Here is a 72,089-nt window from a genome sequence, read left to right as displayed (position 1 = left end):
TATAGTTGGGAGGATTGATCTAGGGAATTAGTAAAGTGCTCAAAATTCAAAGTGTTCAAAATTGTTCAAAATCTGTACCAGAGCGTAGATCTCCGCGACTTGAATCCAACGCAACTTGAATTGCTCAAAACTGATATTGTATGCTCCCGATATCGTCTTTTGATCGTTTTCCCAAACAGAGAAAAAATTTGCAGGTTAGATGCAGGACTACTGATTGGGCGGTCTGTATGCTGACTGGGAAGGGTGACTAGGCAGGTTGACTATACAACTTGGGACGATGATAGGCTTCCAAGTGTACTCTTCATATTGGTCAAATTCTGTTGTGATTTGATTGGATGAATGTGGGTTTATGTAGTCCAATGAATGGAGGTCATGTGGGCCAATGGAGGGCTTCAATGTGGCCTCCCAACGATGCATTTAAATTTTGTTATCAGCCAAACTGCCTCCGGGAAGGTCAAACACATGACCTCCAAACCAAAAGTATTTAAGGGAACTTTTAGGTCTAAAATGGGCCTCCTAAGAAAAATGTACAACCAAAATAATCTTTATAAGAACCAATAGGATTCAAGATGATGATGTCAACCATGGGGGATGATTCATCATTTTTGGAGTAAAAAATTAAAAAGATTAAAAAATAATAAAATAATAAAACTACCTTTTCAACTTATCTCCCTAAGTTTTTACTCAAATTTCGAGTGAGAGTACTCACTGGATGCAAAATTTATTTCCTCATCCAAGGATTACCCATGTTGCATACTTTTGATACACGAAAAATGAGAAATACATGAAAAGACGTGATTGCAATCACATTTTTCATGCATTTCTCATTTTCATGCAGGGTCCATCGAAATTATGCAACATGGGTACTCCTTAGATGAGGAATCAAATTCTGCATCGAACAAGTGTTTCCACTTGAAATTTGAATAAACCCTAAGGGAGATAAGTTGAAAAAATAGTTTTTTCTTTTTCCCTAAAAAATTTGATGATGTAATTTAATATTATTTTATTATTTCCACTATTATTTTATAATTTCTTTAGGAGGCCTAGTTTATACCTCAAAATTCCCCTAATGGCCTCGGTTACCCCAGGCCCATGAGACCACGGGATGGGAAGCCGAGGGCTCGAGCCTAGCCCAAGCCCACAATTTCGACATCAGCATTACCAACCACCAGATCACAACCAAATGATGGAAGTGCGGAACAGTTAATGGGGTTGGAACTCGGGGACCAACCCTAGATCATATTGCACCCACCAAACTACATGCCAAAGCATGAGAGTGTTAATAGATGCGAGGGTAGATTTTTGGGGACCAACCTCGGTCATCTGCCACCATATAACGACACACCACCACTACAGAGGACTTGGCGCAAAACTTGGAGTTCTGGTGCATAATTTTAGGGATAGCCCAGGGTTTTATGACACATTTGGAACCAACCATCGAAGAGCCACGAGCTATGTCGACGGGGGTGGGTGGTTAGCCCCAGCCCTCGGGTGCATGGCCCCATGTGGCCCTGGTTTTCTACCTACAAGCTTTACTGAGAAATTAAAGTAGGCAAAATTTTTCACCCAATCTGGAGCGAATCTCACTAGCACCGGGTAAAGTTTTAGCTTGCCACACATGAAAAAGGCAGATTCATAGGATGGATAACAGTCCAATGCATTTTGTAGAGCAAATAGATGAAGAAACTTTGGGAGAGTATAACTTCTTCAGTTTTTGGCCAAATTGAGCTCAACAAAAGGCCAACTAGGCATTTTTTATTGTTCTAAAGCCGTTAGAGACATAATATTTACATTCTGAGCATTTTAAATCCATATAAACATAGTTTTGAGTGCTTAGTTAAAGAGGCCCAACATTGGAAGCTGGACTAGGAGATGTAGCCCAGGAGAGGGGTGAACTCCTTTATCATTTTTGTTGTTATGTTTTTCTGATATGGTATTTTTTCTTTGTTTTTTCTATTAACTAAGTTTAAAAAACATAATTTTATGTATTTTTCAAAGTGATCCATTGCCTACAACACATAAGAATTTTACTTTCAAATTTTTGCATCACCTTCAAGTTTTCATTACAGAAAAGATGGGATTCATTCCTACTTGAGCTTTGGATTGTCAGAAGGTTACGAATCTGGGTGAGGTGGTCTCAGGAAATTTTCCAAGGGTTGGGGGTGGAGATGGTTTTCTCCAAGAAGCCCTCGACGTGTGGGTGGAGACAAGAAAATTCCTCAAGGGATGGTGAAGGAATTATGAGGCATCCAATCTTTTTGTGGTTTTGTGATCTCTTGACTGGTTTTGGCGAGATCACGGTAGTTTAAGGGTGGAGGTGGTTTAACCTCTCGATTCCCTTGGTTTTTTATGTCTTGGTTTTTCCCATGATATCCCACATTCATGCTTGGAGTATGGCACGGGGGTGATTGGTTGAAAGAAAGATTTGGTTTAGCTCAATCTATGGTCAGGTGGTACGTGGAAGTCCCTAACTTGGTTAGATTTTGCATAAGTTAATAAGAGCGATTTTTCTATTGTACTCTATGATAGTTTGTACTTGTTATTATGTTTGTTTTATGGTTGTTCTATCATGGTTAATATTCTAGTTATATGCTGGTTATAAGCAGGATTCATGATGTGTACCATCTATGGTTCTTGTAATGAATTGTTTAGTTATTCATTGATTGATGAATTTATGGAATAATAAGTGTTGGTGTAGCTATGTAGAGAGGGCATAGAGCATTCCTAGTGATTCTTAAATTAATCTCATACTAATATGATCAGATACGTATTCATGAATTGTAGCTTACATGTTTTCCATGTGTTTAACAAAATGTATGTTATGGAATAGGCATATCCCGGGTCAGTTCTTGTTCAAGTTTTGTATGAAAAGATTTTTCATTATGTCATTTATCATTCTAAGAAATTACAGGAATTTCTGGGAAGTGGTCTAGAGGCTGGCCCGGAAAAGTGGCTTAGATCTCAAGACTTCACCCTTTGAACTTGAGATTTTGGGTTATAACCACACTCAAGCAGTGTTATGCATGAGGTTGGAAGCCTATAATGCACCATGGCCTTGTCATGCATGTGGTTGCTGGCTTAAGGTAGTGGAAAAGAGCCCAAGCTTAGGGTTTGGTCACCTGGGTTGGTCCTTTGGCCTTTGAGTGTCCTGTGCCTTGAGGGATGCTGTGAGTTGTTAATTGTTAGCCCCACCTTCATAATTGTATATTGGAGGTCGGATCATGCCATAGTAACTCTACGTCTCATGTTTACGCTGGAAACCAATGAAATTGGGTAAATATGGGAGGGCTGGTTACAACAAAATCATAGAAGAGAGGTGAGCCAACTATGCCACTTGCACTCACCCAAGTTGTCCAACAAATGTTTTAGACATGTTACTGTAGTAAAAAAATCATTAGCAATGCACTACTTCCCCATAGGTGTCCTATGTGATAACATGATAGATTTGATGATAATAGAAGAATATTTTGTACCAATTCTATTGAATCTTGTAGTTGAATTTCTCATCTGCACTACAACAATTACGAGAAGAAAACATGAAATTTAAGGAATGGGAAAAAGAGTAGCTAAATTTGATTAATTACACGTCCTTTCCCATCTTTACTCCGAATGTGATAACTGTGACTTTACAAATGGGCAATATCATCATTGGTGTAATGATAAAATCATTGCATGATGTGGAGATTAAAGCACACTTCATTCGCAGGGGGTGGTGTGTATTCACATACTTTAGCTCCCTTCATCTGAACAAAGAATTCTATGAATTTTCATAAAATTCAATCCTTGGAGATGATTAGAAGTTTTTTTATTCCATTTTCAAGAGGTAAAGACTTCGCCTAGACATTCGCATGTTAAGACTAGAAGCTTCCGTATTCTTGCATTAGCTTGTCACCCAATACAGTTGGGAGGCAGAGAATGATTCTATTGTGATCTTTCCAATAGTTCAAATGAAGAAAATAATACCCATTCATATCAAGAAGATCATCAAATTCAAATCATTTATAAAGGCAAATAAACCGACAACTACCGGAAGGGTTGCACCACAGTAGTGGTGCAACATACATTAGTTGTGCACATACACTTGCAAAAGCATGCACTGCACTTATTAGGGGAATTTTATGGTAAAAAATGGACCTCAAAACTAAAAATGTAATAACGTAATTAACTTTAAAAGAACCAATAAGATTCAAGATGATGATGTCATCCCTAGGGGGAAATATTTTAGAGGGAGAAGAAGAAAGCTAGTTCTTTTAATTGTAGTTTCATCTTATTTCCTTATATATTCACTGAAATTACAAGTGTAGATTCCCATTAGATGCAAAATAAAATTCCACATCCAATGAGTACCCACTCTGCATACTTTTGAGTAGACAAAAATAAAAAAAAATAAAAAATACATGAGTAAAGTGTGTTGAAACACACTCTTTTCATGTATTTTGATTTTTTTCGATGTGGGTCTAGTCATAAGTATGTAGTGTCAATACTCATTGAATGTAAAATTTGATTATGCATCCAAAGGGTGTCTAAACTTGGCATTTGAGCAAACCAATAAGAAGATAAGCCAAAAATACAAATAAAAAAGTAGTTTCCTTTCTTTTTCTTTAAAAATTCATAACTCGTATATTATTATTTTAACTATTATTTTATTATTTTCCTTAGGAGGCCCATTTTAGATCTAAAAATTCCCCTAATGACTTATATTCACTACACTGCATCATAATTTCCATCTTTTAGCACGTCAAAATTAAGCTATGTAGACTATTCAACTTCCTTATGACATAGTTTGATATGATGGTGTTTTATGAATAAATTCCTTCTACGGATAGAAGTAATAGCCCTAGATCTAGTGGATTAGTCTAGAAACAACCAAGACAAAAATACGATGTTTTTCCTTAGAGATGTTTGGAATATGAAAGGAAAACCTACTTGGAATCTAATGCAAGCTTCCTTCTTCTCCTTGATATCTCTAGCTCCAACTCCAATTTCCAAAAGTGAAATCTGCAAATCATCCAAAACAAGCAAGAAGAAAAAAATATAAAAGATAACATATACAAAAAAATCTAAACAAAAAGGCAAGGATTTGTGTTGTACATATGCATAATCAAGACATACCATATAGGAGAAACAATGCACTTTTGTATTAATAATGGCAGGAAAATATTACAACCTTTGTAGGCCTTGAATTTGTGAATCTCTCCTAGCTTCCTTGTCCTTCCTTTGTCACAATGGTAAGCCTTTAATCACACCTATAACACATGGATGGATCATGGACCTCTAGACACAAATGGGAAGCATAAAGGCATAATCAGAATCTCCAAAATCCAACCCATACTTTATGGTAGGTGTTGCATTTATAGGGTATATGAGGTAGTTTTGGATTTACCATATTAGGGCTTAGATCTGCTTTAGAAGGAGGTAAGATCTATGGGATAAGAGATAATACCTAATTAGTAGGAGTTCAAGATTATATCCAATAGTAAATGGTTAAATCCACTCTTGAGGCTTCTAGAGAGAGAAACTTCAATTTATTTTTTACTCATTTCCTGGTGTCATTGCACTTTCTATAAGAGCAACCTATGTTGACCAATGCAATTTCCATGTGTGCAACCTATTCCATCAATTTTTTTCGAGAGAGTAAGTGTGATGAGGTCTTAAATTAGTGTTTTAGACCAATCTAATCCAAGATTCTTATAACTTCCAAAGAGATAATGCTTTTGGCTTTATAGGGATGGTTGAAAGATGTAAATGGGTGATGATAGATCTGGGTTCATGGCCATTTATTTGAATGTGACAAAATGACCTATAATAGATGAATTTAAAAAAAAACATGATAAGGCATCCAACAAAATCTTTCAGATCCCCAAGTCATCAAAGAGGCCTTCTAGCTTTTGTCCAAGTGTTACCCAACATATAGAAGGATCAAAACAAGATAAGGAGCTTATTAGATCTAGTCTAATAGAGCCTAAGTATGTTGCTGAAAAAACAAGACTAGACATTAGGATGGTACAATTAGGTACTGGAGATTACCATTCAATAAAAAAAGAGTTTGCAACCACAGTTTTAGCAGGTGGCTAGTCTAAGGACCTCGTTGATAAAGTGAAGTTGGATAGTTCACCTTCTAGGGTCATATTTATGCGCAACACCACAACACAAGAGATTTTTGTTCAATATAGTTTGTTTGGTTTTCCAACCATGAGGTTAAACTTGGTGCAATCCATTGTGTCAAGGTCTAAGCTCTTCCTTTTATATTTAAGTCAAGAGAGTTGTATGGGATTTTTGAGGAATATTAAAAAGGTGGTTTTAATATAAAACCAAGGGATTTTGGCCCATCATTTCCTTCTCAAATGCGATTTTAGATATATAGATCTTGTAAACCTATTATGGAGAAGAATTTCGTAAAATATATAGAAGACAAATAATATCAACAAAATAAGTTTAGAAATGAACTTAGTTTCCAGTAGATTATAAATATTTTAGCTTATTTTTCCCAGAAGGGTTTCTAGATGAGAATGAGAAAAAACATGAGAATCTTATGCTGAATGATATACAAGCTCGTGGAAAGATTTCCATGTTTCTTATCCTGTAGAGAGTCAGTCTAAATTGAGTATGGAAATAAATTCCCAAGATCCTGAAAGTTCACATGCTTCATATTCCTGTTAATTACCACATTACATGCTTTTCGAGAAGTCTCACATGGGTGCATAACCATTTGTAATGGGTGCTTCAAGAGATTAACTTGCACCTTTTAAGGATGTTCCAACAATTAGTGGACAAGATCCCATGGGCGATCAAACTCATACGAGAGGGCTTCATTTTATACAAATATAATTATCAAGGAATTATTATTCACCTTTTATGGATGGTCAAGTGCTCATTATGTCATTGTACATGGATATTACGGGAGGCTCCAATAATTCATTAACAGAGAAAACAACAGTAGGTCAACCATATCTTGATCGCTTTAAAAAAGACTCAGTCTTTTTAAGAGAAACTTTAGGAGAAAGTCATCAACCTGTGGTTGTTATAAGGTCATGATATTTATGAAGATGAAAGACATTACTTATCTAGCTCAAGAATTTCTAACAATTCACAGAACTTGGAGGAAAAAGATAATTATCGTAAGATCTATTTGTATGGTTCTAGGTTATATCCTTAAGGAAGTGGTGCCCAATAAAGTATGGTAAGTGAACAAGTTGAAGGAAATGATAATTTTCCCATTAAGGACAATCTTCAAGATTGTATGCACCAATCGTATACACTTAAAACAAGTTTACAGTCATGGGATGGTTGTGTATTTTATTAGAGGTTTAGTGATGTAGATGTAGAGAGAGGTGGATGGGTTGATGCATCTAGTTTTTTCTCATAAAATAGTGTTTGAAGATCCTACAGACAATACCTCAAATCCTATGAGGAGACCACATTACTATAATGAGTCACATGGATACAAAATGTCAGATGAACAAGAACACATTGTAAATAGGGCCTCACTTGCTGGGGAATGGATGGGAAATTTTGCATCGGCTGGAAGTCACATGGATAAATCATAAATAAAATCCATGACAAGTTTCTCGAGATATATATCAGGTGCCTCATCCTTAGTAATTGACAATGTTTTTTGTTTCCAAATCCAGTAAATCTAGTATGTCTCGTTCATCTATTCTGATTGGGAGAATAACCTTTGTTATGCATTATTGAATCATACAAATGATATTGAAATTCAAGGAACAATCATGCAAGAGTCAATAGGAATATGAAAGGTCACTAGGAATCAAATAGGTCATGAGGTAGTCGGTAGTAATGGGGAAGGTGAAGAGTCACCTACCCATTTGTATAAATATACCCTCACGCATCTAGCAAAGGGATTTTAGCACTAGAGATAACATTTAGAACTTAAGGATTTTGGCACTTAGGTAGCTGTGAGCACTCTTTCTCTTGGTAATTTTGCACTGAGTTGCAGTGAAGCTACGAACATTTTTTGGGGAATTTTATGAGCATCCTACCTTCCACTATTGACTTTTGATGGACTTGGGACACATGTACTTGAGATTGCAACATTATCAATGATAATCTCTTCTCTTTCGGCAAGATTCTTGTGCACTTTCATTATGGATGTAATGGCTATCCTATACTTCTATTTTATGTGCATGTTTTCTTTCACATGAGTTGTATGTTGATGAACTAATTTTTGGCTTATAACTCAGATGCTTACTTAAAAATATTTTCTCTTTCATTGCAGCATTACACTAGTCATTAGTTGTGAACTACTTTGCAATTATTTTCTAAAGTTCTTTTACTCTTGTACCTTTTATAAGGTTTTATCTAACTAATTCCTTTTGAGATATAATTGGTATTACTATGGTGATGTTATATTGTTGTATTGTGTATTTCAAGTTTAACATTTGTGGGCTGATTTAATTTAACTCTTCAGGTATTTCACACTTGCTTCACATTAACATATCTTTATTCAAAACCCAAGAGAAAGACACAAAGATGGTGGAATTTGGGCCCACATACCGGATGGGACTCCTACCCCAAACAATGTGAGGTCTAATTAGGACTTCATACTGGGGATATCCCCTTATCATTGGCAGTGCATTTTGCCCCATCAATAGTTTTGGTGCTAGGAGGGCCAGATGACAAGCTAAACTTGTGGAGCCCACGTCTTAAATTTTGTTTTTAAAGTGGTTCCTTCCAAAAAATGTTTTTGGAGTTGTGTTTCTAGAAAAGTAGGTTCCAAAACTCCTATCAAGATATTGAGTCTCTTGTCAAAAAATAAGTTTGATGGTAAAGGTGAGATCCCTGCATCTGAACATCTCTCAATTTCTTGAAATTTCTCTCTCTAATGGTGTGCGTCATGAAATTTTCATATCACTACAACAAATCCTTGTGCTTTGCTTCCTCGTTAGCTCCATTTTTTTCTTCCAATAACTGTTTTAGTGTATTTTTTCTCCACCTTTTTGAAAAAATCCACAGTATTTAACAAGATGGCGCTATTTTTGGCATTTTTCACCGATCACAACCAATCGATGCTAAAGTTGGCTCTAAATATTGTTGACTTTAGCATTGACGTAAATGCCTATTTTAACCTCATAATTAGATATTTATGTAGGTTCATGTATAGCTTCTTGTGTGACATCCTATTTTGGTCCTCGTTATGACATTATTTTTAACATCCACTTTAGCTTCCTTTTTAGCTTCATTTTTAGTTTCATTTTTAGCTTCCTATTTAATGTCTTTTTTTGCTCCTTGTTATGGCATTGTTTTTAGTGTCCACTTTAGCTTTCTTTTTAGGTTTTTTTATAGTGTTCCAAATTGAAATTTACAACAAATAATAGACATGTACAATGAAGCAACAATAATAAACAAATTCCAAACATGTACATCAAAATACACAAGAAATTGTACCAAACAACTGAGCCATTTTATTAATACATAAATATGAGTACATAAATGGAAAGGAATGATAGAATCTAGGGTTGCTAATGCAACCATGCAATACCCAGGTGAAGATCTAAGCAAAATCCAATTGAAATGGCTCAATTAGTCCGAACGCATTGCCTAGAAAATTTTGTTGCTTCTACTAGAGGTGAGATGTGATTTATACCATCAAATTGGATCCAAAAGTTCTAAAAAATTAATTGGAGGCTTATATCACCTGAATATACCAAACCCATAAAAATGTTGGGCTAATTCTTGTTGACCCAAAAAGCCCCAAAATGTGCAAATTACCCAGAAAATAATATTGTTGCTACTACTGTTGCTAGAGAAGAAATTGAAATTATGACCCCAATAATGCCCGTATCAACCTGAGATTGTAGCCACAGAATCCTCTCCTATAAACCAGTAAAACCCATAAAAGGATTTTCCTAACTCCAAACCAAAATCGAACCCACAATATGATTCAAACTACGAACTAACCAATAATACACCCCACTATAAGAATGCACGGTTCTAGCCCGACTATTACCCATAAAATTCTATAAAATTAGTTATAGGCTCCTCACACCCCAACCAAGAAAACCCATAAATTGTTTGGCCTAATTCTAGCTGACACAGAATGCCCAAAATAGAGCTAATCTCCAAGCCACATAGCTTTGCACCCAACCAAATATAATTTGCTGAGAAATGATAAAAATATCCTCCAAATCGCTAAGAAACTGTGCACAAATATCCTTTAGTAAATAGCTATCACTCCCAACTAAAAACACCTAGAAAATATCAACACCAAAAACCAACAAAAAACCCTTTTCTCCAACCCTTGCACATGCTCTATAAGAGAAAATTCGGCCCAGCTAAAAGATGCAAGAATATCTCTAAAAAGGGGTGTCAAAATCCTCCTCAAATTAGTAGAAAATCTCCTACAAATACCTGAAACATGCAATAGAAAGATGATGCTCCAAATAAACTCTGGAGTTTGTCTTCTGTGCCCAAAAATAGTGAATTTCTAAATGAATATTCTGCATAAATTCCCAAATTATCTCCTACGGTGACACTCGAACTTCACCGAAGGTAGAGGTGGAATTTCTTCTTGGAAATTCCTTGTGCTAAACAACACTAGTTGATTTGGCTAAGCATCTCAAGAAAACTCTCCAAAATTAGAAATGAAATGTCAAAATAGAATCATCAAAATGAGCCTCTAACTTTCCTTTTATTGTTTCTTTCACTTCCTCATACCATGGTTTGATTTCTCTCAATCTATGCTTTGATACCATGGTTTGACTCTTCCCATGGTTTAATTCCCCTTTTTGGTAACCTCCACAACTTATGTTCAATTTAATTTTTCTTCTTTTCCTAATTCCCAATCATTTTGTTTTCTCCAAAATCTATTTAATACCTCCACAACTTATTTCTCCCAATTTCACCAAAATTATAAAATTGACAATGTCCCTCGGAAAAATTATTAATTGGGGATATTACAATCCTCCCCACCAAAAATTGTTTGTCCTTAATCAATGCCTAAACAAGTGCAGTCTCTAACTGTTGATTGCCACTATAACCACCAATAATACCAAGGTCCCAAATGTACCACCGAGTCATCCCCAATCTCAACATTGTCTCGACATGAAGGAATCCCTTGATACCAAGATCCCAATCCATCCTAATCAATGTGAAGCACACCTTGCTCCACTCATTATCCAACCAAATACTAGTACCATAAGCCCTCTACATACTAGCAATAAATAGAGCATCATTATAATGTAGGACTCTGTCCAACTCTCCATGAAGCTTCCCTACTGAGTATTCCACCTTATGCACTCCAAGAGTAAACCCTTGAAGACACAACACAACCCCTGTGGGGATGAAGTCTTTCCTGCATGAAATTCCCCTAGTATCCTCTTGTTGAACATCCTTCCATGCTGGTGAAGTCCCCCACGAAAATAGAAAACACTAAAACCCAATGGAATATCTAAATGATCTCCCCCTATAGGAGCTAGATCACCCCTAAGGGTAGCTGAACCGTGAAATCCTATGATTCCTAGATCCCATGCCAATCTCAGGAGGGTGCCACCATGTTGACACTACACCACTCTAACTATGACATACTGCCCATCATGCATAGACTATATCCTCCTCTCCTGGAACCTAATGGAAAACAATATGTGAAGGCCAAGGTCATCCTGCTTTGCCCTCTCCATGATATAAATTTTTATCCATCTATTGCCAATCTCGGTTCAGAGTAGTAATATGGAAAACCAACCTTACCATGTGAAGAAGGCCTCTTGGCTCCCCCATACGTCAAACCAAGAGTGAGTTTAGTCACTCTCTACCCTGATCCTCCTCTTCACAAAATTAAGTGACTAATCATCCAACTGAATCCCTAGATCCCATAGCCACATCAGTAGCAGAAGAGTCTTGACAACTGCTGGCACAAACTCGTACCACATCTTAGGTCCCTTGCAATCATTATATGTACTCCATACATCCTAAATCAGTCTAGTGTGTGCAAGATTTCACTATGCCTACCATACCACAATATGAGATCTGTTATCCTGTCTCCTATAGGTACTTCCAAAAAATTCCTGGAGTCTGAACATCCACCTGCAAGATGGGACCACCAACCACTGAATGTATCCCTCAGACATCTCAAAATATCTCACTTAATAGGTGTCATACACCCCCTAAATGTGGGTTAAAGGGTGGAGCACGTGCTACCCGTGTAATAGATCAGACCACCCCCAAGCCTGAACCTACCAACTCACACCTTGAACATATGCCATGAATGGAAAGCCTCTCTCTTGATGCACTGTGTCTTGTCCAACTATCTCAGATGAACCTCTTGGGTCTTGTTGCTTGTTATGAGAGAATCAAGAGACAATAGCCAAGTCCTCTCTGTTAGTGTACAATGCTGGAGAGTGATAAATGGAAGCTCGTGGTCATCCCTACGATCAACTCACTCGCCAAATATGGGTGTACCAAACCTAATGGTGTTCCCGACATCCCCGTCACGAGATCTCTCCAGTGGGAACACTCCAATAACCTGTTGTGCATCATTATGCTATGTTGTACATAAATACACACCCCTGCACTCATGTGCATAGCACTAAACTCTGAGGAATAAATCCATGCACCACTCGATACCAACGCTCAATGCAATACCACATTGTACCATATAGCATCCCATATATGTCAATGCATCTTCCACACCATTAAAAATCTCGATGTGGTGTAATTTTCTCCTCCCACTCCATGGTCCAAATCCACACACCACAACACATTGTTATGCATTAATGTGCTCACCTGCAAACCACTGCTCGACACTACATGCTCCTACATGCCACTGGGTGCCATGATCTAAAGTTGAGATAGTACGTATCATCTCACACCATATTGGCACCACCACCTCCCTTGGCACATCACCATACCCTCTGATGTATGGGCCTCACCTCCAAAATCTCCCTAAGATACATAAGAGGTCAATCCCCCTATGTATTATTGCAAATGCCACCACTGTGTTGCTCCTCCATGACCATTATGACCCACATAACTGAGGAGAACCCTTAGCCCCATAGAAGGAACTATCTGGTGCCCTTCCAATGCCACCTCCTCCGACAAGCTCCTGCTAGAGTATGTTGATCATCTTGTGACTCCATGCAGAACCAACATGCAGAGTCTACCTACCCCCCTATCAACCCATCCCATCAATAACATCAATGGAGATCTAAAAGTGTATGGATGATCAGTCACTAGATCTATCACACTGCCAATGCCCTCACTAGCCACATCCATGATGTGGTGGGGAATCCCACCTAGATCCCAACAACCATCATCCTTCATCTCAAGTATATGGTAGGAAGCCCCTGTTGGATCCCAATTCTAACTTGGGTCTCCAATATGGCTAATGTCTAAAATCTCATGCTAAGAATCACTCTAGTCTACTACCATCTCGACAATCCTAGCCCACTCCACAGGGTACCAACTCAGAATATCTAGCGATCCAACCCCAAGAGAGGAATCAAATGAACAAAATCCCATACACAAAAAAATCCCTCCATCTTGAGAATGTTACGCCCTATGCATCTCATGTTGTATGATCTCACAATCCTATTCAACGCATAAAATATGTCGAGGTGACTCTGCCTCTCTCTCCCCAATGTGCATAGGTAACCTGATAGTGTTATCAACCCTACCTATGTATCCCTTAAGGGGGTTGTTTTGATGCTCAAATGTGTAGTCCTCTAACTATACCATTAGGGAATCCAAGCGTTCCCCAATGTGATTCATCTTTCTTGCTGTCTCAACACAAACTTCTCTCATGGCATCCAACTCCTTGTTCTGCTGCATAATGGTCTCTTAGACTGTCGTGGCCTTGTTTTTCAATGCTAGAGGGCCGACCTGGAGATGATGAAATTGTTGTGGGGGGCTAAATTCTGTAAACTCAGTCACAACTGTGGGTACCTTTGTGTCTCCTGGAACCTCATTAATGAGGGATATGTGTCCTGGCACCTCATCAATGGTGGGTAACTCTACATCCCCTAGCACCTCATCAATGGATGTATGCTCAATTGTCTCCACTAATGTGTCAATTGGGGCTACCAATGGAAACTCCAACAAGGGTGGCTCATGTATCACACTAAGTGTATCCACATTTTCCTCACAATACTGCATGCCCTCAATCTCCTGCTCAACCTCCTCCTCAAGTGCGTTGTCAGTGTACCTGTGCCCTAGTGTGGTGAAGTAAAATTATGAGTGTGGTCACAAACAATTCTTCTAGCCTGATAATGGTTATAGCCACAACTGATACATTCTATGGAATATTTCCTTAGGTTAGAACCAATTAAGAGGGCCTACCTCTTAGTACGCTTATCTTGTTTGATGATGTCCTTGCTTGCTCGCTCCAACTATCTCTCATTTCCTTCTTCAAACACCTGAAACAAGTAAACAACAGCAAACAACAACCGTGATAATAGACAAATTGTAATTCAACCTACTTAACAAGTCAAGAAACATTAAACCATGAACATGTAAGATGACACATCATGTAGGAAATCAATCGATAGTTGCATATATATTGAATCAAGAAGAGATTACAACCATTGTCTTGACGTTTCCGTTCTCCTCCGACAAAACCAGGTTCCCACACACTTCTGCTAGCATTCCATGATGGCCTCAACAATAATAGTTTTAAGGCTCTTCCCTTTAGGCTTCACACTAAACCAAATTCACACTTCTCCCTCATACAACTAGAGAGCTACAACTATGAATAGCTTGTTGTTTACTCCAAACTTAATTAGCACTAGCACACCAACATTAACATTATCTTGTGCTTGGGAAAAAGGGAGGTTTATATAGCATGAATGGATGGGAGATGGATCCTCTTCTCATGGGAGAAGGTCTTATTTATTGAAGTAGTTCCATCATTATAGGGGAAAGGAGCCCAAACTGACATCCTTGACCCCATCCGCCCAAACCATTTACCAAACTTTTGTTTATTTAAAAAATATTCCATAAGAGGACCGGCGTGACTGGAACAAAGCTCAGTCTCTCTGTTCGGTGCTAGGGACAATGTTAATTCTTGCATATCAGCACGAGGAGGACAAGGGACATTAGTTCCGGTCTTGTAAATGGGGAAAAATAGAAGATTTTGGGAAAATGGTGCAAAAGGGAATTGTTCTACTCATGAAGAGGGACACAATGGAAGTTTCTTCATGAAGGGAAAGCATGTAGGGTTCACTGTAGAGGTCCTCCAAGATCAAGGAATGGGGAGTACAGGGACAGTGACAATTTTCTATGTAATAGATTCCTCCTAAAGCATGAAGGCCGAACAAGAGTGAGGGATGAAATGCTTTATGAATCAGTGCGGGGAACCGGAGTCTACTATTGGAAAACCTACAAGCAAGTACAAATACATATACATAACTGAGAACTCTATCAAATAATACATGAATCATGGCATGGACGTAGCCATCCAGAGAATGATCATGTGAATGGATCCAAGCATGGGCACAGCCATCCGTCAAAGAGGATCATAATGAAACCAAGGTATGGTCACAGCCATCCATATGAAAGAGACATGTATATCAACATAACCATGTCATATCACTTCGCAACCTAGAATTTTGTGATCTGAGACCAGGGTTTTACGCTCTAACACGACCCGATTAAAGTACAAATCCTAACATGTGAATAGATGTGTTGACTTCGAACATGCTAGAAATTCATTTGATTACTAGTCAATGATGTAAACTGTTAACAAGCACGAGAGAAACCACCAATAATGACAATGATCCTCAAGGTACTATCAACATAATCCACAAAATGTGAATAGAGGAACTAAAGTCGAATACCCATGAAATCACTCAATCGAAAGCCAATGATGTGAACTTGTTATCGAGTGTGAAGAACTTGCCATTAGGGCATGCAAGCTCTAAGGTACTGGAAGGGAGTCTCTCGGTTAACTTCCCTGATAATGAGTTGAAGTCGACAGGAAGCGACCATGTCAAAGGAGGGCCATAATGTGTCCCACATCATTGACACGAGACAAAGAGATGAAAAATTATTTTGGATGATACAGAGAGTCAGGGGTAAGTGTAACTATAGAAGGACAACTCTTGAACATATCGGTGACACAACTGGAAGTTTGGCAGCTTTTGGATACATAAGATCAGTGGTCATGATGACATGGCAGAGATCAAATGGAAGGCAAAAATGAACGGCCCAACCCAGGAAGGTCAACGATACAAAGCAGGATATCCAAACCCGACACGAAGCATAAAGTGTCATGTTCAAGAGTGAGCTGCCGACACAACTGATTAGATTTCCAAATTTTCCCCCACCATTCCTGGTAGGCAACCTAATTATTTTTAATCGCAAGATTGAAGGGGATAGCATATGCTTGCACTATAAGTTCATCCTCCGGACGAATATGACCTAGTAAGTTTAACAAGCCCTAGGAAGGAGAAGCTCACGTTCGTCATGACAACGAATCCGATGTCATTTAATATTTTAATGAGTCTGACAAAGGTGTAACTCGGTATCTTTTTCACGTTTAGAGAGTTTGAAAAAGACATGGAAAAGAAAACTCCACATGGTCCCTTTTTGTACATTTGTGTCTCTCGAGCCCGAAAAGGTAGAAAATGATACTTGAGAGAACCACTTGACCATTTCAGTGAAGGAGTACCTTTTTTGTAAATAGTGCATCCCAGCCTGAAAAAGGGGTAAACTTATATTGGGCGCACGACGTTTCGCATCCATTAATGAGTTCGAAATGACAAGGGATCAGCTATCTTTTCACTTTTAAAGGGTTAAAAAAGAACTTGAAAGTGGACCCCCCATTTTATTCTCTTTTACGAGTCAAAAGCGAAAAATACTCAGCAATATTTTCATGAGTTTTACGAGTCGAGAAAAGAGCTAAAGTGTGACTTGGCATCATCGTCGAACATCCAACATCTGTCACTACAAAAAAGGGTAAAGTGAATTATCCAATTCTTGAGGCAAAATAGGTCAAAATATTCACAAAAACCTAATATTTCATGAAAAACTAAATAAAAAGGAGGAAAATTAAATATTTTTTACCATTTACTACTTTACCTTGCTGTGAAAGACTTTTTACTCACTTTTTCCCTAATTGTTTCTGGGCATATTGCGGGAGATCTGGGAGGTCATTTGTCAAGCCGCCAATTACAAGTAAGAGCCAAAGCCTTAAGATTCATTTTCATACCATTTATTCCTATTTTTAACCATTTTTAGGAGTTTTTAGGGAGGATTTATCAAAAGTTTTTCGCCCTCAGTCGGCGCGAGTTCCAGGCATGGAATCGCACCGGCCGAGGGTAATTAACATGGCCTATCATGCCATCAGTGCAACTTTTTTTAAAATAGGAGTGTCGACACTGTGAATAGGGAAAAACCCGATTTCCTCTTAAAACAACCGTTGAAACTTGAAATTTATGGGCCAAAAATGATTGTTGACTCAAATCTATGGCTTTTGCAGGAAAGAATCATTGAAAATGGTAGATTGGAAAGAATGGGAGCATGAGGATGTGGACACCCGGCACTGAATGACCCAAATTACCTGGAAGCTTTGAGGGCCTGTGGGCTTCTCAAATTCTTTCTCACAATAGGGATGTGGGCCCAACCTGAGCTACTTTGGTACCTGATTAGTCTCTCGAACATAAATCGGGAGATATGCATCATTAGTGACCAGGAGCTGGAGTTAGAAACGTCAGACATATATCTCATCACAGGACTGTCCTGAAGAGGGGAACCAGTCAACTTATATGGGTCATGACTGATTGGGGCAAGAATATCTATGTTGCTTGCCGAACACTGCCCTGAATCCCTCAAATCCAAGAGTGGGAAGATTGAGATTTACACTGTTCAAGATCTGAGACTGAGAGTGCTACTGTTGACTATCAACAGAGTGGTGGGGTCCCAGGCAATTCACGAGACTAACAAGTCGAAGTTCCTGTATGCTATCTACTGCACAACACCGGCGATCTTCAACTAGGCGGAGGCCATGAAGATCAACATAAAACGCCAGTTGACCAAAGCTAAGGCAGGGAATCTGAAGCAATTTTGCTTCGGATTTGTACTAGTGACGTTTTTCTTGGAACAGGTGCCACTGTTCCAGTACCATTTGATTAAGGTAGATCCTCCCATGCCACGTGACCTACGGATGGCCCATTGGAGTCGTTTGATGCCCAGGATAATTGGGGGCTAGCACATGTCGTACAAACCTACATTATTTTCATGGCTACGACGGCAGAAGATCATCATGGAGGACTGGCCATACAGTGGCACCGAATTCCATGGAGATTCAGACATGCTGCTACCAGATGGAGAGGATTTTGATGATGAAGGTAAAAAATCAAATTTTTAATTTTGTGATTTTTTAATTGTTTTGGTATATATGAGTTTATAAAATTTCGCTTTGTTAATGCAGACGTTGGACCAGAGCATCCTCTTGGAATGTCCCCAATTACCAGGCGCGTCACCCGCCCGATTGATGCTATCGCTCCTTATCAGGAGAGGAGTGACAACAAGGAACCTTGAGGGGTTGACTCTGGTATCCCAGAGTATGCTCGAGTGGGAGACATTCCTCGCTAGTACCAGAGACACACGGTAGGAGTATTAGATCAGATCCACCGATTGCTGACTCATGTTGCACGAGCCATGTCATGCTACCACGATCACCATGCTAATTAGTTCCTAGGTCCATCATTTACATTTTTTTTTAGGCCTGCCTACCACGAATATATGAGGCTTGCGAGCTACCAATGTTATTTTGATGTATCAAACATTATCACCATATATATATATATATAGATATATATATATATATATATATATAGATATATATATATATATATATATGTGTGTGTGTGTGTATATATATATATATATATATATATATATATATATATATCTATATATATATATATATATCTATATCTATATATATATATATATAGAGATATATATATATATATATATATATATATATATATATATATATATATATATATATATATATGTTATATTTTCTTTCCTAATATGGAACAAATGGTTTGTTTTATCTTTTCACATGTTTCGTAAATGTCTATCCAACACATAATTAGCTAACGTATATGTCAATGTATTCACACGTCTAGGAATATGATGATATGTAATGTAATCAAAATGTCTTTCCAATAGATGAATACAGAGATACATTCTCAATATTTGAGGGTTTCTAATGCAATATTGCCCGTTGAGTTGAAGAAAGACAACTACTGTGAATCCAGGTTGAAAACCAACTCTCGAATGTCAAGAGAAATGGCTTATGACAATAGTTCGATGACCGAACTGTATTTAGCAATGTTGTTAGTTGTATGACCTAAGCAAATAGCTTGAAGATCCATCAACTCACCGTTGGGGTCATAGATAGCCCATGCTGTAGATGATAGGTTTCGAGTACAATGGCAAGCACCATCAGCAAAACCGATGTGGGGAGTCACAGACATCTGCAAAGAAAGGAAAGCATAGTAAATAGGAAAGTTGTTTGAAAACTAACACACCAAACCACACTGCACAAAAATGAATTCCACACTAATGTACACAAGTAACCATGCAAGATGACCTAAGCATAGTACTTCTTGAGGTAAAGCCTGTTTCGGGGCTTATCTAGAGGATTGCCTTCATAATCAATAAGCTCATAGGCCCCTTTTTGCAAAACACATTTCACAATATAGGGCCCATGCCACAAGGATTTGAACTTGCCTGCCCCCAGCTTATCATTAGCTTGGTCATACAATAAGACCAAATCACCTCATAGAATGCATGAGGGGAGATCGACTGATCAAACTGGGACTTGAATTGTTTCTTTTGTGCTTTGAGAACCAAAGCAATGAGACAACGAGTCTCATCCAGTCGTTCTAAATATAAAAGGCGCTCTTCCTGAGGTGGTGTTTTGGGGAGAAGTTTGATAGCTATCTTGAGTGAAGGAATCTCGCATTTAATCGGCAATGTTGCTTCGAGATTGTAGACTAGCTAGAATGGTGTGAAACCAGTTGCATCTTAAGTTTGGTTTAGGTTCGGTAAGCCCACAAAGCTGAAAAGAGCATGAGATGCCAATTTGACTTATGCATCCCAATACTAGTACACTAAAGCATTGTAACCAAAACCTTGTTCACGGCTTTAACTTGGCCATTGGCCTCAGGGTAATACGGGGTTGAACCATCGTGGTGCAAACCCAACATGGATGTCAGCTCAGCCATCATGTAATCTTTGAAATGGGAGCCATGGTTTGTGGCAATGGCTTGAGGTACGCCAAAACTGGAAATAACATGATTGAAAAGGCATTGACGCATCGTTTTACCATCTACAGAGTATGTAGGCATCGCTTCAGCCCATTTGGTGAAATAATCCACAGAAGCGATAATATAGCCATGGCCCCCATCTGAACGAGGGTTACATGTCATATAATCAATGCCCCATTTGGAAAATGAACCAATGGTAATGACGAGCTGTAGGTGAGTGGGTGGGGTGCGCATCTTGTGTTGGTAAATTTGGCATTCATGGCACTTGCGAACATCAAGGATGCAGTCCTTGAAAATGGATAGCTAGAAATAACCAACGTGAAGGATTTTTTGAGTAGTAGCATAGCCAAACATATGACCACCACATGCCCTGGAGTGGCAGTCATTGAGAACTCTTTCAGCCTCCTCGAGCGCAAGGCATTGGCGAAGAATTGAATCAACACTGACATAGTATAAAGTATCGCCAATAATACGGTAGGGTTGGGAGTGATGTCAAATCCTTCATCTATCATCCTTAGTCAATGCAGACCAAAACGTGGACATATGGAGATACACAATGATATCATTGTACCATGGATCAAGGGTGCTGATTAGGAAGAGAGTCTCATTCGGGACCTGTTCATCTGCACCAGTAGGGAGAGACTTAGAAGGAAGGGAACAATTGAACTCGGCAAAAACGAGTGACTTCTTAGATTTGGTAGTAGTAAATACCAAAATTCTTGCAGGATGACAATCCATTTCGAATACTTTCCCCCCACCAAATGACGAGTCAGGATGTAGGTGATGGGGTTACATTCAGAAATCACTATAGTCATGCATAAGAGGATATAGTGTCGAAAGAGTTGAACAGCCTGGACGACAGCCAAAGACAACTTCTCAACATGGGTATAACGCGTTTTAGTGTCGAGGAGACTACGACTAAGGTAGTAGATAACATGTCTGTTTCCTTCGTCGTCCTCTTGGACCAACACCATATCAATGGTGCTAGGGGTTGTAGCTAGGTAAATGAAGTAATCTCGATAATAATCCAAGGGATGCAACAAAGGAGCATTTACGAGGACAACCTTGAGATCATCGAAAGATTTTTTGGCAATCTCATCCCGTACAAAGGGTGTTCCTTGTTTGAGCAGTCGGGTAAATCCCATAGCTAGCCCAACATAATTGGATATAAAACGACGGAGAAGATTTTCCTTTCCTTGTAGGCTCTGGAGTTGGTGCAACGAAGATGGAGGGGGGGAAATTTACAATGGCCCCGACTTTAAGCGGATTGAGGTGAATACCATCCTTGGAAACAATAAAGCTGAGAAGTCGTCCTGATTCTATGCAGAAAACACATTTATGTGGGTTTAATTAATGTTGTAGTGTCTACAGTGAAGAGAAATATACCAAAGATGGTAGGGTGATCTTGGCGCTTATGAGAATGAGCAAGAAGGTCATCCAAGTAAGGGTGTACAATGTTGCGAATATCATGAAACGCATAAGACATTTCACGCTGAAATGTAGCCCTGACATTTTTGAGGCCGAAAGGGAGCTTTCTGTATGCGAACGTACCCTATGGACAAATGAAAGCTGTCTTTTCATGATCGACCGGTGCAATGTGAATCTGGTTGTAACCAGAAAAATCGTCCATAAAGGAAAAAATATCGCTCTTGGCACATTCATCAATGATCTAATCAATGAAGGGAGTGGGGTAGTTATCTTTAGGATCGTACCTTGTTTTTTTTGTCACTGGGACAATATTTCACACCTAATCTGTAAGAGGAATGGGATAAATAAACCCAGCTTTGAGAAGTTTTTCAACTTCACCTTTGATAGTGGTAGACTTCCTAGGGTGCACTGGGCAGAGCTGTTGGCGAACGGGCTTCATGTGAGGATAAGTTGGTATTTCGTGCACAAAAATGCTAGGATCAATGCTAGGCATTTCTTCATAGGACCACACAAACACATCATGGAATTCTTGAAACATATGAGTATAGGTCTTGATCTCATCCGGAGAACAAGTTACCCCGATACCAGGCTTGATAGAAATATCAATCGAAATCATTTGCGTAATATTACCCAAATTTCCTTCTGACCACACTTCATGGGTCATGATCGGTGGCAAAAGTGGGAGGGAAAGAAATAGAGAAGAGAACTATTTGAAATCAGTAGACATGACCGTCGGGCGAGGCAGGAACAAGGAACGATGATGAGTGTCAGTCCAAGGTGGTTCCTCGAGAGACATTACTTCCATGATACCTTCGTCAGCAAGGAAAGTCTCAGTTAAGGGATCAAGGGATTCCAGAGCACCAAGCCATGAGGATGGAGATCTTTGAAACAAAAGAATCGGAGGATGCGGAACTCGAAGTTGAAACAATTTTCATGTAATTTATTTTGGCAAGACTAAGCGGCATAACCTCGCCCCATTTATGAACAAGATCTGGTTAAGGTATGACCCAAGGATCAAATTTTACTGAGATCATGTTGATAGAGGCATCATGAGGAGGTGGGAGCGGGAAATTCCCCATTAAGGAAAAATATTTGAAAAGACTTGCCCCCACACTCTCATAGGGAGCACCAGTGTGCTTGACGTATGAAACATTACCATCTGAGTAGGAAGAGGCAAAGAAGGACAGTTGGTCAATAGTGACAATATTCCCTTGGGGAAAACGAATCACGTGGAATAGGGAGGAGGCTACATCATGCATAGCATGGGTCCAGCTCCAACCGAGTAGAAGGTTGTAATTGAGATTGGCATCAACAATATATACCTCGACTTGGACTGTCTTGCCCTCCAGAGTAATGGCAAGGTTAGGTAAGACACTGAAGGGTTGCAAATCATGCCCATCGAAAGCTTCCAAAGTGTTTAGGGATTGGTTCAAAGCAAGAGAACCAATGGCCTTCCAGCATGTGATTGACATGATGCAGATGAAAGCACCTTCATCAATGATAATCCTGTGGATGGTATTCTCATTGATGATTACCTGAATGAGAAAGGCAATTTGATGAGGGAGATGTGGAACATGGTTTTCTATATCGAAACAGATCAAATTGGAATCGGTGGGATCAATACCCCCGATAGCTAACAACAAATATTTCCGTTGTGATGCACAGCTTTGGAGCACCTAGAGAGCTAACATAGCTGACGATGCCTGAGCCAAATCCTCAACAATATTATAGTGCTGAGCAGCTCAGGCATTGGGATTTTACGATGATTTCCTTAGCACACCTCAAGAGGGTAGCAATATAGTGGAATCAGGGTTAGGGCGCTCGATATGAAGAGGGTCGGAACTTAGGGTAGAAGAATAAGGGGTGGCTTCTTTCTCTTTACCAGTTGTCGGAGCAGGAATTTGGTAATATTTCAATCTAGTAGCCACATTAATAGGCGTACTCATCATGAACACTTGAGATCCTGAGGAAGAAGACGATTGAGGTTGGTCTACCATTTGGGTCTGCTGAGATGGAAATGGCTCTTTGAGGATGGTTGGGGTCCCTTTAAGCAAATGACTAACTTCGGATCATCAAGAACAATCCTTGGTGTAGTGATCCTCCTCACAAATGAGGCAAGGATACTTAGGTTTCCGTTGTGAAGATTCACCAGAAGACAATTTAGGAGGACCTTGTTTTGGGGCATCAGCTTTACCCTTGCCTTTACCTTTCTTCTTACCTTTCGAGGATTTGTCCACTGTGGTAGACTAGAAAACGTGGACCTCTGAGGTTTTACCAAGGCCAGGTGGATTCTAGGAAGAACTATTGGGAACAACATTCGATACCGACTTCTGTGTGAAAGAAGATTTAGCAAGGGTCTGGGATACTAAACCAATAACTCCATCGATAGGAGGTGCAACCTATGACTTTGATGTCATGGGATTAGGTGATGGCCATGAACAATCGGGTAATAACTCATACAAAGTGCCAGACTGAGAGTAAACTAAATCTAAGTATTAGGCACGAGCAATGGCTTGTTCTTCAGTAACACACCCACCCATAGATATATCGTAAGCAATTGGGGCCATGAACAATTTAGTGAACCATTCGGTGAGCAACTGATCAACAATCTTGAATTTGATGAGGTGATGTCTACGTCTCCATTCATGGATGTGATCGGAGATGTGTGTCGCAGTATCTTTCTTAAGCAATGTAAGCAAATAGGTGCCAGTTTCATAGTGAACCGATAGATGGAAATGCATGAGGAAAGCCATGGATAAAGAGTTAAAGTCATGGTAATTACTTCAAGGAAGCTCGATGTACCACTTGGCTATAGCACCTGTTAGGGTCCGTTGGAAAAGATAGAGACAATTGGAATCGTCAAAGTAAGAGTTTGAAGAGCACCAGAGGTGATATGTCATCACGTGGGCTTGAGGATCTTCTTTGGCTTTCCCATCGAATTTTTGACAATTGCTTAGTATATTGGACGACACCAAAGTCCAGTATGGCGAATGAAGAATTGGATCATTCGTAAGGCGAGACACAGCTGGCAACTCTAGTGTGGACAAGAATGGAAATTGAGTATTAAAAGGAATTGGAGGTCGATAAGCGGGTCCAAGTGGAGGAGCCCATCCCTACTGGTAAGGATTTTGGCCCCACAGTGGAGGATTTTTTCTGTATAGCATTTGATGCTGCCCCCATTGTGGGTTACATTGGCCATAGGGAGGATTTTAACCTTGAATACCTTGGAATTGTCCAGTCATAGGTTACTGATAAGAGATGTATGGGTTAAAAAGCTATTGAGCCTGTTGACCTTGGACATATGGATATTGGACCTGTTGTCCCTAAACATATGGGTGGTGGACCTGTTGTCCCTGAACAAGAGGATTTTGGACCTGGTGTCCTTGGGCATAAGGATTATACACTTGTTGCCCTTGGACATAGGGATTTTGTACCCACTGCAATTGACCAAAAGTATTTTGTACCTGTTGACATAGGACATTAAGGTTTTGTACCTTCTACCCTTGGCTAAAAGGATTTTGGACCTGTTAACCTAGGACATTAGGATTTTGGGCCTGCTGTTGCAGGACTTGACCTTGGCCTTATCCTTGCAAGGGTTGACCCTGCTAATATGTATACAAGGGTTGTTGCTACCCGGGTTGGTTTTGCTGCTGCAAGGGCTGGACTTGCGGCTGTAGAGGCTGGCCCTGCGAGGACATGGGCTAGGAGGTCTGCGGAGCATACTGCATCTGTTGTTGCATGGTTTTTTGCAACTGTTGCAAGGGTTGCCCTTGCGGTTGTTGCAGTTGACATTGCTGTGGGATCATTTTCCCTTGCTATTGCGTGAATAGCCCTTGCTGCAAAAAAGGTTGCCCTTATTGTTGTAGAGATTGTCCTTGCTATTGCAAGGGTACTTGAACAGTGCCTGAAAAATTTCTGAACTGAATCTGGCCATAGCCACCCTGGAAAGTGGATGAGCCAGGCTGAACGTACTACCCAGACTGAAGGGTGTAAGGCTAATTAACCATTCCTTGAGAACCATATGGAATATAAGGAGTTTGGTATTGGACCTGAGCCTCATAGGGCTATTAACACTGGACATTGCTTGACCTGGATAGACTAACGAGATTTTAAACTTGTTGGTACTAGATATTGCTCGATCCAGCAGGATCAACAGGGTTTTGAATAACGCCAGAAGAAGGTTGGTTTATACCAAGCATGTGATCTTGTTAGCCAACCACATTGGTGGTGCCTAACACCATAGAAACATTCAAGTTCTGACCCCAAGCGGTGGCACATCTTGGCCACTGACCAGAGGGATGGAGGAACTAACAGAGACATTCCTCCAGACTGCTGGTTGAACTAGATGGGTAACTGGGACAGACAATACAAGAGGGTTTGGAATGGTGGGTTGCACCGAGACTGAGGTAACAACCTATTGGGAGGTCGAGTTCGCAACGAACATACATGTAGTAGGCATGGCGTCGGATGCCGAAATAGGGTTATGATAAGCGATGAGGCACTAGGAGTACCTGAAACCAACTGTGCCAAAGACACATAATTAGGCGGCACACTGGTAGGAATGATCCCTGTATAGGGGAAATCTTCAGGAGGAAAAGGATGTTCTTCCTCCTCGACAACGTGTGGAGTAGAAACTTCTGACTCCTCCGGAGAGGTGACTAGAGCATCGCCTTTGGGTTCCATATCTGGGAACAAACAATGAAAAACAACCAAAGAAGTACGAGGGGATAATTCCAAAGGAACACCCGACTGATCGTACGGACTGTAGGTACGATGCAGTGATATCACAACAGGGTCAAACAAAGGTTTCAGAGGATAGATAACCAGTCCAAGCTGATTGTCAGTGGTCGGTAAACTCTCAGGAGCTTGAACGAGATTGTCAGGAGATTCTGGGCTAAGATTAGCAAATGATCCAGTATCTAAAGTAGGCAGAGGATGAGATGACAAAGGTTGAATGCTTAGAAAAATTCTGAGTTCAACACCTTGGTCCTCGAGTGACTCTAGTAACTTAGGAAATGGCTCCTCAGGCAATCTTTCAGACGGAGGAGAGGAAGAGGAACTAGGTGAACCAGATGGTTCAGCCACAATGACCTTGTCTTAGTTAACAGGAAAAGAGAGAGATAAACTTCAAGGCTTTAAAATGTTCTTTAAGGGAAATGCACAATTTCTTCTAGAAAAGACTAATAGGATGTTATCAGATTGTGGGAAATCAATATTTAAGGCACATAAATAGACTGGTGCTCTTTCATTTTTTAAGAGTCGAGAAAGAAACAAAGATGACTCTCTCAGTTTCGATTGGAAACGAGCTCGATAGGACAAGTGCTCGAATGATATTTTAAGTTTAATGAGTCAAAAAGATCAAATGACTACTCTAGATGATCTAGGTAAACAGGATTACTAGGCAACCATGAACTGCAGAATACCCCCCGGCGAACCGAGAAGTATGGGCAGGTAATCTCCCTGAATGCTATGTTCGGTGTATCACATTTGCAAGGCGGCTGACTCGGCTTCCTATGGATAAAGGATTGAAGCCTAGAGGGGTCTCTCGTTATAGACTTGACGGTACGGGGAGTAAAAATCCATACTAGCACTGTCTAATGCCGAAGTTAATGACAGCTGCTAGGTTTAAAGACACCGAAACATGTCTCTAGCCTAGACCTTCTAGATATGATCGTTAGATTGCAAATGCACCTTAGGTTAATTGAGTTCATTTTAAAGTTTATCTATAGCTATGTATCAGTTTTCAGGCCTTAGCAATGCGACTCGAAAAACCTTAAATGCAACTAAATGAGATAAGACTCTTTCAATTCGATGAATTGTCTGCACTAGAGAGGGTAGAAAACACACAATCAAATGCAAACAATCAAGCAACTAAAAGCAAAATTATCTTTCACTACTTCACCTTTTGAGAAAATAAACTAATGAAAAATGCATTCCAATTCCTAATTTCCTAACAAGTACATTTCTAACAGTCCTTTCAAAAGAAAAAGAGTTTTTTTCTTTTTCAAATGCCAATGCAATCCTAGTCCTTAATGATGCTGATTACCGTAGCATACTGATGCAACAAACTAGAATTTCATACTTTTTCATGAAACAACGAAATGAATTTTTCACATACAACACTTCGAATGAAAAATTTTTCGACACAATTAGCTCTTCAAGCAAATGAAAACACAAAAAGAGAAACTCGTTCAGACTAATGAAACACCAAATTTACCAAAAAAAAGACATGCAATGTGATCCATGCCGGAAAAGAAATGTTTAGACAAGAAAACAAAAACTTTTCAAACTTGTGTAATAGAGGTCAAAGTCGTGATAGGGCTGCAAATGAAATGCAGGGAGTAAATACACCAACAACTCGACTCATTGAGTTCACAATCAGCTGAATGGATGACAATCTAGATGACCTAGGGTCACTAGCCACCCAATGACTCAAGAAATCAAGCAAAAATATGACAAACCAACAAGAAAACAAAACCAAATGAAAAGCAACTTTCTAGTCAAGGACAAAATGGTCTAAAAGGCTTACAGGGTCGAAATCATGAGATCAAAATATGTTGGCCAAGATTGGGTACAAACCCTAATCTTCACTTACAGTCATCGCAACTGCCTAATTGACAACAAGCGCCAGAGGGAGGTCAGCATGACTGTTTCTCAGCATATCGCGCTGATTGGCGCGACTGTCAGCAGATTAAGCGCGCTGAGTGAAGGAGCCAAGAAAAAAATATTTTTTTTTTAAATCTTGGATTAGATCTGCTACTATGAATTTCAAACTTAGACCAGAAAGCAGAGGAAAATAAGTAGAACCAAAGGGAAAAAGTGGAACTATAAAAGTTCACACGAAATCATGAAATCTCAAACAAGACAAATAGAAGGATCGGATCCCCAGTATGGTCGCCAATTTGTGGTGAAGTAAAATTATGAGTGCGGACACAAACAATTCCTCTAGCCCGATAATGGGTCTAGCCACCGCTGATACATTCTATGCAAGATTTCCTTAGGTTAGAACCATTTTAGAGCGCCTACCTCTTAGTACGTTTATCTCGCTTGATGATTTCCTTGCTTGCTCGCTCCAACTATCTCTCGTTTCCTTCTTCAAACACCTGAAACAAGTAAACAACAGCAAACAACAACCATAATAATAGTCAAATTGTAATTCAACCTACTTAAACAAGTCAAGAAACATTAAGCCATGAACATGTAAGATGACACATCATGTAGGAAATCAATCGATAGTTGCATATATATTGAATCAAGAAGAGGTTACAACCATTGTCTTGATGTTAACGTTATCCTCTGACAAAACTAGGTTCCCACACACTTCTGCTAGCATTCCATGATGGCCTCAACAATAATATTTTTAAGGCTCTTACCTTTAGGCTTCACACTAAACCAAATTCAAACTTCTCCCTCACACAACTAGAGAGCTACAACTATGAATAGTGTGCCGTTTACTCCAAACTTAATTATCACTAGCACACCAACATTAACACTAGCTTGTGCTTGGGAAAAAGGGAGGTTTATATAGCATGAATGGATGGGAGATGGATCCTCTTCTCATGGGAGAAGGTCTTATCTCTTGAAGTAGTTCCATCATTATAGGGGAAAGGAGCCCAAATTGACATCCTTGACCCCATCCGGCCAACCCATTTACCGGACTTTTGTTACGAAGCTTCTAGAGCTAGAAGCTTCAGTTCTTTATTTAAAAAAATTTCCATAAGAGGACCAACGCAACTGTAGCAAAGCTCAGTCACTCCGGTTGGTGCTAGGGATAGTGTTAATTCCTACATATCGGCGCAAGGAGGACAAGGGACATTAGTGTTAGTATTGTAAACTGGGAAAAACAGAAGATTTTGGGAAAATAGTGCAAAAGGGAATTGTTTTTCTCATGAAGAGGGACACAATGGGAGTTTCTTCATGAAGGGAAAGCATGTAGGGTTCACTGTAGAGGTCCTCCAGGATCAAGGAATGGGGAGTACAGGGACAGTGACAAAATGTTTTGTAACACCTAGGCCCCATGATAGGAAGTAATATCTCCGCTTGGTCCCATCATCTCACTGCTTTCATCCTATCCACTCCTCTCAAGGAGGTCGGTGTTGAGCTGTAAAAAGGGTATTTTTAACCTCTATTTACCCTACATTAATTATCAATCCAAGTATGATTTTTTATCTCAAGAGTGTACTCAGTCTGAGGTGGTCACTTGTTCAAGAGTAATGTATGCAGTATAGTTCTTACAAAAGTAACTGAAAGCTAGAAACGAACTCTAATTATAATGGCAAGAAACTTAAATGCTTTGTAACCAAATCATTCACTCAAGAAACTACAACAATTATTAGTCAAGGATGCAGTAATGATAACTCTTTCCCCTGTAAACTGATGTAAATGAAAATCAATCATAATCAAGACCTTCAATCTGAGAACTTAGACAGCAGTAGTCAATGTTTGTTACAGTTGTAGATCTTTCTATTCACACCAAAGCAATTGCTGGAAATAACCATTCAATTTATAGAAAAGGAACAACAAATAATCTATTGAAAAGATCGAACAACAAAGCTTAATCTATAGAACTTATTTAAGCAGTAATCTTAATTTAAAGGAATTGAGCAACAATGTTAGAAAGGAACAACAAACTTAATTAAGTGTAAACACATAGCAACTGTAGAATCAATAATCTTATTCTAGTATAATGGAAATTAACCACAGTTATAAAGGAACGACAATTGCAATGATAATGGAGTGGTAATCTCATGAAGAACAATCACAACTGTAAGTAAACCATAGCTAAATGAACAACAATATCAATCTGTAAATGAACAGCAATATCAATCTGTAAATGAACAACAATGTCAATCTGTAAATGAATAGCAATATCTGAATTAGAAAGTGCGATATTATTTCAGAATGAACAACATAACATTTTTAGCTGCAAATAATAATCTTGCTATCAATTATGAATTCGATATAATAGAACAAGTCAATGAAATGTTCAAGAACAGAAGATTACTGAATAAAGTGAATTTAAATGAATGCAAAGGAAATCAAACCACACACGACTGTAATCGGAAAACAGTGATACATGAAGCAAGTGATCCACTAGGGCCGAGCCCTTAGCCACCAGGGAAGCACTGTTGTGGTTACTCCAGGAACAGATAATGGAACAACAACTAAGTTATATATTAATCATAAAGGCAGAGTTACCGCTATTGCTCTTTAAAGAGAGTCGATGATCAAAGTTTAAATCACAACAATAAATTCTACAAATCAACAATAATATCTGCCCCCTTGGGCTAGCAACACTATCCCTTTTTATAATGGCCAGGCAGAAGTATCAAAAATACAGATAAATCTTGAGGCAGCGATCCCTCAAGATCAAAGGATCCTGAGGGATTCGCCATATTTTTAATCTTCAATTATCGTTTTGTCCTCTTGCACTGATACCACATTTCTTCTTCCTTATCCTGGTCCATGCGCTCTGATCTTAATTTCCTCGTCTAGATGCGGTTTCTTATCAAAGGAACAACAGTTTGTTCTACTTTGTCTTTTCCTTGGAATAGTGATTTCCCATTTTCTTCACTTTCTGCATAGAAAAAGACAATAATTAATCATTTTACATCAATCACAAATCTCTTTAATTCTATCATAATTCTTTAACATATTACCATCTTGGAATGTAAAGAAGTTATGATTTAAAGGAAAAGATAAAGAAATAGATGGTAAATACATACCTCTTCCAATGGTCAACACAACCGCCTACTTACCCTTTTTCATGCCCTCATGAAAACATTGTAATTGACATGCAAGGTAGTTAGGGAATAGGTTGGAGAAGGATTTTCATGCAGTGGTTTAAAGCCATGATTTCTAGCTAAAACTTCAAAAATATGCTCTATCTGGACGTCCTTATTGCAGACAAGCGTGTCTTCTGTTTGGGTCTCTGCATTTATAACAGCTGCATGATGTTCCTTGTGGTCCTGAATAATAATGGGTTTGACTTGAGTCCTTTTGGACTTCACTTTATGGGGTTTCGCCTGGGTGGCTGCATGCTTTGCTCCAGGGGTTCTTTTTGAGATTTTCCCCATTTTTAGGACCCTTATTTGTTGTTTGAGTTGTTTAATTACATTTAGAAGTCTCTGTTGTTCCCTTCGCAGCTTTTTGATTTCATTTGTTTTCTTCGAAGGAACAGCTATTTCTTTTCTTGGTCTTGGAATTTGTTCTTCGGGGATTGTACCCTCATCTTGGCTTGTTTCCATGTTTTCTGCTTGGAACACTTCTTCAGTGTTCTTGTCCTCCTGATTAGGTTTTTCAAGGGAGGAAACCTTGGTTTGATTTGCTGTTTCCCGGGTGATTTCTGCTTCTACTTCTTCTTCGTCATTCATTTCTTCGGATACACTTTTATTGTGAATAGAGTGTTCCTGAGATTGTCCTTCTTTGTCCTCCTCATCACTCATCTCCCCAGATACACTATTATTGTGAGCAGAGTGTTCCTACGATTGTCCTTCTTCTTCATCCTCATCACACATCTCCTCAGATGCACTCTTACTATGAGCAGAGTGTTCCTACAGTCCTTCTTTGATATCGGGGTTGAGTGGGCTATGGGGCTAGACATACTCACCCATATTAGCCAAAATTTGGGCCAATTCGTCTTCTTGCATAGGGTTTTGTAATGGGCTTTCGCTAGGTGGTTCTGATTCTTCCTCGCCGGAGTGCTCAATTTCCTCTTCTGGTTCCTTTTCTTCCTTTTCTTCTAATTCTTCTTCATTTTCCCCTCCTTTAAGTTGTGGAGGTTGCTCGTCCTATGAGTCATGTATCTCTAATGGGTGGCTACTATTTTCTTGGGGATTTCCATACATCCCTCTGCTTCTCCCCAATCTGACAAATTGTCTTCGTTTCTGCGATCTAATTGATGTGCTAACAGTGCTTTGGGGTTGGCAAGGCCAGTCCCCCATCTATATTTTAGAAAATCAATTCTTCCCAACCACTCTGTTGTTGGGCAAGACTGTAACTGACTATTAGCCGAATTAAACCATGATGACTTACTACTGATTCTACATGACGAGATTTTCTTATACTTCGGGCAGCATCATGCAATAAAAAATTTAAGTATGCAGGCAAATTCACAACACATTTTTGTTTTAATACAGCTAATAGTTTGAGATGGCGTTGTTTTACCATGTCTTTTCTGCCATCACAAGCGATGCAGCTTTGCACAATTTTGGCCAATTCTGCCCAAGGTTCTCCTAGGGTTGCAGGCAGGACTCCTTTTCCTTTGACAATAAGGCTTTTTCCTTCATCCCGGAAGATGGTTATAGAGTTTTGAAGTCTCATTTTTTTCAGGGTCCATACTGGTCCAATAGCTGGCAGTCTCAAAACTTCAGCAATTATTGCATCTGTTACTATTATTTGCCTCCCCCTCACCATGGAATGATTTTCTTGCAAATTCTACAGAAATTCAATGGCCACTGTCTCATTAGACTGCTGTAGTTGGTTAAGGTAGACAATCCATCCTTCTCTTGCTAAAATTTCACGTGCAGCGTCGGAGACCATTAACACCTGTGGTTCACTGCATATTGATCTGCCTCCCATTTTGTTCAAGCTTAGCACACTGTTAATTTTTCCAGAGAAAAAACACAAAGACGACGATGGAACAACAATTTGTTCAAGCTTTAGCTCACTGTTAATTTTTACAGAGCAAAAACACAGAAATGGTGATGGAACAGCAAGCTGTGCATATTGGGAAATACAATACCATTAAACTTGCTATTCCCGAGTTTTGATGGAGTCATAATACCTCCAAATAATGAGTTGACACGTATGCCAGTGTATTATGGAGATCACCCACACCCCCTTGAAATGTGATAGGCCATCCTTGGCCGGAAAATAAAGGAGCATCATGCTGGACTGCAGTCGTACAGGAAAATAAAGGAATGGAGTATAGATCCATGACATGTTTACAAAAATCAGCGGATTATTGAAATTGAGGCTTATGATGGAAATCGCGAATAAATATGGAAATGTCATGATATGTTGCGAAAAATAGAGGATAGGACAGCTTGACGTAAGTAAAAGTTCTTATGTGGTCATTATCCACTTTAACCATTATGATTGATTTATAAATGATTTTCATGTATAGAAGGTTTGAAAGCGTTATATAACATAATCTCATTTGAAATCAATATAACGATATAAGAAGAAGGGTTTATAATGACTATTGTTGTATGAAAAATATGACTTCAATACCATCAACAGAGCTCTATTGCCCACAGGTGTCCATAACCTTGACAGAGTTTCTTATTTCACCCTTGGAACCATAATTCTTTGTGTATGCCTAGGAAAGTGATGTGTGATGTCAGAATGGAGACCATTGTGCTGGCTTGGTAACCAGATGAATCACAATTCCATTCACCAGGAAGGAGTGAAAGGTGCGTAGGCCGGCTCGTGATGAGACCTCCTGTTCCAAGGACTTTTTTATTTTTTTCTGATATGCCTCTTGGATCATCTCCTTGCTGTGGTGGCTATAGTGGGGATGCCACTTCACTTTCTTCCTTATGATCATGGTAGGCTAGCTCTTGATGAGACCCCCTATCCTTCATCTGACAAATCATATTAGTAATCATATAGATATATATTTTTTCTTTTTTCTTTTCTTTTATATAGCACTTTTCTATGTATATACAGAGGGTGGCTCAACACTCCTTAAGAGTAGGGATGGTGGAAGAAGTCTGAACATCTCAATAGTGGAAAATATGCCCTTATTCTTATTCAATAATAATGATCAAAGAGAATTATGAAGATTTATAAAGAACCAACATGATAAAAATAATCAATCAAATTGGTTTTAGTGAAAATAAAGAAAGCAAAGTGATATAAATAGTTGTGTCCTTTCTTCTTTTCTCTTATCGATTCAAAGCAATTTCTCTAGAGATTATGATTTTTCTTTAGTTTGTTGATTTCAATATCCTCTAGTTTTTGTATTCTTGCATAAATGTATAGTTGTGCCTTAAATGAACCATCATTCACAAAAATCCTCTAAATGATGAAACACACACACACAAAAAAAACAAAAAAATGCACTCAAAAAGTGTTGTTCCTTAGATGGAACAACTGTTGTTCTTTAAGAGGGACAGCAAAAGAACATCTACACGCAAAAACCGTGGTTTATTTAACAGGAACAAAAAGCAAAAGAAAAAAGCATACTCGAAATTTTTGTTCCTCTTAAGGAACAACAAATAAAGCAAGCGCGAAATAAAATACCACTCTTTTAGCGGAACAGCCTAAGATCATCTGAAATCGAAACTGTTGTTCCTTCGAAAGGAATGACAGAAGGGAAAAAAAAGCGAAGGAGGCTTGTTCCTTTAAAGGAATGGCAAAACAATCTAGCAAAAGTGTTGTTCCTTTGGAAAGGAACGACAAAAAATGCGGAAATGCTATTCCTTCAGAAAGGAACAGCAAAATGCGAAAGTGATGTTCCTTCAGAAAGGAATAGAAAAAAACGAAGATGTTGTTCCTTCAGAAAGGAACAACAAAGATGCAAAGATGTTGTTCCTTCGGAAAGGGACAGCAAAAAACGAAAGTGTTGTTCCTTTCCGATGAAAGTGTTGTTCCTTCAGAAAGAAATAGCAAAAAATGGAAGTGTTGTTCCTTCAGAAAGGAACAACAAAAAACGAAAGCACTATTCCTTCGGAAAGGAACAGTAAAAAGGCGGAAATGCTGTTCCTTCGGAAAGGAACAAAAAAATGCAAAAGGGCTATTCCTTCGGAAAGGAACAACAAAACGATGGAAATTTTGTTCCTTTCTGAAGAACAGAAAAATTCAAAAGTGATGTTCCTTCGAAAAGGAACAACGAAAAGGCGGAAATGTTGTTCCTTTGGAAAGGAACAACAAAATGCAAAAGTGTTGTTCCTTCGAAAAGGAACAACAAAAAGGCAGAAATGCTTTTCTTTCAGAAAGGAAAAGAAAAATGCAAAAGGGTTGTTCCTTTGAAAAGGAACAGCAAAAAGGTGGAAATGTTATTCCTTCGAAAAGGAACAACAAAATGCAAAAGTGTTGTTCCTTCGAAAAGGAACAGCAAAAAGGCAGAAATGTTGTTCTGAAGGAACAAAAAAATGCAGAAATGCAAAAATCTGAACAGAAAGTAATTTATACAAACAAAAAAAGAAAAAGTTATGTACAAAATTTAAGAACAATGAAATTACTTAGTGAAACAATGTTGAGGAAAAATTATTTTCCTCCGCAAGAATCTGCATATCTGAATCTTCCCAGAGCTGCTGGTAGAAGGATTCTCGAGTAAGCGGTTTATGGTACAGTTGCGCTCAGTGGCCATTTGCTTTAAAGGTATGTCCAGATCTATCAATAGTAGTCAAAGTAATGGTGCCATTTTCATGCACTTTCTAGATTTCATAGGATCCAAGCCATCGAGTCTGAAGTTTTCCCAGAAAATCTTTAAACCTAGAATCGTATAGGAGTGCCTAGTCTCCTTCGTGGAAGATTTTCTTTTTGATCAGGGCGTTGTGCCATTTTGCTTTCTATTGTTGGATTAATGCAGTGCGTTGAAGAGCTGAGAGCCTAATTTCATCTAGCTCGTTAATTTGTTGTAATCTGTTAGTTTGGGCCTCATTTAAATCCAGACCAATCTCTTGTGTTGTTCTTAATGTTTTTATTTTGAACTCTATTGGAAAGATGGGTTCCTTTCCAAATACTAGCTGATATGGTGAATAACCGGTGGTGTTTCTCCACATTGTTCGGTATGCCCACAAGGCCTCTGGCAATCTTGAAGCCCAATCACGCCTGTGTGACGTAATGGTTTTTGTCAATATTGCCTCTATCACTTTATTCATGCTCTCTACTTGGCCATTTGCCTATGGGTGATACAGAGTGGTAATTTTGTGCTGAATGTGATAATTTTTTAATGTTGCAATGATTTTATTACCTACAAACTGTGGTCCTTCGTCCATGATTATGTCCCTTGGGAGGCCATATCACAAAAATATTTGGAACAGTAAATGAATCATAGAGTCCTCTGTAGCTTTTGGAAGTGCCTTTGCTTTAACCCATTTGGTAGCATATTCTTTTGCTACTAGAATATATGTTTCCTGATTTGATGATGGGTTGATCGAAGCAACAAAATCGAGCACCTAACGCTCAAATGGTTTGATTACTAACTGTGGATTTAAAGGCATTTTGTCGGACTCTCCAGGGGTCCTACTCTTTAGCAACTGTCACAGGCTTGAGCAAATTTCTTAGCGTCTTTAAAAATTGTGAGCCAATAATAACCTGTTTGCAAAACCTCGTGACCAGTCCTTCGATCTACGAAATGTCCGCCACATGGTTCGTCATGACAGGCTTTCAAAATGTCAAATATTTCATCTTCATGGACACATCTTCTGATGTGCATATATGCCCCTATATGAATAGGTAGCCCCCTATCCAAGAAAATTGGGTACTACATTGCACAATCTGTTTTCGTTCATTGGGGATCAGATGTTTTGGTAATTTGCCTACTGCTAAATAATTTGCAACATCAGCATACCAGGGTGTCTTGACAGTAACAAAAAATAAATGTTCATCTGGGAATTGATCTTCAACTGCTACTCCGTCCATTAGCTTCGGCATTCGTGAGAGGAAATCAACTACAAGATTCTCTTTCCCTGGTCGATCTTTTATTGTGATGTCAAATTCCTGCAATAAAATGAACCATCTTGTTACTCTACCGTTTGTAATAGGTTTATTTGCTAAATATTTTATGGCAAAGTGATCTGTATATAAAACAACAGGATATCTAGTGATATAATGCCTAAATTTATTTATTGCATGTATTATAGCTAAAAAGTCTTTTTCAATAATAGTATAGTTTAGCTCAGCAGGGGACAAATTCTTGCTGATATAATAGATTGCATATGGTTTTTTTGTCTTCTTCCTGCCCAAGGACTACTCTAATAGTCGTGTTTGAAGCATCTGATGAAATTTGAAATGGCAGGTCCCAATTTGGGCCTCTGAGCACTGGGGCTGTTGACACAAGCTTTTTAAAATACTCAAAAGCACAGTCGCATTTATCTATCCAAACAAAATCAACATTCCCTATCAGTGCATATAGAGGTGCAGCTATTTAAGAAAAATGTTCTATGAATCTTCTATAATAACCAGAAAATCCAAGAAAACTGTGTATCTCTATCTGTGTGGTAGGAGTAGGTATTAACAAAATTATTTTAATTTTGGCCGGATTTACCTGTATTCCAGCTTCTGAGATATAATTACCTAGGATGACCCTTCGGTAATCATCATATAGCACTTTTCATGGCTCAAGAAGAGCCTGGTGGCAATACATTGTTGCAGCACCTTTTCTAATGTGTCTAGTGCTGGCTCAAAATCATCTCTGTATGGTGTGAAATCATCCATGTATACTTCAAGCCCTTCATTTATTAAATCTGAAAAGATGCTGAGGATGGCCCTCTGAAATGTGGCAGAGGCATTGCATAGGCCAAAGGGTAGGATTCTATAAGCAAATGTTCCCCAAGGATAGGTAAAAGTAGTTTTCTCCTCGTCTTCAGGGGCAATCTAAATCTGATTGTATCCACTGAAGCCATCCAAGAAAGAAAAAAATTTCTTTCCTGATAATGTGTCTAATACTTGATCAATGAATGGAAGGGGAAAGTGGTCTTTCTGGGTTGCTTTTTTTAATCCTCTGTAATCTACACAAATCCTCCACTTTCCATTCTTCTTTGGCACCACTACTAGTGGAGAGACCCACTTGCTATCAAAGATTGGATAAATAAATTTTACATACAAATTTTTTTGTAATTCAGCTTTCACAATATCTTTCAGATGAGGGTTGAGTCTCCGTTGGGGTTGGTGAACGGGTCTAACATATTTTTCTGTATAAATGTGGTGCGTACACAACTAGGGATCAATTCTCTTCATGTCCAAATAATCCCATGCAAAAGCTTCCTTGTATTTTCTCAGTAGTTGGACCAGCGTTTCTTCTTGTTCAGGAGTCAGGTTACTATTAATGTTCAAGGTTTTACCTGGCTCAATCTCTATAGTTTTGTTGTTTGAAACAGAGGTAGTGGGTATTGTTTGATCATGAGTGTCTTTGGGAGGATCTTCTTCTAGTTCATTGTCAAATGTTGCCTCTACCATGTGACATTGTACATGGGATCTAGATTCAGATTGGTTAATGAAGTTGTTAATAATGTCATCCTCTGTTTGATCTTTAAAATCGAGGGCATCTTCTATAGTTAATGGGGACCTAATGTTTTCTATAAGGTATGATACAGGTTGTTTGTTAGTTTTTATTATTGTTACACTTGGTTAGGTTGGAGGGTATAGAGCTAAATTCTTGATATTACTCCCTTTAGTTATGGTCATACTTCCTTGTCGGCAGCCAATGTAAGCATCAGCAGTCACAAGCCAAGGTATACCTAAAATTAATGGGTGTTCATCGAGTTGGTTTTTGGGGTTGATTATCAGAAAGTCGGTAGGGTATTCCCAGGAATCAACGGATACCATTACATCGTGTAGTGTACCTTTTGGCCTAACTATTGATCAGTCAACGTGTTCTAATAATGTAGAGGTTGGTTCCACTGATGTAATACCCAGTTTTTGACACGTGGTGGTTGTTAAAATATTAATTGCAGCCCCTAAATCAACTACGGCATTTGAAAAGGTTTGTCCATTGATTTGCACTGTCACTATAGGATTCCCCAGGTCTTCATATTTAACAGGTGCTTCTCTTCCTGATAACAGATCAAATAGGGTGCCAACTACTTGGACTGTTGGGTTATTTGTTATTCTCCTCCTTGGTTTTTTTATACATAACTCTTTGATGGTTTTTTCATATATTGGGATATATTGGATAGCTTGGAGGAGTGGGATTTTTATACACAAATTTCTAAGTTCTCCCAGAATATCAAAGTCAGGATGTTCGATAGGGCGTGGTATGGTTAATCGTTTTGGGAATGGGGGAGAAGATGTGGTTGCTTGGTCATGAGTTTGTTGTCTGACCACATCATCTTCTTGTAGTGGTTGTTCTACGGGTAACTGATTTTCAACTTGAACATTTTTATCTCCCTCGGTTTATATAATGTGCCCAGACCTTAATTGAAGGTCATTGCACTCCCTTAGATTGGTTTCTAGTTCTAGTATTTCGATTATTTGAAGATAATGAACCGGTCTGTTATTTGGGTTCGAGTTGGATTGGGCTGGGAGTTTTGGTCTTAAGTTGGACTAGGGATTTTGTTGTAGTGCATATGGTGCTGGCAGTGTAGGTTGAGGGAGCGGAATGGTTCCTGCTGACTGATTCATCAGTCTTTGCCAGTTTGTCTACCAAGCTTGACTCTGCAAAGTGGGAGGGGACCATTATGTTGGATATGCATTTTTTTCCCAATATGGTGGAGAGTAGGGAAAATTTAGCCAATTAGACTGGCTTGTTTGGTTCGGCCATGGTGATGATGAAGGAAATGGTTGTTGTGACTAGTTTGAATAGGGAGGTTGATTTTGCCACATTGTATTATATTTCTAAGCATGATATTGTGGAGGCTGGAAAGAAGAAGATGGATCGGAGGACATACCTAGTTGTCGAGGCTGCCATTAATGGTGCTAATTGAGTAGGTACACTGGTTCTGATTCTTCTTCTGCTTCTTTGTATACTACTTTCAAATCCAGAAGTGAGGGGCAGTTCTTTGTGGAGTGATCTTTTGTACAGATAGCACAAACTTGAACTGCATCTAGTGGGCACTCTTTGTGTCTATGTTTTTTCTGCATTTAGGGTAGAATATTGCCAGATTTTGCTCTGCTTCTGCTTGTTTCTGTTTCATTTGCATAATATCGAGCTGCATTTTCAGAGTCCCCAATATATCAGTTTTGAAATTCTCCAGTAAATTCCTGATTTCTATGCAGGTTACTCCTTCACTGGCAATCTTGTTGTCCCTTGTGAACTTGTCATGTTCCGTTGGTTTTAGCCTTGTACTACCTCGTGAACTCTTGATGCACAAATCAATAATGTCAGCAAAATTTTCTTGATAAATGTCTCCTTTTCCCATAATATTTAGTGTTTCAACCCATTGTTCCTTCATTCCTTTAATTAATGTCGTTTTTAATACATTGTCAGGTAAGGGTAATATTGCATAAGGAGATCTCTGTAGATTATACTGAAAACATTCAACATATTCTTCTAGTGTCTCATTAGGTCTAGCTACCATCTGAAATACTTCATCCTTTAACTCTCTAGACCTACAATAATCCTCATATTTCTTCATGAAAGCTTCTTTCATCTCATCCCAGTTGTTTATGACACCTCCACCTAACCCCATGAACCATCGTAAAGCAGCCCCTTTTAATGTAGAGGGAAACAATTTTAGCTTTCGGGGATCGGTGGTATAGTCATATCCCTTGCACAGTACATTGAATTCAAACAAAAATACGTCTGTATCTTCTGATGTTATGCCATGGAATGTAGGGATATGTTGAAGAGGAATGACCTTCATAGGTGCATTAGCTGCAGTATCTATAATGGGATATTGTAGTGTGGAGGTTTGACGTGTTTGCTGGTTCTGGGACATTTGGTCGAATATGTGCCAATATCCTTCTGGGATTTCTAGGAGGGTATTCCTAGGTTGGCTAGAAGGAGCAGGAATGGCCTTAACAAGAATGGCCTTAATAGCACTTCCTTTGTCTAGGATGATGAGAGTTCCTTGCTGAACTAATGTCTGGGAGGATCTTAGCTCTACAGGTTCTTCATCTTTGTTCTGGATAATTTTGACAGCACTTCCCTTATCTGGGTTGCTTAATGGCTGAACTATTCCAAGAGGAGATCTTGGTTCTTCTGTTTCCCCTGTTTCTCCTCGTCCTTCACAGAGATTACTAAGGTTCTCTTACTGTAACGATTTTGGGCTAGAATTCTCAATTTCTTGAAAATTTTTCTCCTCTGTTTGGTTGTGCACCTCAACAAAGGCTACAAATGGTGATCCTATGCCCTGAAGGGAACTGGTAGGTTGTCTAGAAGTAGCTTTTCTAGGTCCTATTGATGGTTGAGATTCTTCTTTTTTAAGGATTTCGTCTATAAAGGTCGATCGGCCAAGGGTCACCGGCCCCATAGCTTTATCAAGCTTGGGTAGAGGTTTAAGATTCTTTTTAGTCTTTTTCTGCTTAGTCATGCACACAAATCAAATACTTATTTCTACCCAAAATAATAACAAATCTACTGGAAAGCAGGCAGGCAGCAGGGTTGTTACATGCTCCGTACGTAGGTTCTTACCTTCCATTTTTAAAACCCAACTCTCTCCTAGCAGGTACTTACACTACTCTTTTTTCAAAAGAAACAAATGGCTACACTCTCCCCAACAACAATGCCAACATGTTGAGTTGTAAAAGGGGTCTTTCTAACCTCTATTTACCCTACATTAATTATCAATCGAGTTACAATTTTTTATCTCAAGAGTGTACTCAGTGTGAGGCGGTCACTTGTTCAAGAGTAATGTATGCAGTATAGTGCTTACAAAAGTAACTGAATGCTGGAAACAAAATCTAATTATAATGGCAAGAAACTTAAATGCTTTGTAACTAAATCATTCACTCAAGAAACTATAGCAATCATCAGTCAAGGATGCAGTAATGATAACTCTTTCCCTTGTAAACTGATGTAAATGAAAATCAATCACAATCAAGACCTTCAATCTGAGAACTTAGACAGCAGTAGTCAATGTTCGTTACAGTTGTAGATATTTCTATTCACACCAAAGCAATTGCTGGAAATAACAATTCAATTTGCAGAAAAGGAACAACAACTAATCTATTGAAAAGATCGAACAACAAAGCTTAATCTACAGAACTGATTTAAGCAGCAATCTTAATCGAAAGGAATTGAACAACACTCTTCAACTAATAAAGGAATTGAGCAACAATCTTAGAAAGGAACAACAAACTTAATTAAGTGTAAACACACAACGACTGTAGAATTAGTAATCTTATTCTAGCATAATGGACATTAACCATAGTTATAAAGGAACGACAATTGCAATGATAATGGAGTGGTAATCTCATGAACAACAATCACAATTGTAAGTAAACCGTAGCTAAATGAACAACAATATCAATCTGTAAATGAACAACAATATCAATATGTAAATGAACAACAATGTCAATCTGTAAATGAACAACAATATCTGAATTAGACAGTGCGATATTATTTCAGAATGAACAGCATAACATTTTCAGTTGCAAATAATAATCTTGCTATTTCAATTACAAATTCGATATAACAGAGCAAGTCAATGAAATGTTTAGGAACAAAAGATTACTGAATAAAGTGAATTTAAAGGAATGCAAAGGAAATCAAACCACACACGACTGTAATCGGAAAATAATGATACAAGAAGCAAGTGATCCACTAGGGTCGGGCCCTTAGCCACCAGGGAAGCACTGCTGCGGTTACTCCAGGATCAAATAATGGAACAACAATTGAGTTATATATTAATCATAAAGGCAGAGTTACAGTTATCGCTCTTTAAAGAGAGTCGATGATCAAAGTTCAGATCACAACAGTAAATTCTACAAATCAACAATAATATCTGCCCCCTTGGGCTAGCAGCACTGTCCCTTTTTATAATGGCCAGGTGGAAGTATCAAAAATATAGATAAGTCTTGAGGCAGCGATCCCTCAGGATCAAAGGATCCTGAGGGATTCACCATATCTTTAATCTTCATTTATCATTTTGTCCTCTTGCACTGATACCGCGTTTCTTCTTCCTTTTCCTGGTCCATGTGCTCTGATCTTGATTTCCTTGTCTGGATGTGGTTTCCTATCAAAGGGATAGCAGTTGGTTCTGCTTTGCCTTTTCCTCCAGAATAGTGATTTTCCATTTTCTTCACTTTCTACATAGAAAAAGACAATAATTAATCATTTTACATCAATCACAAATCTGCTTAATTATATCATAATTCCTTAACATATTACCATCTTGGAATGTAAATAAGTTATGATTTAAAGGAAAAGATAAAGAAATAGATGGTAAATACATACCTCTTCCAATTCTCAACAGTCGGGTGCCCTGATTCTACTGAATTTTCACACATGGTGTAAGTGGCTTCACTCCCATGGCATGCACACCTCTAGTGCCTCTATTATAAGGATGAGGACAACTCAATTTTATTCCCTTTATGATACAATTGGGCTAACATATCTATAATCTCTTCATTGTTTTTAAGGATATCCTCCATGATTTCCTATCTACTTCTCCACTTTTGATCCATTGTAATATTCAAAAATTTCACAAATCACTACGCATTCATGCCTACACCTCCATGATCTTGCTAGCTTCCCCACAACTGGCCAATATCACACTCTGATACCATTGTAATGTTCCAAATTGAAATTTACATCAAATAACAAACATGTACAAGGAAGCAACAATAATAAACAAATTCCAAACATGCACATCAAAATACACAAGAATTGAAATCTGAGTACATAAATGGCAAGGAATGATAGAACCTAGGCTTGCTAATGCAAGCATGCAATACACAGGTGAAGATCTAAGCAAACTCCAGTTGAAATGGCTCAATTAATCCCAACACTACCCAAAAAATTATATTGTTGTTACTGGAGGTGAGATATGATTTATACCATCAAATTGGCTCCAAAAATTCTACAAAATTAACCAAAATCTTCTCTCACCCGAATCTACCAAACCCAAAAAAGCCTTTGGTAAATGCTAGCTAACCTAGAAAGCCCCAAAATGGGAAAATCACCCATAAAATAATATCACTACTACTACTACTGCTAGAGAAGAAACATAAATTCTAACCCCAATAATCCCTGAATCGACCTGAGATTGTAGCCACAGACTCCTCTCCTATAAACTAGTAAAACCCATAAAAGGTTTGGACTATCCGCAAGCCAAAATCGAACCCACAATATGATGCAAACTACCCACTAACCAACAATAAGTCCTACTATAAGAATGTACGATTTTGGCCTGAATACTACCTAGAAAATTCTATAAAACTAGCTATAGGCTCCTCACACCCCAACCAACGAAACCTAGAAATTGTTTGGGCTAATTCCAGCTGACCTAGAATGCCCAAAATAGAGAAAATCTCCTAACTACATAGTTTTTCACCCAAACAAGAACAAATTTATGAGAAATGATAAAACTCTCCAAATCGTTGAGAAATTGTGAACAAATATCCTTCGGCAAATAACTATCATTCCCTACTAAAAACTCCTAGAAAATATCAATGCCAAACACCAACAAAAAAAGTATATTTTCCAACCCTGCACATTCTCTATAAGAAACAATTTGGCACAGCTAAAAGATACAATATTATATATGAAAAATTGTGCCAAACTCCTCCTCTAACTAGTAGAAAATCTCCCGCAAATACCTGAAATCTGCAACAGAAAGATGATGCTCCAAATAACCTCTACAGTTTGTCTCCTGAACCCAAAACTAAAGAATTTCTAGATGAATATTTTGCAATAAACTCCCAAATTCTCTCCTAGGGTGACACTCGAAGTTCACCAAAGGTAGAGGTGGAATTTCTGCTTGGAAATTCCTTGTGCTAAACAACACTGGTTGACTTGGCTAAGCAGCTCAAGCAAACTCTCCAAAATTAGAAATGAAATGTAAAAATAGAATCATCAAAATGGGGCTCTAGCCTTCCTTTTATTGTTTCTTTCACTTCCTCATACCATGGTTTGATTTCTCTCACACTGTGATTTGATACCATGGTTTGATTCTTCCCATGGTTCAATTTCCCTTTCTGATAACCTCCACAACTTATGTTCACTTTAAATTTTATTCTTTTCCTAAGTCCCAACCATTTCCTTTTCTCCAAAATTTACTCAATTACCTTAACAAATTATTTCTCCTGATTTTTTTTATCTAAAAATATTTATTATTCGCCAAAATTGCAAAAATTGATAGTTTTCCTTAGAAAATTATCAATTGGGGACACTAAATTCTTTTTTAATGTCCTATTTTTCTTCCTTGTTTCTTGTAAAAGCTTGCCTTGAAACTCTCTCATTTGGATCACATGAAGAATATATAAAGACAATAACTATTACTATCATCATTAATTATTATTAAAAAATTTATTATTAAGTTTTTAATTAAAATCTATGAATTAGTAAAGGCTATTTATAAAAATTAAAACATATCCCAGTAGTAATAATTTTCATAATAATAGGTACTATTTTAATTATTAATATCGATTATTAATTATGATGTCTTAATATTAATTATCAATTATTAATATTAATTATTGTTAATTAATTATTAAGGGATTATTAATTATTATTAATATTGATTTATTAACATTATTAATATTAATATTAATTATTTTAATATATTAATTAATTTTAATATATTAACTAATTAATATATTAATTATTATTAATATTAATATAATTTTAAATATTAATACAATATACTAATATTTCTATTCATTAAATACTAATATATATTAAAAATAAAAAACATTTCACATACAAAATTAATAATATTATATTAACATATATAAAATATTAATATTAAATGCTTAAATGAGTTATTATTATTAAGATTATTATTAGCATTAAGGTCAAGCCGACATTCAGCTGATCCTTAAATCTACTCTCCTCATAACTATTTATATCCTTCAATTAAGCTCTTCTAATATCATCATTCATAAAGTCCCGATGATGGATCCCAGTTGGGATTTGAAACGTCGACAGAAAATGCTTTGTATTATGGGTTCTCTGTTGGCATTATGATTCAGGGGTTGTCCTTGATGGCAACCCATTCAGGTGGTAGATCACTATTCTTGATGATCAGCTCTCTATTTTTAAGAAGGACGCAGGAAATCTGTTCAGAAAGTGCGTCCCCGCAGGTATACCATGCAGAATCCGCGTCCAGGGACGCAAGCCAGCCGTTCAGGGGGTGCGTCCACCCAGTGCACACATTTCAAGATAGAGAAAAGCACGAGGGGGTTTCTTGTGTGGTATCTAGCCGACGGTTTTGTGTTTCTATGGTGTCGGCTCGTGGTATTGTTCCATGTTTTGGGGAGGAGCTTGCCTATATAAAGCAAAGGAGTTCATTTGGATTAATCATCATCTTTGGTTGAATATCTTTTGGTGTGATCTAGTCCAGATCTATGAGGGCGAATCTTCTAATGGACTGTGATCTCTATGGCGCATGATCAGATCTGCAGATCTGACTGTTTGAGCTAGTTCTGAAGTCTTCATATCTTTTATATCTGAAGGGACGCAAGTTCAGTGAAGTGCAAGTGCGCCGAGACGCAGTACAGTAAGGGCTCAGGTGCGTCTCTGAAGCGAAAGACGCGGCGCGATAGTATTATTGGGTGCATCTCTGAAGCAAAAGACGCGGCGCGATAGTATTGTTGGGTGCGCCGGTACGCAGAGCAGTTTAAAGGAACAGTGCGTCGGTACGCAGAGCAGCAGAAGGTAAAACTGCGTCCAGTCGCAGGCCACAGAAAGAAAAATTGCGTCCCTGTCTTAAGATGATCTGTTGACTGTATTTTTCTGTTCATAAGGTGTTCTGGGTTAGTTCTGTGATTACTGATCTGATAACTGTAGTGGACTGTAACTGTTGTATACTTGTTGATCATTTGATTCTTCATGAAAAGAAGTAGGGGGTTGTAGCTCCCTTCCAGGAGAGACTGGAGAACGAGAGAGAGTTGTAGCTCTCTGCAGGTTGCAGCCTGCGTACTGGTAAAGGACTGCACCAGTACAAAATCATTGTAAAAGAATTTCTAAATTGAAAGAAGATAGAGTCATATTGCAGCAGGTGGTTTTCTCCCACATTGGGTTTCCACCTTACATCTTGTGTTCTTTGGTGTGACTGTCTATTTTCTTTGTTCATGCTCATTATTTTATGGTACTGATATGCAAGAATAATTCAAAAGATCAAATAAGGAAGATTTGTTAAATTGCTAGATAATACTGATTCACCCCCCCTCTCAGTATTATTTCCAACAATTGGTATCAGAGCAGGTCCTTCAGAAAAGCTTGATCGCTTGAAGGTAGATCGTTCATCATGAGCAACTACGAGAGAGAAGCATCAATCAGGCCAGCGGTTTTTGATGGGACAAACTTCAATTATTGGAAGGTAAGAGTTACTGCATATCTTCAATCTCTTGGTACAGAAGTTTGGGACATTGTAGAAACAGGCTATGCTTTTCCTTCAGCCACTCCTACAGATCCAGCTGAGAAAAAGAAGTATGAAACAAATGCAAAAGCAGTCAGTACTCTATTAGGAAGTATATCCCAAACAGAATTCATGAAGGTAATGCACTTCAAATCAGCAAAAGAAATATGGGACAAAATGATCACGAGCTATGAAGGAGATGAACAGGTAAAACAAGCTAAACTTCAAACTCTCAGGATTCAATATGAGACTCTCAAGATGTATAATGATGAAAGTGTAGCTAATTATTTTCTTCGGGTAGATGAGATTGTTAATTGTATGAAAAATTTGGGTGAAGAAGTAAAAGAGTCTATAGTAGTTCAAAAGATTCTAAGATCATTATCCCCCAAGTTTGAATCTAAAGTATCTGCAATAGAAGAAAAAGAAAATCTTTGTGTTCTCACTATGTCTCAGCTACATGGAATTCTAACTGCTTATGAAATGAGAAAGGGAGGTCCATCAGACAGAAGGGAGGCTGCTTTTAAGGCATCAGGCAAAGAAGATCACTATGAAGCAAGCCATGTTCCAGAAGAAGAGGAAGAAGAATCAAATTTTGTCAGAAATCTTCAAAGGGGTTCTGGAAGGTTCAGAGGTAAGCTACCCTTCAAATGCTTTGCTTGTGGGAGAGTAGGTCATTATGCTGCAAAATGTCCTTATAAGGATAAAGGAAAGGAACCAGCTAGATGGAACAAGAAACAAAGTGCAAATAAGAAAAGCTATTACACCCATGAAGATAGTGATGGCTTATCAAACAGTGATGAAGATGAACAAGGTAATAAATATAGGTTGTTAATGGCATTTGAAGATGATGATTATGAGGATGTTGTAGATGTGGATAACCTTTATGATGAAATTACTAGGCTCAAGAGATGTATAGAAGAAAAGAACATGATCATTGATACTCTACAATTTCAAATTGATGAAAAGGAAAAACATCTTGAAAAATTAGAAGGTGAAATTGTTGGTCTTAGAAAAGAAATTGAGAAAACAAAAGCTATTAATCTCAAGTTTGTCAAAGGATCTGAAACTTTGGATGAGATTATCAGTGTGCAGCGGTCTCCACTAAATAAGACAGGTCTGGGCTATAATGGAGAAACTTCTCAAGCATCCACTTCAAAAAGTTATCTTGATGCAGCAAGAAGAAATGAGCAAAAGCACAATGAAGATCATCAGGTAAAGCAGGGACAAACTTCAAACAGAAACTATCAGGGGCAATCCAGCTTAAGGGTGAACAAAAGCCACAACCAGCCACAGGTAAAATCTTCCCAGTTTGGTTCAAGAATAGATGAAAATAGAAATTACAATCAGTTGGCTGGTAGATTCAATAACCGCAGAAGCTTCTTCAATGGACAATGCTTTTCTTGCCATAACTTTGGTCACAAAGCAGCTCAATGTGTTGCGTATAAAACAATCATGACTAGGGAAGCTCAAAAACAAAGAAGTATGACAGGGATTACAAAAAAGACCTATAACAGCTTTTCGGCTCTTGAAAATGAAGTTGAATGTTCTATTTGCAATAATTTTGGTCATGAAGACTTTGAATGCAGAAGCAGGTTTCAGGAAAGAAAGGAACAAGAACGGAAAAGGAACAAGCCTCAGGAACCAAAACATGGAGAATAAAGGAACCTCAAACAGAAAGATGTGGGATAGCATTTTATGCAGAAGGACAGGAAAATCTATGGTACATTGACAGTGGATGTTCGAAGCATATGACAGGTGATAAAGAAAAACTTGAGTCTTATTCTATTTTAGAAAAGGGAAAGAAAGTCTCTTTTGGAAATGATACTCCTGCAACTATAAAAGGAAAAGGTATTGCTCCTTTAAAAGAAGATGTTAAGGCTGGAAATGTTTTGTTTGTTGATGGATTGAAGCATAATCTACTAAGTGTCAGCCAGATGTGTGATCAAAGAACCGAGGTTATATTCAGATCAAATGGATGTCTTGTTCGTGATCTTGATACAGGAAAAACAGTTCTCAAAGGGAAAAGAACTCCAAATAATCTATACATATTTGAAGAAGGACAACAACAATGCTATCTAAGCAAGGATGAAGAGCACTGGTTATGGCATCGAAGGTTGGGACATCTAAGCTTCTCACAAATAAGGAAAGCATGCAAATATCAGGCAGTTCGCGATCTTCCAGATATCAAAATTCCTGACAACACCATATGCAGATCATGTCAGTTTGGAAAACAAACCAGGACTAACTTTCCAGAGAAAGAAGGATCAGCTAGCATGCCTCTTGAGCTAGTACATACAGATGTATGTGGACCATTCAGGAAAAGAACACCTAGAGGAGAGGAATACTTGATATTATTTATTGACGATTTCTCCAGGTTTGTTTGGTTAGGACTTATGAAGCACAAAGATGAAGCATTCGAAAAATTCAAATCCTTCAAAGCCTTGGTTGAAAATGAATCAGGTCACAAAATTAAGTGCCTCAGATCCGACAGAGGTGGGGAATTTACTTCAAATGAATTTTTCGATTTCTGTGATGAACATGGGATAAGGAGAGAATTCTCTACGGCTAGAACTCCTCAGCAAAATGGAGTTGTTGAAAGAATGAACAGAACAATCCAACAAATGGCTCGTGCTATGCTTGATGAATCAGGAACTCCCGCAACTTTCTGGGGTGAAGCTGCACATGCTGCGGTTATTATTCTCAACAAGACAAATGTCCGGGTGAACAGCACTCAAACTCCTCATGAGCTCTGGAGTGGTAAAACTCCTTCGGTAAAGCACTTCAAAATCTTTGGGAGCAAATGCTATATCAAGAATACTGAAGAGCAGCTTGGCAAACTTGATCCTAGAGCAGATGAAGGCATTCTTCTTGGCTATTCTCCACATAGCAAAGCATACAAATGCTACAATAAAAGACTTGGCAGAATTGTTGACAGCATTGATGTAGTGGTTGATGAGAAGGGATACATTCCTAGGCAAATACATCGTGAAGACATCGAAGAAGATGAAAGCTACCCTCAAAAACAGAATGATGAAGAAGAAGAACCTCAAGAAGAATCTCAAGAAGAACCTCATGAAGACGCAGAAGAACGAACAAGAATAGAAGAAAAGACTCCATCCAGATATGTTCAGAAGAACCATCCAGAATCTCAGATCATGGGACAGAAAGAAGCAGGTATACAAACTAGAAGAACAGTTGCAGAAGCTTCAAGCTATTTGGCATTACTCTCCTCTACTGAACCACAAAATGTGAAAGAGGCATGCAAAGATGAATGTTGGGTGAAAGCAATGGATGAAGAACTTGAGCAAATCGAAAAGAACAACACTTGGGAGCTGGTTCCTAGACCAAAGGATAAGAATGTTATCGGAACAAAATGGGTCTTCAAAAATAAATTGAATGAAAATGGAGAAGTAATTAGAAACAAAGCCAGACTTGTTTGTAAAGGGTATGCGCAGCAAGAAGGAATAGACTTTGAAGAAACTTTTGCTCCTGTTGCAAGACTTGAGGCCATCCGAATGTTCCTTGCTCTCTCAAGTTTTCAGAACTTCAAAGTATTTCAAATGGACGTAAAATCAGCCTTTCTGAATGGAGACTTGGAAGAAGAAGTGTACATTGAACAGCCAGATGGGTTCATTCTTGGAAATGATCCAAATCTTGTATGCCGATTGAAAAAGGCTCTCTATGGTCTCAAACAAGCCCCAAGGGCTTGGTACTACCGGTTGGACAAATATCTTCATCAACAAGGTTTTTCAAAAGGTTCAGCAGATAGCAATCTGTATATAAAAGTTGAAAATGACAAATTTCTAATACTTGTTGTGTATGTAGATGACATTATTTTTGGCAGCAATGAAGAAGCTATGAGTCAAAGCTTTGCCTCGGTCATGCAGAAAGAATTTGAAATGTCCTTACTAGGAGAACTGACATACTTCCTTGGTTTGCAAATCCAACAAAAGGAAGGAGGAATCCTTTTATCTCAAACCAAGTATCTCAAGCAGATTTTGAAGAAATATGGCATGGAAGATGCAAAACCAGTATGTACACCCATGGTCACAGGATGTAGTCTCAGTGCAAATGATGAATCTGCAGCAGTACATCAACCAACCTACAGATCTATGATTGGAAGTTTACTATATTTGACAGGTACCCGACCAGACATCATGCATGCAGTTGGAATAGTTGGAAGATTTCAGGCAAATCCGAAGGAGACTCATCTTCAGGCAGTGAAGAGAATTTTCAAATATCTTCAAGGGACTCAAAATTATGGCTTATGGTATCCTAGAGATACAGATCTCACTCTTCATGCTTATACAGATGCAGATTGGGCCGGAAGCGTGGATGACAGGAAAAGCACAAGTGGTGGTGCGTTCTTTATGGGTTCCAGACTGGTATCTTGGTTCAGCAAGAAACAGAGTTCAATTGCCTTGTCTACAGCTGAAGCGGAATATGTTGCTGCTGCATCTTGTTGCACCCAACTCCTTTGGATGATGCAGACCTTGCAGGATTATCAAATCACTTGTACACCTCCAATCCCTATCTTATGTGACAACACAAGTGCAATCAGCATCTCAAAGAATCCGGTTATGCATTCAAAAACCAAGCACATACCAATCAAGTACCATTTTCTCCGGGAACAAGTACTTGAACAGAAGGTCAAGTTGGAGTATGTTCCTTCTAAGGAACAAGTTGTTGATATTTTCACCAAACCGTTGCCCAGGGACACTTTTGAATACCTCAGGCAAAAACTGGGGGTTGTTGATGCATCATCTTGTTGAACCTCTTCTTATTGGTGGTACAGGCTCAGGGGGAGCACATAATGCATTGTTGGCATTATGAAGAAGGAGATCTTGGAAATAGCTGCAATATGTCTCTATCTCTTTCATGGTGGATTTCTGGTTATTTGCAGATCTGGAGGAGCATGAGCATAGGGGGAGCATACCCTTTGCCCTTGATGTCAAAGGGGGAGAATGAAGCTGAAGATCATGAGGTTGCCATCAAGTCCAAAGGGGGAGATTGTTGGCATTATGATTCAGGTGTTGTCCTTGATGGCAACCCATTCAGGTGGTAGATCACTATTCTTGATGATCAGCTCTCTATTTTTAAGAAGGACGCAGGAAATCTGTTCAGAAAGTGCGTCCCCGCAGGTATACCATGCAGAATCCGCATCCAGGGACGCAGGCCAGCCGTTCAGGGGGTGCGTCCACCCAGTGCACACATTTCAAGACAGAGAAAAGCACGAGGGGGTTTCTTGTGTGGTATCTAGCCGACGGTTTTGTGTTTCTATGGTGTCGGCTCGTGGTATTGTTCCATGTTTTGGGGAGGAGCTTGCCTATATAAAGCAAAGGAGTTCATTTGGATTAATCATCATCTTTGGTTGAATATCTTTTGGTGTGATCTAGTCCAGATCTATGAGGGCGAATCTTCTAATGGACTGTGATCTCTATGGCGCATGATCAGATCTGCAGATCTGACTGTTTGAGCTAGTTCTGAAGTCTTCATATCTTTTATATCTGAAGGGACGCAGGTTCAGTGAAGTGCAAGTGCGCCGAGACGCAGTACAGTAAGGGCTCAGGTGCGTCTCTGAAGCGAAAGACGCGGCGCGATAGTATTATTGGGTGCGTCTCTGAAGCAAAAGACGCGGCGCGATAGTATTGTTGGGTGCGCCGGTACGCAGAGCAGTTTAAAGGAACAGTGCGTCAGTACGCAGAGCAGCAGAAGGTAAAACTGCGTCCAGTCGCAGGCCACAGAAAGAAAAATTGCGTCCCTGTCTTAAGATGATCTGTTGACTGTATTTTTCTGTTCATAAGGTGTTCTGGGTTAGTTCTGTGATTACTGATCTGATAACTGTAGTGGACTGTAACTGTTGTATACTTGTTGATCATTTGATTCTTCATGAAAAGAAGTAGGGGGTTGTAGCTCCCTTCCAGGAGAGACTGGAGAACGAGAGAGAGTTGTAGCTCTCTGTAGGTTGCAGCCTGCGTACTGGTAAAGCACTGCACCAGTACAAAATCATTGTAAAAGAATTTCTAAATTGAAAGAAGATAGAGTCATATTGCAGCAGGTGGTTTTCTCCCACATTGGGTTTCCACCTTACATCTTGTGTTCTTTGGTGTGACTGTCTATTTTCTTTGTTCATGCTCATTATTTTATGGTACTGATATGCAAGAATAATTCAAAAGATCAAATAAGGAAGATTTGTTAAATTGCTAGATAATACTGATTCACCCCCCCTCTCAGTATTATTTCCAACATTCTCCAGTAACTAAGTCAAAAAATATATATAAAGAGGTTAATTTTCTCTCCTTGTTACATAATTCAAACACACATACTTTACTTATCTTCTCTTCTATGTGAAGTGGTCTGAGATTTGTAATATCTACTCATTACATTTATGATATAAAATTAGTGATTAGAGATATTCTTAGTATACTTATGATATGTTGTGAGAGGTTCAAGATCTACTCATAATACTTATGATCTGAAATATGAGATCTGTGGCATATATATTGATTCGAGATCTGATCTATTTCTCTAAGATCCGTGGAATATATATTGGTTCAAGATTTGATCTATTTCTTTGAGATCTTTGGCATATATATTGGTTCTAGATATGATTCTTTGAGATTTGTGGCATATATATTGGTTCATTATCTAATCTATTTTGTGGTATAATGAGAGGATCAACCTTGCATTTGTGATATTATTGGAAGAATTTGTGAAGAGGATCTTAGCACTTGAGGAAACCATCTTGTGGTTATGATGTACTGTTGAAGGATCTCTCTAAGGAAAGGAAGATATATCTTTTGTAGGACTTGGGACCACCATTCAGAGGGTTCTGTTAATAGTCTCCAAACCAGGATCCCCCCTAAAGCTAATTGCATGCAAACAAGGTCTTTTAAACCTAAATCCCCTTCCTCTTTTGAGATTTAAATTGCTCCAATTAACTAAGTTGATTTTTTTCATTGTTTTTACCACCTTTCCACAGAATCTGGTCCAAGATTTCTTTAGGGAAAAAGAGGATTGGGCCCTGGAACATATAAAGAGTATACATGGTGGATTTTATTGGGACCATTCTTCCAGCCAAATTTAGCCAACTAGTACCCTAGGAAACCATTTTCCTTTTAATTTTTGAAATTGTGTTATGCTAGTATTCAGAAGTGGTCCCTTTCATAGATATTGGAACACCAAGGTATTTAAAATTCTTCCATTCCTTTTCATAGCTAAATCCTAAGATATTAGAGAGTTGATTAATCTTTTGAGGAGTGAAATACCATCCATAAATTCTACATAACCATAAAATATCTAACCCTAGAATATAACCTTGCATAATGTTTGACAAATAACAATGCAAGCTAAAGGAAAACCTATACACAACTTTCACATAATGCAAGTTGAAGCAAAAATTAGAACATTGTATGAACTCTGAAGAAGAATTATTTAAGGATTAAAGTAAACATATAATAATTCAAAAGTGTGTAAAATAATTAAATAAACAATATACAATTTAAATCAATTAGTTTGACCAATAAATGAAGCCTTGGCATGCATTTTAGTGAAGCAGGGCAATTTTGGCCTACTTCACAAAAATTCATGCCCAACCTTCATTACAAGGCCAAATTGAATGATTCAGATTGGAGAGTAATTTTTTACTCATAATTAACATTATTTTTTCACACATAAAATTTTGTTGTGCAAGAATAATTGGATTGATTTCATAGGGTTAAAGTCAAGGTTTGTGTGCCTCAAATAAATTCACACCAGGACCTATACTTAATTGGTTGTGCGATAATGATCATTCTAACCTAAATATAAAATGAATTTTTACAACATATCACAGTCATTTTCATAAACGAAATGTTATACACTGAAATCAAAGTATGGCTAACTAACAATTGATCATATCAGTACATGAAAAAGGAACATTGGTGAGGGTCAAAAATTGTCACCATAGGCTCATTGGTGATGGTCAAAAGAGCCTTCGTCACAAAAAACTAAACGTCACCAAAGGTGGCATCACCAAAAGTATAGGTTTTGTAGTGACATTCAAGGTCCGTCACCAATAATGATTTATAATGACGAATAGTTACCATCAGAATTTCATATAAGCAATGGTGACATACCTTAGCCTCCGTCACAAAATAATTGAACGTCACCAAAAGTAAAGGTGTTGTGGTTAAATTCAAGGTCCATCGCGAATAATTATTATAATAACGGATAGTGACCGTCACCATTTCATATGAACAAGAACGATTTATTGTGATGGACCTTTCATGATCGTCACTATTGATGCACATATATGGTGGCATTCGTTGATCGTCACCATTTCATATTTTGGTGAGGGTTGAAAATTTTCACCATAAACTTATTGTTGATGGTCAAAAGAGTCTCTGTTACCAAAAACTGAATGTCACTAAAGGCATGGTGACATTCACAATGTGTCACGAATAATGATTATAATGACAAATAGTGACCGTCACCATTTCATATGAACAACAATGATTTATGGTGATGGATCTTTCATGGCCATCACTATTGATGCATATATATATATATATATATGTATGTATGTATGTATGTATGGTGACATCCGTTGACCATCACCATTTCATATTTTGGTGAGGTTCGAAAAATGTCACCATAAGCTGATTGTTGATGATCAAAAGAGGCACGTTACCAAAAAATGATCATCACCATTCCATATGAATATCAGGGCACAATGGAATCGAACCACCAACCTCCTTCTTGTAAGACAGGTGCTCCTCCATTGAGCTAGAACCCTTTAAAGAATTAGAATTTAAGAAAATAGACCTTGAAACTTCATAAATTGTAAATTCTACAACTTTCAATAAATTATGCAACTTTGTAAACCCTCGGAAAATATTTTATTAAACAATAAAAATAACATCAAAGCTGCAGGTCCTTTCCTAATGTTTATGGAAGTTATGAAAAGTAAGTGGAGGGAAATTAGTTATGTATAAGATAGTCAATATGTTCAGTTGAATACTCAATTAGAAGTGAAACTTTGAATACATTTATACCCTATAAATAACTTATAATTATTAAACCTAAAATTTGCAATTACACCAAAAAATGATTTCTCACCTTGTGAATCATGTAAATATGTTGTGAAAGCATAAAAAATTTCCTCTAAAACATTGATTTGCATGCCAAAAAGTCAAAAACAGTGAGTATATATGATGCAATTATGAATAATGATATACATGCTTTAATCCTACTAGCCATGGGTCTAGAAAACTAATTGGGAGTGCTTCTCATTATTAATTAATTAAATATATAAAATACAATGATCAATAATGACCCTAAAATTAAACCACTAAACAAATGTTAAAATTGTAAGCACAAAATTTGGCTAATATCTGTGACACCAACAAAATATCAAAGGGGCATTCAAACACTTCCAAATCCACACCAAGCACGAGTATCCAAAAATTTAATTTCATGGATACAAAGAAATCACTCTCTACCTTTCAATGATAATTGTATCCTCCCATAAGTACTTCAATTGGAAAAGGGGTGCGAGGAGAAGAACCTAAAAGCAAAAAGAGGTACACAATACAAAAATACACTTCATCCCCCCTCTACCTTTATGGAACAGATCTAGGGGAATTAAAAAAATATCCATAGAGAATAGGAATAGAAATTTCCCCTAAAGGTGAAAAGATACACCGAAGGAATAGAATATTTGTGTCTTCCAAGCCTAAGCATGCAAAGAGACACATTTTATGTAATTACACTGCCTTGTCTCCATGTAGCTAAAAAGAGGTTAAATTCTCTTGATAAAACTTTGCAAATTTTTCAATTGACATGCTTCTATTATTTGCTAACAAAAGGATATGTTATAGTTCAGGAAGTTCATGCTTCTCAAATCATTTCGAATTCTCTAATAGTTCCACTGGAAACATGTAAAGAACCTATCCATAGTGCTAAAGGTAAAGATTATCCTGAGTTGTTTTTTGGCCGAAAACAAAATTCAAGTTCAACCCAAGTTGCATACTAAACAAAAACAAGTCATGCATCAGTTAATGAGGGAAATCAATTCTTTTGAGAACTAAACCATTCATGATCTCTTGGAATGACCAGTGATTCATTTCATGATCTATTTTGTTTACTGTATAAGGTCAATGAATACACTTGTTTTTTGTATTGTTTGTTTGTTAAAGACATGTCTCAATCTTATCATGAAAGATAAGAGGATATATGATGTTCAAAAATTTGTATACTCTGCACAAACTATAAGATTTTTTTCTATTACAATAACCATAGTTCAAATAACAACAAAAATTTTAGTAAATTGGCTTGACTATTTAGTGGAAGCTTATGATTGGGCTCTACATTTTACATGTGCCTGTCACTTTATAAGGGCTAGAAAGTACATAGTAGATTGAAATGTTACATCACTGCAATGTAGTTGAATAAAAATAGTTAAAATGCAAAATGGTATCTGCATCAAAGTAATAAATTAATATACGAATTTATGTATAGAAAAAAAAAATCTTGATTTTTGCACCAAGTGGAAATAAATCTTATCTTTGTGTTTCTTGGTTGAACGGGAAGATCCCTTCTCATACTAATTAAAATGTAAAACTCTACACCATGTCATATAATTAAAGGAAATTCTAGTAGGTTGTATCAAGAGACAATACCTCCTTACACGTATTCCTTGTAGGTACATGTAGTGGTGTGTTGCCATTTCTATCAGGTAGCATAACTACTTCTAGGTCAACATGAAGTAGTTCCTTCACCACATCCAAGCAGTTGGCTCCATTGGCTACCATGTGCATTACTGTATGGACCTTTCTGTCTTTTCTTTGAGCCATTTGTGGATCTTTTACTAGTAAAGCTCTCACAATATCTGTGTAACCACTTCTTGCAACCAGATGCAGAGCATTCTTGCCATTGCTTCTGGAAATACTTGTCAACTGATTATCTCTAGCAAGAATCTCATTAACCACCTCAACATGAACCTTAGTTGCAGTAGAAATAAGAGGTGTGGCATTTGATAAATCCAAAGTTTTGCTCAGATCAGGGTTGTGGTTTAGAAGCTCCTTGACAACACCTGTGTACAATTTATTAGCAAACTTCTTATGAATGTATTACGCTACATATATGTATATCAACATTCATAATATGTGATCCCATAAACCAATTCAACCTCAATACATCAAAAAATTAATTCCACTATTTAGTAGTCCACAACTCACATGCATCAAAAGAGAAAATGACATAGAGATTTCTCACATTGCATTTTAGATAAAAAAAATTATGCACAAAACATAAGAATTTGATTTCATATGCATTATTGTTTTGAAATTTGACCTAAGAATTTTTTTGAGTGGGTTGTGAAGGTAGAGTATTGAGTATCATTTCTTTTGTTGTGTCTCTCCAATGATACCCAATAGCACATAAGCATCATGGAAGCTTGCTAGTCCAAATGGTGATGCTAAATCACCTTGGACTTGAGGTGGTTGTAGTGCATTCTTTGTTTGGTAGAGGGGAAGTATTTTGATTGAAGGGTGGTTCTCTCACTTTTATTTCATATGTTGGATGCATGATGACCATCACTTTGCCTTGCACCTTTGTCTATCACTGTTGAATCATGTTCCCAAGACTAAGAGTGGTGAAGTAAACTATGTTCCCTATTGTGGAATTCATTTATTATGATTGTATACACATTTATATAAACCTATTTACCCAATGAAAGCCTTTTATGATGAGAATGAACTAGGACCAAATGACAATGGCCTTAGGTGTTTAGGTAGCAAAAGTGTAGCATGAATATTATCACAATTATTTGCTCCATGTACACCTTAGCTAGAGAGGATTCAATTGGTTAAACTTAGTATTAGGGTTTGTCTCTATCAAAAGTGTGTTGTGTGGTTTTTAAAGGTGTGTGGCTTGTGGTTGGCCCTATGCATGCACTTGGCATGATGATGTGATTTGGTATCAAACATGGGAAAATACAATATTGAATGTTGGCTCCATTTCATTATTTACATATATTAGTAATTTTTGAATTATTAACTCAACACTAGGAATGCATAGGTGTTGCCCTAAATTCTTCCACACCTGAAATGCTTACATTGAAGAAGCTACTTCTATTAATTCTGTCAATATTTGAAACATGACACCAGAAAATATTAATACAAGAATATAACATGAGTTAGTAATTTTGTAAAGGACGTTTGTGTTCCATATAGGAATAAGTGATAGGAATTTGTGGGTCTATTAATTATTTTGGATCATTCATCTAAAAATTTATGCTAATTTTTTTAATAGTACTAGACTATGGTCTAAATCCATATCTATGGTGTTTAAGTGAACTTGGAGGAAGTCCTCTAGAAAAAAATGGGTGATACATATGTAGCATCCATTAGAGGGTTTTTTGCTAGAGTTATTATGATTTTCTGTGTTTACTCAAAGGGTCAGAATGTGAAACAAGGTTAAGAAAAATTATCTAACATGAAAGACACCAACCAATTCCCAAGAGTAGTTTAATAAAACTTGAAATTTATCATCAACTCCGTCAACAACATATGTATGAATACTTTGATCCTGAAAATATGATAACGAAGATGGAAAGAAAAAATATATTCATAGTTGATGATAGAAAAAAAATATAGCTTGGTACATAATAATTGAGAAAAACAGAGGTTGATGCATAAGGACCATAACACCTTCACAGATGCCTTTAGTGGCAGATCATAAGAAGTTCAGGCACATCTAGTTGTTGCAACAATAATACAACTAGTGCATATTTTGTTTCACCTCTCGAGCCTGCAAAAAGATGGAACAACTCCCTCCACTTGGCACAAAATTATGAGAAGCTTTGAAATTTTTTCCATCTCAATATTTTTGGGGCAAGATAAAAAATATGTGGATGAGATTATTTAAGTGCATGTGATATGTAGAAACAAAAATGTAGCTAGCAAGGAGGAGAAGAAAAATATTTAGTAGTCAAGGAGAGCTATAAAGAATTCAAAAAGGTAATGTTGATAAGGACACCTATATAAAAATATATCCTAATAAGGACACCCTCTCAGTATGTGTACTCATGTGTAGTGTGGGTATCAAATTCCACAATCATATTTATGATTTTTCTTACAAAACAATAGAAATAAGCTCGAATATCAACATGGTTAAAACCCAAGTGGAAGGATGAAGGCAAAGCAATGGCCAAGGAGAATGCATAATGCCCCAAAAATAGAAGAAGAAAAGGATGCAACTACTGAAGTTGAAGCAAACAGGAGAGTAGGAAAGGAGTCAGCTGGAGGGATTTCAAGAGGAGGCAAGGACCAAGATGACCTAGGTCATTTTAGAACAAAGAAAATACTTTTACTTTGCAAAATATGTCCAAGATAAAGCTTGAAAATTTCTCTTAGGAATTAGGCAAGAAGTTTTCAAAATTTAATAGGACTACGATCAATCTATGGAGTATAGTAAAGCTTAGAGTTGATCTATGGGGCATGGAAAAAAAACCTCAACATTTGATAGAGAATATAATTAAACAACAAAAATAGGTTGACAAACAAACATGCAATTGGACAAGGTACTAGAAAAGTTGTATGAGACATGAACAAAATGATTGAATTGATTTACAATATCAAGGGAGTGAAAGAAAATTTAGACTGGGGATGAGGAAAAACTCCTTAAGCTGCTGGAAAAACACCATAGTCTTGAACCAAAGGGTATATCCCTTAGAGAAGTTTGGGTTTGAGCCAGGAGGTTATACTTATAATTTTGGGATTTTGGGGTTGCATTTAGCCTAGATTCTTGTCTAGGATTTTTGTATAAATAAATAAAATTCTTTCTTTTATGGTTTAAAAATATGTTCGGTACATATACCTGTGGATTTATGTTGTCCTACTAAATCATCAAGACCGTCCTAGTAAAGCATGGTTAAATATTAAGTTCCACTACACTAAATCTAATATTATGAGTCTCACCATTGTCCCCACAAGTGAACAAACAATCATGAGATATCCTCTTAAACAACAAAGGAAAAAAAGTGAATAACTCGACCCATCTTATATAATTAAACACCGAAAGAAAACTCGCCATAATGGTTCTTATCCCCTATCTTGCATCATATATGCTTTGATGCAACCCTGAGGAAAGGGATGCCTCTATGGGTCAAGATCCCAGTAAGGATACCATACTTTCCAGAATGGTTGAACACAACATTTCAGCTTAAACTAGGAATACAAAAATGCTTGTTTGGCAATGATGAGATATAGGATTTAGTTTATTATAGTTAAGGAATACATCCAATACAGCAGAATTGACTCTTAATGGTTCTTCCTATATTCCATGTAGGTGTAAGTTAAAAGCATGCAACTGGAATATTGCCATCAAGCCCTGCTTCAGTATCCATAAGTATTTTTTTTTCTAGTTTTCTCAAATTGAATTGATTGGCAGAATGTGATAGTTACCTAGCTTCTTGTCTAGCATTTATGTATAAATAAATAAAATTCTTTCCTTTATCATTTAAAAAGATGTTCAGTACATATACCTGTGGATTTATGATATCCTGCTAAAGCATAACGACTGTCCTGCTAAAGCATGGTTAAATATTAAGTTCCACTCCACTAAAATTGATATCGTGAGTCTCAACATTGTCCCCACAAGCGAACAAACAATCATGAGATATCCTCTTAAAAAACAAAGAAAAAAAGGCAAATAACTCAACCCATATTATCTAATTGAACACCAAAATAAAACTCGCCATAATGGTTCTTATTCCTAGTCTTGCATCATATATGCTTTCATGTAACCCTGAGGAAATGGATGTCCCTATGGGTCAAGATCCCAGTGAAGATACCATACTTTTCAGAATGATTGAACACAACATTTTAGTTTAAACCAGGAATACAACAATTCCTGTTTGACAATGACGATATGTAGGATTTAGTTTATTATATTCAAGGCATACATCCAATAAAGTGGAACTGGATCTTAATGGTTATGCCTATATTTCACGTTGGTGTAAGTTAAAAGCATGCAACTGGAAGATTTCCATCAAGCCCTTCTTGAGTATCCAAATGTAACTTTTTTTCTGGTTTTCTCAAGTTGAATTGATTGGAAAAATGTGACAGTTAGCCTATATTATTGTCTAGGATTTATGTATAAGTAAATAAATTCTTTCTTTTATCATTTAAAAATATTTTTGGTACATATAACTGTGGATTTATGTTATCCTGCTAAAGCATAAAGACTATCCCACTAAAGCATGGTTAACTATTAAGTTCCACTACACTAAATATGATATTATGAGTCTTGGCATTGTCCCCACAAGTGAAAAAACAATCATGAGATATCCTCTTAAACAACAAAGGTAAAAAGGTGAATAACTCAACCCATGTTATCTAATTGAACACCAAGAACAAACTCACCATAATGGTTCTTATTCCCAATATTGCATCATATATGCTTTGATGAAACCATGAGGAAAGGGATGCCTCTATGGGTCAAGATCCCAAGAAGGATACCATACTTTCCATAATGATTGAGCACAACATTTCAGTTTAAACCAGGAATACAACAATTCCTACTTAACAATGATGAGATGTAGGATTTAGTTTATTATAGTCAAGGCATATATCCACTAAAGTGGAACTGACTCTTAATTGTTATGCATATATTTCACGTCAGTGTAAGTTAAAAGCATGCAGCTGGAAGATTGTCATCAAGCCCTCCTTGAGTATCCAAATGTAATTTCTTCTGGTTTTCTCAAATTGAATTGTTTGGTAGAATGTGACAGTTAGCCTAGCTTCGTGCCTAGGATTTCTGTATAAATAAATAAAACTCTCTTTTATCATTTAAAAATATGTTTGGTACATATACTTGTGGATTTATGTTGTCCTTATAAAGCATAAATATATTCCTACTAAAGCATGGTTAAATATTAAGTTCCACTCCACTAAATCTTATATTATGAGTCTCGGCATTGTCCCCACAAGTGAACAAACAATCATGAGATATCCTCTTAAACAACAAAAGAAAAAGGGTGAAGGACTCAACCCATCTCATCTAATTGAAGCAAACACCAAAATAAAACTCGTCATAATGGTTCTTATTCCCAGTATCGCATCATATATGCTTTGATGCAACCTTAAGGAAAGGGATGCCTCTATGGGTCAAGATCCTAGTAAGGATACCACACTTTCCAGAATGATTGAACACATCATTTTAGTTTAAACCAGGAATACAACAATACATGTTTGACAATGACGAGATGTAGGATTTAGTTTATTATAGTCAAGGCATACATCCAATAAATTGGAACTAAGTCTTAATATTTCTGCCTATATTTCACATTAGTGTAAGTTAAAAACATGCAGCTAGATGATTGCCATCAACCCTGCTTAAGTATCCAAATGTAATTTTTCTTGTTTTCTCAACCTTAAATGATTGGCAAAATGCGATAGCTAGCCTAGCTTCTTGTCTAATATTTCTATATAAATAAATAAAATTCTTTCTTTTATCGTTTAGAAATATTTTCGGTACGTATACATGTGGATTTATGTTGTCCTGCTAAAGCATAAATACAATCGTGCTAAAGCATGGTTAAATATTAAGTTTCACTCCACTAAATCTGATATTATGAGTCTTGACATTATCCCCACAAGTGAACAAACAATCATGAGATATCCTCTTAAACAACCATGGAAAAAAGGCAAAGAAATCAACCCATCTTATCTAACTGAACACCAAAAGCAAGCTCACCATAATGGTTCTTATTCCCAGTCTTGCATCATATATGCTTTGATGCAACCCTGAGGAAGGGGATGCTTCTATGAGTCAAGATCCCATTAATGATACCATACTTTCCAAAATGATTGAACACGCCATTTCAGTTTAAACTAGGAATACGACAATGCATGTTGACAATGACGAGATGTAGGATTTAGTTTATTATAGTCAAGGCATACATCCAATAAAGAGGAACTAACTCTCACTGGTTCTCCCTATATTTCATGTTGGTGTAAGTTAAAAGCATGCAGCTGGAAGATTGCCATCAAGCCCTCCTTGAGTATCCAAATGCATTTTTTTCTACTTTTCTCAAATTGAATTTATTGGCAGAATGTGACAGTTAGCCTAAATTCTTGTCTAGGATTTTTGTATAAATAAATAAAATTCTCTCTTTTATCGTTTAAAACTATGTTCAATACATATACTTGTGGATTTATGTTGTCCTGCTAAAGCATAAAGACTATCCTACTAAAGCATGGTTAAATATTAAGTTCCACTCCACTAAAGCTGATATTATGAGTCTCGACATCATCCCCACAAGTGAGCAAACAATCATGAGATATCCTCTTAAACAACAAAGGCAAAAAGGAAAAGAACTCAACCCATCTTCTCTAATTGAACACCAAAAGAAAACTCACCATAATGGTTATTACTCCCAGTCTTGCATCATATATGATTTGATGCAACCCTGAGAGAAGGGATGCCTCTATGGGTCAAGATCCCAATAAGGATGCCATACTTTCCAGAATGATTGAACACATCATTTTAGTTTAAACCAGGAATACAACAATGCATGTTTGACAATGACGAGATGTAGGATTTAGTTTATCATAGTCAAGGCATATATCCAATAAGGTGGAACTGAATCTTAATGGTTCTACCTATATTTCATGTCGGTGTAAGTTAGAAGCATGTAGCTAGAAGGTTGTCATCAATCCATGGTTGAGTATCCAAATGTATTTTTTTCTGGTTTTCTCAAATTGAATTGATTGGCAGAATGTGATAGTTAGTCTAGCTTCTTGTCTAGGATTTATGTATAAAATAAATGAATATCTTTATTTTATCTTTTAAAAATATGTTTGGTACATATACCTGTGGATTTATGTTGTCCTACTTAATCATAAAGATTGTCCTTCTAAAGCATGGTTAAATATTAGATTCCACTCCACTAAATATGATATTATGAGTCTCAGCATTGTCCCCACAAGTGAACAAACAATCATGAGATATCCTCTTAAACAACAAAGGAAAAACGACAAAGAACTCAACCCATATTATCTAATTGAACACCAAAAAAAAACTTGCCATAATGGCTCTTATTCCTAGTCTTACATCATATATGATTTCATGCAACCATGAGGAAAGGGATGTCTCTATTGGTCAAGATCCCAATAAGGATACCATACTTTCCAGAATGTTTGAACACAACATTTCAGTTTAAACGAGGAATACAACAATTCTTGTTTGACAATGATGAGATGTAGGATTTAGTTTATTATAGTCAAGAAATATATCCAATAAAGTGGAACTGAATCTTAATGGTTCTGCCTATATTTCTCATCAGTGTAAGTTAAAAGCATGCAGTTGGAAGATTGCCATCAAGCCCTGCTTGAGTATCCAAATGTAATTTTTCCGGTTTTCTCAAATTGAATTGATTGGCAGAATGTGACCCACCCACTTGAACATAAATATGAGTTGCCTCTTTGGCTCAAGGCAGTAACATAAGAGAATGAGATGCTAAAATATTAATAATCTTGACAAGTTGACGCAAAAAAGAATAGCTTCTCGAAATTTGATCGACTTATTTATTCCCTTCCTGCATGGAGAGGAACAGAACATCGATGGAATGAACAATAAAAAAGGGTCTAATATGCTTCCCTTCCCCCTTTCGCACGTATTGACTGATACAGGGGAAACGAAAGAAAAAATAGCAAACATGCTAACTGTTTTGATTATATATTGGTAACATTTCCATCATCTCTAGGGGAGATTTAAATGAGGTTTAAACATTACATAACAATTCCATCAAGAAATAATTTCCTGTTTAAATATGTAAATACAATAAAAGCCAGAAAAAAATAATGTTTACTAAAATGTGCAAACATATACAAGAAGATGCTAGTATTGATTCATAATTCTTGACAGGATCGTCACAGATAAATTCAATACTCAATAGCAGGAAAATAAAGGTGTCAATCCAAATACTACTAAAGTAATCCTTGTTAGTATAGAAACGCAAGATACCCCACAAGCATAGGGTAACCCCTGTAAGTTTAGAACCATGACATAGAAACTATACTTATATTTAACTATGTAGTAACAAATTCCTCAAATTCACGAACGCTTGTATAGGGACTAATCAATCCAGGCATGAAAAGGGGTCCTCCCCGAGCACCCGAGTTGGAACTGTGAACCTCGCTTCTTTTACTTGAGCATTAAGGGACTAACTGTTATCCTCTGTTTGAATTTCCACCATGGAACCTACATGTACTAGATATTCTTCGCATTTTCCATCGTTCAAAGTGTTGTTTCATTGAGGAGAACATAATTTTTCATGTTGAAATTGACCATTAGTATACCCTTCGGCTCCTTGTTCTTACATAGGTAGTCTGCCGCTAGTTTTTCAATTTTTTTAGTTGCAGAGGATGAAACGAATCAAAAGAAGAGACTATGAATTTGATATTTCACAACATGATTTCTTGAGACAGATAAATTAAGAAATCTCAATTTAAAAAAAAAAAGATGTGTTTTAAATCTCTAGAAAATGTATGCAACCAACCACACATGTAATATTATTTCTGAAAGTGCCATAGTGTTGTTTGTTAAGAACATGAAACTAAGGAAACAAATAGATTCCTATATAGGAATCAAAACATCTATAAAGGAAAACAATACATTGATAGGTAAATATCGACACTCTTCTATAACAAGAAATTTTTTAATGCTAAGCACAAATTGTTAAATATGACCATTGGCATTAAAAGCCAACTATTGAAGGGATGCTAATGTAGACCATCTCATGAATATCTTCAACAGATATATTGCCTTGCATGTTAGACACTTTTAATGTTTGATAGGGCTACAAAAGATAGTTAAATAAAGCAAAGAGAGGAGGGATTAGTTATGATTCATAAAAGAGGAGGGATTAGGTGTGATTCGGAAAATAATCTTTTGATAACTTTCTATTTGGAGCTAGGACTAGCATCCAATAGAAAAATCAGAATTGTCTTCCCTTACTCAAATTTTGAAGATTTGTAATCTAAACTCATCAACAAGGCTTTGGTTCATAGGTGATTTTGATGGAGAATTAAGCTATCCACCAAGGTTGCATTCTTGTTGTAGTCTGCCCCAACTTCCATAGGTAGACATTGACATATGTAGAGCATCTAGCTTGGTGGGCCTCAAAGTTTGTGAGAGTGGGTAGATCACAGAGTATTGGCTTATTTCACTCCTTACAGAATATCTACAATTTTTTTAACGTAATTTCTAGTTATGAATCATACAATTTTTAAAGTAAATTCTATTATTTTTCATAATTTAAGGGGTTTCACAGATCCAGAAATAGAGAATGAATAAAAGGAATAAGAACTTACTAATGATGGCATCACCATAGGGGCTCTAGAGCATCTTTTCTATTCCCTTGGAGTTGAGTGAGGTGAAAACTATTCTCGCAACAATCCTGACGACCAAAATGTTGGCATTCTAAGCATATAAGCCTCTCATTCGAGTAATATGCTCCTACTCTGTTATTATGATAAATGGCCTCCCAAAGTCATCAAATGCCAATGTCATCCCTACAAACAATAACAAAGTGCAGCACAAAGATTAAAGCATAAACTTAAAAGCAAGGATGCAAAAAAAATGGATTTTGAACCAGAGATCTGAGGTGTGTGTACTCCTCTGTGTGTGGAAGAAGACTAAAAGTGGGGTGGAAATGCAGGGAAGTTAGAAATGAAACGTACCTAGACATCGTTAATGGAAAAAAGATCCAATGGTGGGGTTTGATATCGACTCTTCTACTGGAAAACCCTAATTCACAACTCCCTTCAATCTTGTTTTTCCTCCGGCACTATGAAAAGTGAAAATATGCTCTCTATTTCTCTCCCTCCCAGTGGAAAGTGAAAATATAATACTTGTTTTAGAATGTAAATGAAGATTGGAGTTGGGAGGGATTTTGTACATGAAAATTAACACTTAACGTTTTCGAAAATGCTAAAAAATTCTCCCTAAAAAATAATAAATACAGTATTTTATTTAATAATCTAACTATCTAACTAATAATCTAAACACAATAGTTGTATTTGACAAACTAACACCTTTCTTTTGATGGTTGTGTTTGAAAACATTTCTTCCATATTTGGTGTATTTATCCATTTTTGTACATCAAAATTAACACTGAACTTTTTCAAAAACACTAAAATGTTGTCCCTGAAAAACAATAAATAGAATATTTTATTTAATAATCTAACTATCTAACTAATAATCTAAATACAATAGTTGTATTTGACAAACTAACAACCTTTTTTTAATGGTTGTGTTTGAAAACATTTCTTCCATATTTGGTGTATTTATTTAAGATTACCTTTTTTATGCAATGATTTTGTTGTTAGTTTATAGAGGTAGACATGTTGTACTTTTGGAATTTGAAAAGGAAACATGTGCTCTTAACTTGGTTGTATTGAAAAAAATTAAGCGTAAAAAGGAAACATGCTCTCTTAACTTGGTTGTATTGAAAACATTTAAGTGTTCTTGTATATTAGGTGGGTGCAAACAAGAGAGAGTATATGCTAAGTGGATTTAATAGTTAAAAACACGTGTTAGTTTCTTAAAAGTCATATGAAAAATTTGCAAGGAGTAGGGAATGTACCCTTCTTAGGTTAAATATATTCAAATTGTTGTGTGAATAGGGTTGTAGGAACCTATCTTTCCATATTGATAAAATGGAGTCCTCTCCAAGTCATACACATAGTTTAAGTTGTCATAAGAAAAGTAGGTGTTTTTCCTTAAGATGTGAACATTTCGTTTTAAGTAGTGTGATAATGTGGTTTCAACGAGGCATTCAAATATGGAATGGACATGAAAATTTAGGATGCTAGTGTTATGTTCTACTTGAGGCATGAGTGCATGCCTAAGAAGACTATAACATGGTGATGAGCCTCGGTATTGCAACAAGAATGATGCAATTCCCAAGGCTACCAACTTTAATTATCAACTCGAGGTTTGTACAAACATAAGAGGTATCGGTACTATATATGCGGCATACAATGCGTCATTCCTTTGCCGTCATGATGTAATGGAGTGCATGTACTGAAGTCAAATCCTAAATTAATTGCAGAAAATGAAATGTTCGAAATGGAACCTTAACCTATTGCAAGAAAGAAAGTACAAGGAAAGAAACCTATTCTAATTGGATAAAGATCACGAAATAAATGTAAAAGAAACCTAGCTTAACCCTATCTATCACATGTGGTGATTTAAACTAACTGAGCATGAAATCTGATCTAGAGAGTACTAACTATTGTGTGCATTTGTAAATATAAAAGAACTCATTTTTTAAATCCTTTTGCTTTATAAATGCAAATCCTAATCTTTCCTTGATTTTTGGGAGGGGAGACAGGTGTGGACCAAGAGGGGTACAATGGTTTTGATGGCTTGGAGGTCAAGTAGGTGCCTAATCCCAGCGTCAATGATTATTTTTCTCAATTCGAGCTCAAAAGAGGCTGCTACAGGATTTCCTATAGGATGTACTAGTTCTCCTACAGGATCTCCTATTTCTCCTATAGGATCCCTTGATTTACTACAGGATGTTACAAATTTACTATATGAAATTATAATTCATCGAATGACTAAGAAAATCAAATCCAAATTGGATGGGAAAAATGTTGTTATTGACTAGGAATTCTTAGTTCCACATTCCAAGTGGAATCACTAAAAAACACCTCTGCTAACCCATGATAAAAAATAACACAAAATTACTAGTCAAAAGTCTAGAAATTCTTGAACTAGTGAGCTAGTAAATCTATAAAATGCCTAACCTAATCAAGTGCAAATGTAGGGGCGTAATTTTTGTTATGAACTAGAATGTTTTTATGATCAAATGCAAGTGGAACCAAATCGATTGAAGCTCGTTAGCATGCTCCAAAAAATAGCACAAATTTACTGTTCTTTACCACAAAGGAGTTCCAGAAACCTAGATTTGGGAATAAGAAAACTAATCCAAGTAGCTCAATGATTAATATGACCTTCCAAAGATTTTCCAATGATGAAATGATGCTTTTGATCCTACAAAAGAACTTACATAAACCATTCAACCCAATCCTACAACAATAAATCATTAATACTAAATGCAGAAATAGAAAGAAATAAAAACAAGAAATGCATGTGAATAAGAAGTGAGAAGAAGGAAAGAAAATGATACAAAAGGGCTCTAAGGGTCCTGGGATAGCCAAGCCCAAAGAAAATCAGAGACCTATGGAGGAGAACAAGATTTAGAAGTTGAAAATTACACCAATCTTCATTATTTTCATCAATACAATTACATCCCTGCAAGAAAATACAATGGAACTGCAGAAATACGAGTTCTCTCCACAAGAACACTAATGAAAATATATCCCTAGATGAAAATTTGACTTGGTACTCATAAAAAATTATTAGGAACCATTACCCATGAAAGGAGCAAGCTTTCCCCACCAAAATCCCTTGATTATTGGATCGGGTTCCCAATACTAGGAATTTGCATTAAATGGCAGGGAACACCTTCCTAGATTTTCTCAATCATTGGAGCTCCACAATCTGTGCCATAATTCCATAATATCTTGTTGATTTATTATTTAATAGTGATCCTCCTGTAGTAGGGAGCAAGTCCCTAAATTATCTCCTCCTCCAAATCTTCATAATTTTCCCAATATTCTCATAATATTCCACAAAAATAAATAATATTAGGCACAAATATGCAATTATTCATAAACCTTCCTAATGAAAATATTAAAGTTAAAAATACATTATCTAATGCAAAAAGAGAGGTTTAATGTGCTGAAGGATGGTCATAGGCCTTAATTTATGTTTAATTTAGAGGCATGGGCCTTAATTTATGTCTAATTTAGAGGCCCATCATACCCCCTGCTGAAAGTGTTTCTCATCCTCTGAGCAACTTAATGGCCTCATTGTGTCTCATTCATGGCCCTAGTGGCCTCTCTCTTGTGCGTTAATAATCTTGGTTGTAAGTTCTGCAAGATGAAACCCAAAAACATATTTGTGCAAAGAAAAATCATTGTTTCTTGAAACCATTAGCTTTCTTTCTTCCCCTTATTCAGGATGGGTTCTTGAATATTTTTTAGTTTGGCAAGGTCTTCCACTTCCTTCTCAACCATCTACTACCTTTTTCCACCATTTGGACACCTCTAAAACCTTCAAAATGCCTTTAGGTGAGAACTAGGACATCCTGTAGTAATTCTTGTCAAAACGACATGAAACCTACAGGAAACCCTGCTAAAACTACACGAAACCCTTTTTGAGCATATATGAT

This window comes from Pinus tabuliformis, chromosome X, assembly GCF_031772625.1.
Source record: "Pinus tabuliformis cultivar Carrire ecotype Pingquan chromosome X, CPIR1, whole genome shotgun sequence".
Classification (NCBI taxonomy): domain Eukaryota; kingdom Viridiplantae; phylum Streptophyta; class Pinopsida; order Pinales; family Pinaceae; genus Pinus; species Pinus tabuliformis.
The sequence above is the reverse complement of the archived record's forward strand: the minus strand, read 5'-3'. Positions refer to the sequence as shown.